At 36.0% G+C, this 64,257-nt stretch overlaps 9 protein-coding genes and 1 non-coding gene across 13 annotated transcripts; 5 read left to right on the plus strand and 5 right to left on the minus strand.

Moving 5' to 3' along the window:
• Positions 1 to 553: 553 nt before the first annotated feature.
• Positions 554 to 2,079, plus strand: LOC107460451 (BRI1 kinase inhibitor 1-like). The gene has a single exon (XM_016078814.3). The coding sequence runs from the start codon at positions 927 to 929 to the stop codon at positions 1,896 to 1,898; it is 972 nt and encodes a 323-aa protein (XP_015934300.1). The 5' UTR covers positions 554 to 926; the 3' UTR covers positions 1,899 to 2,079.
• Positions 2,080 to 4,260: 2,181 nt separating this feature from the next.
• LOC107460400 (phosphatidate phosphatase PAH1) lies at positions 4,261 to 10,289 on the plus strand (the record flags this gene model as incomplete). Its single annotated transcript, XM_016078763.3, has 11 exons — positions 4,261 to 5,821; positions 6,258 to 6,544; positions 6,670 to 6,743; positions 7,207 to 7,291; positions 7,535 to 7,621; positions 7,714 to 7,786; positions 8,503 to 8,546; positions 8,980 to 9,108; positions 9,205 to 9,306; positions 9,556 to 9,707; positions 9,934 to 10,289. Coding segments are annotated over 10 exons (2,499 nt in total), but the record flags the coding sequence as incomplete, so codon positions are not given.
• A 9,974-nt stretch (positions 10,290 to 20,263) lies between these two features.
• Positions 20,264 to 23,170, plus strand: LOC107460338 (protein TIC 22, chloroplastic). Of its 2 annotated transcripts, none has more exons than XM_021128626.2 (9): positions 20,264 to 20,661; positions 20,771 to 20,833; positions 21,088 to 21,162; positions 21,408 to 21,461; positions 21,860 to 21,919; positions 22,020 to 22,091; positions 22,550 to 22,585; positions 22,676 to 22,850; positions 22,944 to 23,170. In XM_021128626.2, exons 1-8 carry the CDS (start codon positions 20,395 to 20,397, stop codon positions 22,763 to 22,765), a joined length of 717 nt encoding a protein of 238 aa, XP_020984285.1. In that variant the 5' UTR covers positions 20,264 to 20,394; the 3' UTR covers positions 22,766 to 22,850; positions 22,944 to 23,170. The 2 variants fall into 2 exon arrangements, with proteins under 2 accessions (XP_020984285.1, XP_052108480.1); XM_052252520.1 differs by having other exon boundaries at positions 22,958 to 23,170.
• A 1,338-nt stretch (positions 23,171 to 24,508) lies between these two features.
• On the plus strand, positions 24,509 to 28,324 carry LOC107460389 (UDP-glucuronate:xylan alpha-glucuronosyltransferase 2). The gene is made up of 3 exons (XM_016078747.3): positions 24,509 to 24,764; positions 24,871 to 25,513; positions 27,239 to 28,324. Exons 1-3 carry the CDS (start codon positions 24,597 to 24,599, stop codon positions 28,195 to 28,197), a joined length of 1,770 nt encoding a protein of 589 aa, XP_015934233.1. The 5' UTR covers positions 24,509 to 24,596; the 3' UTR covers positions 28,198 to 28,324.
• TRNAR-CCU (transfer RNA arginine (anticodon CCU)) lies at positions 25,651 to 25,723 on the minus strand. Its single transcript has one exon. It is a non-coding gene; the product is annotated as a tRNA-Arg (tRNA).
• A 3,720-nt stretch (positions 28,325 to 32,044) lies between the features above and the next one.
• LOC107460388 (protein WEAK CHLOROPLAST MOVEMENT UNDER BLUE LIGHT 1) lies at positions 32,045 to 36,531 on the plus strand. Of its 2 annotated transcripts, none has more exons than XM_016078746.3 (3): positions 32,045 to 32,304; positions 32,876 to 33,812; positions 34,378 to 36,531. In XM_016078746.3, exons 2-3 carry the CDS (start codon positions 32,913 to 32,915, stop codon positions 36,196 to 36,198), a joined length of 2,721 nt encoding a protein of 906 aa, XP_015934232.1. In that variant the 5' UTR covers positions 32,045 to 32,304; positions 32,876 to 32,912; the 3' UTR covers positions 36,199 to 36,531. The 2 variants fall into 2 exon arrangements, with proteins under 2 accessions (XP_015934232.1, XP_020984286.1); XM_021128627.2 differs by having other exon boundaries at positions 32,882 to 33,812.
• A 767-nt stretch (positions 36,532 to 37,298) lies between these two features.
• LOC107460406 (photosystem I chlorophyll a/b-binding protein 5, chloroplastic) lies at positions 37,299 to 38,649 on the minus strand. 2 transcript variants are annotated; one of them, XM_052253027.1, is made up of 6 exons: positions 38,512 to 38,648; positions 38,343 to 38,445; positions 38,104 to 38,236; positions 37,913 to 38,025; positions 37,641 to 37,831; positions 37,299 to 37,558 (listed from the first exon to the last, which is right to left on the minus strand). In XM_052253027.1, the coding sequence occupies exons 1-6, from the start codon at positions 38,564 to 38,566 to the stop codon at positions 37,422 to 37,424; spliced, it is 732 nt and encodes a 243-aa protein (XP_052108987.1). In that variant the 5' UTR covers positions 38,567 to 38,648; the 3' UTR covers positions 37,299 to 37,421. The 2 variants fall into 2 exon arrangements, with proteins under 2 accessions (XP_052108987.1, XP_015934258.1); XM_016078772.3 differs by having other exon boundaries at positions 38,343 to 38,649.
• Positions 38,650 to 38,886: 237 nt separating this feature from the next.
• LOC107460405 (protein CYPRO4) lies at positions 38,887 to 41,860 on the minus strand. Its single transcript, XM_016078771.3, has 2 exons — positions 40,086 to 41,860; positions 38,887 to 39,429 (listed from the first exon to the last, which is right to left on the minus strand). The coding sequence occupies exons 1-2, from the start codon at positions 41,709 to 41,711 to the stop codon at positions 39,148 to 39,150; spliced, it is 1,908 nt and encodes a 635-aa protein (XP_015934257.1). The 5' UTR covers positions 41,712 to 41,860; the 3' UTR covers positions 38,887 to 39,147.
• A 10,316-nt stretch (positions 41,861 to 52,176) lies between these two features.
• On the minus strand, positions 52,177 to 54,477 carry LOC107460366 (pentatricopeptide repeat-containing protein At2g04860). The gene has a single exon (XM_016078722.3). It carries the CDS (start codon positions 54,392 to 54,394, stop codon positions 52,196 to 52,198), a length of 2,199 nt encoding a protein of 732 aa, XP_015934208.1. The 5' UTR covers positions 54,395 to 54,477; the 3' UTR covers positions 52,177 to 52,195.
• A 1,582-nt stretch (positions 54,478 to 56,059) lies between these two features.
• On the minus strand, positions 56,060 to 58,477 carry LOC107460337 (uncharacterized). Its single transcript, XM_016078695.1, has 6 exons — positions 58,040 to 58,477; positions 57,354 to 57,945; positions 56,862 to 57,265; positions 56,542 to 56,595; positions 56,348 to 56,452; positions 56,060 to 56,236 (listed from the first exon to the last, which is right to left on the minus strand). The coding sequence occupies exons 1-6, from the start codon at positions 58,475 to 58,477 to the stop codon at positions 56,060 to 56,062; spliced, it is 1,770 nt and encodes a 589-aa protein (XP_015934181.1).
• Between the last annotated feature and the right edge of the window lie 5,780 nt (positions 58,478 to 64,257).

Here is a 64,257-nt window from a genome sequence, read left to right on the forward strand (position 1 = left end):
AAAAAAAAATTATCGTGTTGTCAGAATATATACACAGCATGATATTAGACAAGAATAACTGTGTCAGTGTCAATCTAAAATGACAAGAGTTTGAGTTGAAGTCTTCCACCATAACATCTTTACTATGAATGAATATTGAGAACTTTCACCAGTAAATGAGATTCTCTAACAAAGGTACTCATTAGTTCCTCTTTATATGCTAACCTAGGATAGTCTTAGAAAAGAATGCTAGCCTAGGATACAGGCTTGAAATATTAAGAAAGCAAAGCTTAATGGTTACTGTGTTAGACCAGCTTTCTGATTCTTTCTAGTAATTTACATGAAAATTTCTTTCTACTCCTGGGACCTCAATGATTTTTTTTTGTTTGGCCAAAAACAAAGTTGTAAATTTGTTGATTGAAATCCGCCATGACAATCCATCTTCCTTTGGTGGCCAAATTTGGATGTTTGTGACCTCATTTCCAATACCAGCACAGCGGTTGCTGTTGGACCTGACAGGGACCCAACAAAAACAAATAAAAGCACTATTCTTAACACACAAGTAAAAAACTACATTAGGAGAGGTAGTAACAAATAATAATTTGTGAACTACAGTAGTTAAGGGTTAAAGACCAAAATAATGTCTGATGAAAAAGTTTTAAAGACATATATTGCACAATCCCAAACAGCTGTTCTGACAAAGAATATCTATCATTATTCCTTTGGTTTCCGTTTTCCCTTATCCCTCCTTAAGCTTTGTTAACATCCATACAACAACGAAAAAGAGATTACAGCACCTTTCTATCTATATCTCTCTCTCCAATCTCCACCGAAAAAGAAAAAGATTATAGTATTATAGAGAGAATTCAAGATACTATATACTACTGCATCATATCAAATCTAGCTTCCTAGCTAGTCTTCAAGGTAATCAATCATCATTCACTGCTATGGAAACACACCATCATCAGCAGCACCAAAAACAAATTGAAGCAAGGCAAGAAGATAAAGAAGCAAAGCAAATACTGTTACCAAAACCTTCTTCACCACCACCTTCACAATCTTCCTCCCCTTCTCATGAATTCTCCTTCACAATCTCTCTCCATTCTTCTTCCACCAACAAAGCTCCACCACCTTCCCTTGCAATAGATTTATCTCCTGCTGACGAAATTTTCTTCCATGGCCACTTGCTTCCCCTCCACCTCCTATCTCACCTCCCTTCATCACCTCGATTCTCCACCACTTCCATGGAAAGCCTCACTGTCCCCGTCCCCATCCGCGACTTCTTATTGGAAGATAATGAAAATACCTATAATAAAGAAATTAGTAGAAGCAGCTGCGGACACAGCAATAGGAGCAACATAACCCTGGATGAAAGAATTGGCAACAACTTCATAGAAGAAGACAATAATGTTATTAAGAGAGGGACAATGGAAGAAGAAAGTAAGTCCAATAATAATAATAATAATAAACATAGTAGTTTCTCATTGTTTGGATTATCAAAAGGGCGCAAAGTGTGTCAAGTTAGCAACAAGGAAGAATTAGATAAAGAGAAGCAACAGAAGAGGAAGCTTGGTTTTGACGTGATCCATGCACTCAAGAGGCTTTTCAGGGGGAGAAGAGAAAGAGAGAAAGTTGGTTTGCATGAGAGTGCTTATTCTTCTCACTCAGGGAACTTGATGAGGAAGAAAAAACCAGAATTGAGAGGAATTAGAAGAGGTGAATGTTCATCAGCACCAGCTTCCATGAGGGCTTCTCCAACAAACAGTGGCCTCTTGCTTGCAACTGCAACAACTCTTCCTACTTCAGCCGCCAATGACAGCACCATGGAAGAGTTGCAAGCAGCCATTCAAGCTGCCATTGCTCACTGCAAAAATTCTATTGCCAAAGAAGACAACAACCTCATCAAATGCACCTCATAGCACATAGCACATAGTAGCATATCATTATTTATTTTCCCTAGTTCTTCTACTTACTACTGTAATTATTATCTCGTATTTGCTATCTGTATATTAATAATTAGGTATATGAAAATCTATTATTATCCGAGGCACAAAACAAAGTTACATATATTCGTGTCTTTCAGTGTAAACATAAATTCATAAATTCTAATTATTTATATATTTTATATAGAGATGTAAACTTAATACAAATGTATATGTTCAATTTAGTGCCTATACTATATACCAACACCAAATCCATAAATTTACTAAACATGTTTTAACTTATTAGAATTCCAATATTTTGTTTTATGCTTTGCTAAGTACTCCGTGTTGTGTACAACAGTATGATCCAAGAGAAGAGAAGAGTTGTTATTATTAATAGTAATATTTCTAATAAATGTATCAGTGATCCATTTGTGGAAATTCTGACATACCAATGATAAGCTCATAGAGGATATATATATGCAGACAAGTCAAAAAAATTCAGCTCTGAATGCGGAAGCACGCACTTTCAGACATTCTCTTTGCAGATGTGAGATTACAGTTACATACGCAGCTGTTATTCTTTTTTCTCTTGTGCCAATAATTCCCTCTCTTTGTGGTTATTTTTGTCAATTATTAATATTTCATCATATTCATATACATCCAAATTCCAAATTAAACACAAAGACAGGTTCAAAATGAAACATATATGGACCATATATATCAGATTCCCGTGCCAAAATAATCGGTTCTGCCCTGTCACAATCATGAATTGTCTGCATTCTGAGCAAGAGTGTGTCAATGCATCCGATGTGGTAACGTTACAACTGTCACTGACACATGTGAACATATATATCCGGTGGGAACATGTTCTTTACACGCTTAACAGTCACGAAAACCACAATCCACCATCTCTCTAATATTAACATCATTTCATCATCATTATTATACTTTCAAACTTAACTAATAAAGTCAGATAACATCGAATAATTATCCTTTTTGGTAGCCGACACATGCATGAATATGGCTGTCAAAATGGAACTCTAAAGTACCATGACTACAGAACAAATTAAGCGGCCATACTATACTATATTATATTATTTAATTCATGCACTGAAAAATATATCAGGATTTTTGTTTAATTAAAAAAATATAGACGATAATGGAGGAAACGCATATGTTCCGAGCGAACGTGTGTAATGTTGTGGAGACAGGGGTTGTGATGAAAGTCATAAAGTTCAGGCTAATAATTAGTAACGAGGGAGATATGCTTTGGAAACATTACTTACATTAAGTTATTTTTATTTAAAGATAATAGTTAAAAATTATTAAATAATAATTTGGTCAAATATATTTTTTTATCCTAATTTATTGTCTGCGTAAATAAAGACAAATTCACATCAATGGTTCCCAATTTCGTTCGTCTTTTTTGGGGACATGGCAATCTCATTCAATATCATATGATGCGAGTATGTGACTCAGAAACGTCAAGACTCTGAAGGGAAAGCCCAGGCCCCGTAAATGATGTTGGTTCCGCATCTAGCCCAATTTTTTTTGGTCAGAGACTCAGAGGCTCACTTTTTTTAAGTAGTGCTAAGTTGGTCTGATATGATGCAATCAAGGCTTTTGTCTTCGAAAACTCAAGCTCGTTGAAAAAATTAATCATGAAAAAAAAAAGGTTGTTAGAATAGCGTAGTTGACTTTACATTCAGTTTTTGCTTCAAACTGGATTGACAATCGTGAAGTTCGTATAAAATGTTTTTTTTTAAATAATTTTTAAATTTTCAATAATTTTAGTTCCCACATTATGTACTTGTTTGTTTTATAATAAGTACGAAATAGTAGACTAGTACTTTCTACTTGGCACGAGAGAATAATCGTATACGAAGAAAATTAGTAGTATTTAATACATTTTTGTATGGATGAGGGATGATGTGGGAGCTTGAGAATTGAGTAGTGACAGAGGGAGAGGGAAGCGTGAAGGAAGCATGACGGTTAGAGTGATCCAACGGTTTTAAGAGTATCCAGGGGATCTGAAAAGTGGTCCCCAGCTATTCAACAAAAAATGCAAGTCGTGTGTCTTCCTCACCGCCGCGTTCTCAGATTACGACACCGCCGTGCAAATTCATCCTTTCTCTCTTTCTCTCTCAGTTTCAAGGACACAGCATGTAACTTTACAAACAGAATACCACATCACCTTAGCAATTGTTTCCATATTGGAATATTCTTCTTTGATCCATGTGTTTCGGACATTTCTCTTCGCTCCGTGAAGGGATTGTCTTCCTTTGTTGGTCAGGTTCATAACTTGTGGCTCCTAATCCCTAGATTCGGAGCTCCGTTCCTCACAATAAAATCATGATTCTGCCAACGCCAACATCGTCGATTTGATTTCGGAATTGGAAGGATGAGGAGGATCGGAAGCTACATAACACAGGGTGTTTACACTGTTTCAGGGCCCTTCCACCCGTTCGGCGGCGCCGTCGACATCGTCGTCGTGGAGCAGCCAGATGGAACCTTCAAGTCTTCTCCTTGGTACGTCCGATTCGGGAAATTCCAAGGCGTTCTGAAAGCAAGGGAGAAGATCGTTGACATCAATGTGAATGGCGTCGACGCTGATTTCCACATGCATCTTGATCACAAAGGTGAAGCGTATTTCTTCAGGGAAGTAGATGCTGAATATGGTGACGCCGTTATTTATCCGTCTTCTGGTGATGAATATGATGATAACCGTTCCCGTAATCTTAACGACATGCAAATACAAGAACGCCTCAGGTCCAAAAGCTGCAACTATGATTCAGAAAATAGTAACGGGAATGCTGGGGCAAGGTCTCGCGGCTCGTTACTTGGCTTTGTGTTTGGGCGAAAGTCCATAGAGGAAGGTGAAGAATGTGGTGATAAGTATGGAGTTGAACAAATGGCGCCTGCTGAGATAGCTGCAGATTTGTTGGAGCTTAAGTGGTCTACTAATATCAAAAGTGATCGCCGACCACCACGTTTTGTGGATAAACGCAAAATTGCAAAGAGTTCATCCGATGGTGATGTACTTCAAGAAGCTTTGCCACCTCTTGAGGTAAAGGAGGAAGAAGCTGCTTCTTTTTCCAATTCTAACTCTGAGCATGGACATGATAAGACTATGATAAAGATTGACGTTGCGCATGAGGTTGAATGTGACTCCAATGGAAAGCAAGGTGGACTTGCTCATGAATGTGCTGATTTTCCCGTTGAACTTGTGGAAGTTGAAGCAGAAGGGGGGTTCGAGAGGAAATTAAGTGAGGGAGAGCTTGCTCCTGTCAGTGCTTTTGCTTCGCCGACTGGTGTTGCTTCAGTGGACGACAACATTTCGGCCGATGAAGTTGCTCAGTCTGTGGTTTTCTTCGATACGTCCGAGAAAGCGACGGTGGATTGTGCAAACGAGAGTAGTGCAACGAGCCATGATGTCTCTAGCACATTTTCTCCTCCTAAGGAGTTGCTTGGTGTACAAGCAACAACTAAATCACCAGCAGCAGGTTTAGTGGAAGAAGAAAACTTCCTTTTTAGTGACCTTGATGAAAGTAAAATCAATGATCAATTGGATAGACCGGTGTCCCCTGAATCCGTAGATAAGGAAGAAGAAGAAGAAGAAGAACATCATTCTTGTGATGATGGTGATGTTAAAGATGACAACTTAGTTAGTGAAAAGGGCGATTTGCATTCGTCCAGTCCTATGGCTATCCCTAGAACTGAGGCTGCTGGGGAGGATATTGGGCATACAGGATCATTGCCTAACATTACTACTCGTAGCGTCAGCTTGGGCCAACCTGAGGCTTCTTATCCTTTAAGTCAATCACTAGACACAAGATCCAAATCCTTGCCGTGGTTATTTCCTGAAAATGAAGATTCAAGTGAAGCCAATGGAAACCAGTTGTCAAATGCGAAGTCAGGTACCAAGTATTTTAAACCTCCTTCATTTTTTCTGTCTATTTGATTGAAAGCATTCAGCGTATTTTAAATGACAAGTAGTATTTCATACTGTTCTAGTGGTGTACTGGTACTGCACTTGTTTACTCAAAATCCTTTGTCACATTGAAGAGTTTTGTAGTTATTCTGCATTAAATATTCTGATTACAATATATGCACAGAACATTCTTTGCAAACCTTTGTCGTACGAAGTGATTGAAGCTACATCTGCTTCAAATCATTCAGTACTTTTGAGTTTTGAAGACATGAAACTGTGAGGGATAATTGATCATCTTTATTTTACATAGGATAAGCTGCTCCTATTGTTGCAGGCATTGTATTTTCTGGAAGTGAACTAATATCTAAATCTAAACTGAAAAAGGCATGAACCTGTTGATCAACTTGAGAAAAATCATGCAGGGGTCGGTAGCCCACCTTCTGGTTGGAGACTTTGGCCTTTCTCCAGATCAGTATCCCAAACTTATGTGCCGCCTATGCCAAGTGATACCAAAGATACTACTTTTGAGCAGTCTTCGGAGAATACAATCAGCACAGATCCGAACAAAAATGAGCTCAAGACTGACCCAAAGAAAAAGCATGTTAGGGTAAAAGTTCCAACTTCTGAACAGATAGCATCTTTGCATCTGAAGGAAGGGGGTAATACTGTAATGTTCACTTTCTCTACAACAATGCTTGGGAGGCAGCAGGTGTCAGGAATCATTACTTTCTATGATTTATAGTTTACATCTCCTTTCCATTTGTGTATGTTTATTTAATATTTTAATATGATATTATTTCTTGTGTAATATCTCTTTTCACATTTGACTAACAGGTTGATTGTCGAATATATTTATGGAAATGGAATACTCGTATAGTGATCTCAGATGTGGATGGGACAATTACAAAGTGAGTGTATATTTTACTCTTCAAAATTGATATGTTACTCTGATTTGCTGGCCAGTATTCTTTCTTTAGTATTGATCATCTTTCCATTGTTAATTTGGTGTCGGTGGTTTGGATTACATTTTAATAATTTGACTGCTATATATGGCTTATGATAAGGTGACCATAACTACATCTAATTCATGTAGCCAGTCCCTTCTAGTGAGACAAGGCTTGGTTGTTCTTAATGATGTTGTCATTTTGATGATGCCTACCAAATGAGGATTCTTGAGTTCCACCTTAAACTATACTCTTCTTAATATTGATTATATTGTAGTGCCAATATTTTATCATCTTGATATAAGTTTTTACCTATCAGATTCTATGTCTTCTGGTTCGTTTCTCTTTTATTATTTTTCTAAACAATAAATAAGTAAACTATATGGTGTGGTAATAGTAATTTCTCTCTCTTGTTATTGTCTTACAGGTCAGATGTTTTAGGTCAGTTCATGCCTTTGGTTGGTATTGATTGGTCACAGACAGGTGTTGCACACTTATTCTCAGCTATCAAGGTTTGTTTATCTTCTCTATGTGTTTAGATGTATTCAGACCACTACAATGTGCTAATGTGGTTAAACCCTGAATACTCTGATGGTACATCATTGCATATGGGAAATTTTTGGGTGAATGGTTTCCAAAGAAATAATTTGTTGCTTCGTTTGTTAAGAGTTAAAGACCCAAAAAATATCTACCTGTTGCTTTTCAGTGTCGTGGTCCATTTGTGATTTGTCCCTTATCTATTTCCCATTTTACAGGAGAATGGTTACCAACTGCTATTTCTCAGTGCCCGTTCAATTTCTCAAGCATATCTCACACGCCAGTTCCTATTCAACCTTAAACAGGTGTCGTATAAATCTAGTGATTGGCTTTTCATTCTTAACATGGACCAGAAAATAGGAAGAAAAAAACTTACATCATATTTTGCATGTTGCAGGATGGGAAGGCTCTACCAGATGGTCCTGTTGTTATTTCTCCTGATGGACTTTTTCCATCTCTATATCGTGAAGGTCAGAACCTTTTTTTTCTTCTTCTTTTTCTTATCACTTCCTTGTAGGTTCTATCTACGTACAATGCAAGAATGAGTGATGAACTTACCACGGAATTAAAAAAATGGGGATGTATAATTATCTTTGTTGATAGTTGAACCAGTTTTTATTAGAGAGGAAAGAAGATTGTAGTGTTCTTAGACAAAAAGATCAGAATTTCTCTTTTTGATATCTTCTGTGGAAAGGATAAATTCAGTGATGAAATTCTATACAGTGAGCTGAGGCAATCTCTATAGCCTTAAGACAAAAGTCTCAATTTTGTAATCTTGTGCACACATCGTGATTCACTTGACGATGCATGTAGTGCATGACATCAATGTAAAAGTGACTCATAAATGACTAAACTCTTGAGAACATGAAAAGTAAAATTATTAACTTTTTTTTTTTTCTGTTTTTTGTTTTTGGTTTTTTATTCTTTTATATATTATTTATAAAACGTCATGGATTCTGATATCTTGAAGTGTAGATGATATTAGGCATCATCTTCTTCAAGCATGATAAATATATGCACGAAATGGCATACTAATTTACATGCTGCTTTGCCTGCTCATATGATGCCTTGGCCGATGGTCATTTATATATGAGTGCAAGTATGAGATCCATTAAAGCTTATTATGTAATATCATGGACATGTCCTTGTAATATTTAGACTAAGACACATTCTTTATTATTTCCAGTTATTAGGAGGGTTCCTCATGAGTTCAAAATTGCATGCCTGGAGGTTAGTATCTACTATTGCATGTTCACATATTAAAAGTGAAGTAAACTCATATTTTTTGCACCAAAGATACAAGTGCCATCACTTCGTTTTACAAAACATTTGAGGTATTGATTTAGTCGCTCAGTAACACAGAAGAGTCATTGCTTTCATCTTTCAAAGATATTTTGCAATAATTAAGTCATTCGGTTAAGTGCCCTCCACTTTCCCTCTGAATCGTATAAAATTCCATTGAATAAGTCCCCGAATTAGGGCTCTGTTAGATTAATTTATCTCACTTTGACAAAAGAGGACTGGTGATGCATGATTGAGGTGCTAAATTAATTATTAAAGTGATCATACTTGTATCTTTGGATAAGGAAAAGAGGCTTTACAACGTAGTTTTAATTTTTCAACAGTCATCATGTAAAGATAACTTGAATTTTAATGTCCCCAGGATATCAAGTCACTTTTTCCTTCTGATTGCAATCCATTCTATGCTGGTTTTGGAAATAGGGATACTGATGAAATCAGCTACCTTAAGGTTGGAATCCCAATAGGAAAAATATTCATTATTAATCCCAGGGTGAGTTACTTATTCCTTCCCTTTTGAAAAGAAAAATAAAATGATGAAAGGTTCTTGAAAAATTTTAAGCTTGTCAAGCTAATCTTAAGTTTGCAGGGAGAGATTGTTGTAAACCGTCGTATTGACACAAAATCGTATACTTCTCTCCATGCACTCGTGAATGGGATGTTCCCCCCTAAGATCTCCTCTTCTGAACAGGTTAGGAGCTTTCTTTTTAATTTGGTTCTTCAACATCTCCGACAATTTTCTACATGTTTAATTTGGGCCTTCCAATAATCTAAAATTCAAATTGAAGCAGCTGGTAGTGAAAGAGATCTGGGGTGAATATTTTGATATTAGTCTTGTATGTGAGGATATGCTTTGAATGTAACTATGTAAGGCTTATACTGTAAATGCTTCTTAGTAGTGAATTTTTTTGGCCTTAATCTTGGTGAGCATTGATTACAGGAGGATTTTAACTCATGGAATTTCTGGAAGCTACCCCCTCCTGTTCTAGACTTGTGAAAGGGCCTATTGCATATGCTTGGCTCAATAATCTTTGGTTTTGATGCTGCCGGTTCCTGTAGGCTGTGCTGCTCTTAGTACCCAGGATTATACTGGTAAGTTTATTATCTTCAGCTACACGTATCTGTCCAGACTCCAGGGTTAAGTTTTATTACTCACAGATTAGCATACTTTGTATGATATTAGTATTTCCGCTGGACTAATCTTGAATATGCGTAGATAAATAAGAAACTACGGATGAACCTCTTATTATAAATTCATTATTTATTTATTTATGTTGTGTGTATATTTACTTCATTTTGGTTATTTTTGCGAGTGCAGGTGATATGTATCCATGCCCAATGAGAATTACGTTATTCTATTGCTAACACGTATTCGTGGATTGATTTGTTGGACCTCATAATTTTGATGGATGGCGGATGATATACATTTTACCTCATAATGTTCTCGTGCTTGCTGTAAGATCGGAGCCACTTGTCCGCTTGTATAGTTCGACGCAATCCAATGATCACTCAAGTCATGGAATCCCACGCATTTATCGCTTTGCTTACTTCTAGATTAGGGCATAGTTAAGCTATTCTTATTTTATTACACAACTGTATATGTATGTCACTGTGATTTCACTTTCGTGTCTAATATATAGAAATCTGTCAGTAATAATGTCATATACTTTTTTTATCTTCTCTTTTGCTATGTATATACTATTTCCCAATAAGAGAGAGGTAGGTACTAGCTATAGACTCAAAAACATAATTGAAACTCAATCTAATAATTGAGAACCATGTTAAATTTCTAGAGAAGCAGAATAAGAAGATATATTATATATGAAATTGTTGTATTGAAGTAATTTTATATTATACAAGAGTCATTCTATTTATAGTAATATTACTAATTAATTTTATAAATATTTCATCTATTAACTACTAGCTATTATTAACTTAATTTTTAACTGCTAATAATACTAATAATATTTTAATATGCCTTTGTAAATTGATGGATGAAAGATGTCAATAATTCCCAACTTGAATAAATTTTGATGAGATGGTTGAGGAAGAAGCGTGCAACGTAGAAAAAGAGAAGTGTAGAGCGAGACGCAGAGAAAGACAAAGAAAAAGAGAGGTGTGGCTAAGCTGTAATTGTGGTCATGACAAAAAAAGGATCAGGGCAGGAAGAGGGAAGAGGAACAAGGCTTCTGCTCTAGTTAGAAAAAGACGTGAGCAGCGTGTAGTGATGCAGAAGAGATGATGTGTGCGGCCCGGTGATGTAGAAGAAGAAGACGCGTACGCCGCGGTGACGCATAGAAAGAAAGAGAAGGAGACGTTGCGGCTAAGCGAGCAGCGATATTCAGAGAGCGCGTAGAGGCGTGTTTGATGGCGAATGCCAGTGATTTTTGACCCGTTGAACTCAGAAAATTGAAATGGGGAAGAGTAGGGAGAAAAAGAAGAGAAAAAGAAAGGGAACACAGGGACAGAGGAAGAAAGAGAAAGGGAAAAAGAAGAAAAGAAGAGAAAATGAGAGAAAAAGAAGAAGAAGTGACGATGACAACAAATTTTGAGAGGCGTGTTTCAGCTCTCAATGACCATAATTTTGGGAATAGAGGGAGAGAAGGAATGAAATAATCAAGATAACACCAAGTTATTGCAATGCTTCTATATTGGAATTACAGGAGTGACAAAGACAGAGGTTAGATTTTCACTAGGATGAATATCCAAAGGGCTAGTGGGATCTTCTACTACGCTAAAAGATGATTCTGTCATTAGAGAGGAAGAAAATAATGGAAACTGATTATTTAGGTTCGAAAAAGAAGCATAGTGATTTTTCACCGAAAAATTAATGACTTATCTTTTTCAAGGAGGATACCATGGTTTTGATAACATGTTAAATTTCTAGAGAAAAGACAATAAAAAGTTATATTATATATGAAATTATTATATTGAAGTTATTGTTACATGATAAAGTCATCTTATTTATAGGATATTACTAACTAATTTCATAAATATTTCATCTACTAACTATTAGCCATTACTATCTCAACTACTAACAACACTAACAATATTTTAATAAACTATTTGTAACTGGCACCATTAAAAGAAATTAAAGAAACAAAAGTGTGTCAGCGTATGATTCTGAGATTTAAATACTTGTCTGCAAAGTGGACAAGGTTTCTGAATTCATGTTCATCAATGAAACCGTCATTGTTGGTGTCTGCGGACTTGAACACTCTCCCACTCCTCCACGACGCAATCAGCCCTCCGCTGTGACGGATGCCACGACGCAGTTCGGCTTTGCTGATTCGGCCATCTCCATTTGCGTCAAATGATGTCTTCAACCACTTCTTAAACTGCTCCGCCGTCATTACGTGCTTCCCATCACTCGACACATTACGTTCCACCATGATCGCCATTGCCTTTCACTTTTCTCTGCTGGTATAATCAATTTCTACGTACTGCGTATGTCTTGGACGTTCAGCCACCAATGTCGGATTTATATTTATACTAATGCCACATTAATATCTATATATTTCTGTTAAAGCATTACTACTCAGATATGGAGTACATTCAATAAATTAATTATTCTTTTTTTGGAGAATAAGAATCGTATCTTCTGAAATGTTTTTTGGCAGGTATATAGCAGTACCAGGATACACATTTATGATCAGTACAATGAACCGCCTAAAATTGGCTTAAAGATAAAGCTTATAATGTCGATTAAACAATACATTACGTTCTTTTTTTCTCCTTTTTTTGCAAGTTTGGCAGATAAAGAAAAGATGTTCCGCTTATTCTCACGGCATGAAATTATCTGAGAAATATTATTAGAATAAAACAGTCCGTGCCATTATTCATTTAGATAGAAATCTAGGACCTTGGGCGGTTTGGTGGGAAATGAACACAACGACTAGAAATATTAAAAGAGAATGTTTATGGCAGAGGTGCGTTTACCAAAGGAATAGATTTGACAAATGCATCCCCCATTGATGGAATGAGAGTTTGAGACTTTTGTTTTTTTATTACTTTACTCTACTTGAAGCCTTCTGCGAAGAAAGATAAGGGAGTATGTGGATTTCGTACCTAATTCATTCATTTTTTATAGGAATCGTTACCAAATTAAAGGAAAGGGAAAAGCTCCGATGGCTTGTATGCTTTACAAGTTCATTAAACAATAAAATCAAATTACGTGCTGCTCCACGTACGTCGCGCTACATCCCTTCTTCTTCTCCTTCTTTTTCGATCGTTCTTTTCTCCTCCTTTCTCACTGGTTTGTTCTTCGTCGTTGACGTTAGTTCCTCCACATACTGTTACGGCACGTTTTCATTGCACCTTCTTCTTCTTCTTGCTGCACGTTCTTCTTCCTCTTCCTCTCCTTCTTCTTCTTTTCTTTTGTTTCTTGCCTTCTCTTTCTCCTTCTTCATTTACGTGCTTTTCTCTCTGTTTTCTTTCTTCGTTATTCTCGATTTCTATTGTTTTTTGACATCAAGCTCTGAAATCGTTTTTGAAGAAGAAGAAGTAGCAGAAGATGAGGAGGAGAAAGAGAAAGAGTTCTGAATTATGCATGATTTTGGGTGTATTTCTTTAAATCCTTTGAGTGTATTTTCTGTAATCTTTTGGGTGTATTTCTATAATCGTTTGGGTGAATTCCTGTAACCGTTTGGGTGTATTTCTGTAATCTCTTTGGGTGTATTTTATGTAATCGTTTGGGTGTATTTCTGTAATGCTTGCCATTTTTTCTGAAATGAAAAATACACCCATAGATATCAGTAAGATACACCCATAGATATAAGTCAGATACACCCGTAGATATCAGTCAGATATCACTCAAATACACCCAAAGGGTTACAGAAAATACACCCAAAGGATTTAAGAAAATACACCCAAGTAAGTACATCTTATACATAATTCAGAACTCTTTCTCTTTCTCCTCCTCATCTTCTGCTGCTTCTTCTTCTTCAAAAACGATTTTACCATGAAAAATCGAAAAAAAAACGAGAAAACAGAGAGAAAAGACATAAATAAAGAAGAAGAAGAAAAAGAGGAAAACGAGGAAGAAGAACATGCAGAAACAAAAGAAAAGGAGAAGAAGAAGAGTAAAAGGAAGAAGAACGTGCAGCAAGAAGAATAAGAAAAATTTCAGAAACCATGAAAATCGAAAAAAAAATGAAGAAGAAGAGGAAGAGGAAGAGGAAGAGGAAGAAGAAGACGAAGACGAAGACGAAGAAGAAGAGAAGAAGAAGAAGAAGACGAAGAGAACCGTTTGAGTGGGGCGCGTGTAGTTACGCTCCATTCAAAATGAGTTAATGCGCGTGTTAATGAAGTTTGGGCTGATAACTTGTAAAACTTGTACGGCATTTTTACTTGTATGTGTAGCAGGCCCCTAAAGGAAAACCTATAGGAATTGGATATCTAAATGGTTTAATTACGGTGTTGATGTTATAGTACTAAATTTACAATTAAGTCTTTATATTATTTTTTTTAATTGGTCTTTACATTGTTTTTAATTTTGTTATTAGGTTCTTTTCATGTTAAAAATGTTAAAATTAACGGAATATTGCTCCCAAAAAAAATATGGTCAAAGATTTAATTAAGTTGCCAATGAGTTATAACTCAAATGTTATAGTTTTTTCTCATACTCACCTAAGAGGTCGCGGGTTTGAGTCTCTCTATCTTCGGTAAAAAAAAGATTTAATTAAGTTTTTAATTATGAATACCTTCAATTTGTGGAGAAATATTTAGTTAATTCTAATAATTTTTATACTACGATGGATTTAATACAAAATTAAAAGTAGTATAAAAACCTAATTGAAAGGAAAAAAAATATAAAGACCTAATTACAAATTTAGTGAAATTATAAGGACTAATAGAGTACCTATTTAAATTTAAACAACAAAAAATGTGAAGGAAAAAAAAGTAAAAATTCACTAAAACATGCATCTTCATTAATGGAACATATTAATATAGCTGAGTTTTTTAATAAAAAAATGTGAAATAATTATTAGGATGTTTAAAATGAAGTACTATCATTATTCATTTTTTTTGGTATACAAAAGGGCCAGAGGCCCAAGAAAGCACAAAAAAACCTACTCTAATAAAAATGAGTTTCAGTAATTAGTATTGAGATTATGCTTCAAACCCCAATTTGCTATCCAGTTTGTACAGGTATTAACTTCTTTATAAAAATGAGTAATCTTTATCTATCAATCTCTAGTGAGAAGTTTTCTAATTCTATGATACAATATGGTGTTATTTCTACTTTTTATCTATTTTTCTAAAATATTATTGTTACTGTTCTTGAATTATTCTTTCTAATAAAATTTTGGATAATGTCTTTCTGCTTGATAAACGGAGTTGGCTTATAAAGAACCTGTCTATGACAATAAATTTATCTTGCTTATTTGGAGTTGCTATTTTCTCATTGTGGTACTACCACGACAAGTTTGTGTTTGAAGACAAAATGATTCATCTTGTGGCTGCTATAAACGCCATTAGGAATCGTTGTGCTAAGATTGTTAGGGTGATGAAAAGTTATGTTTTGATCAAATCCTATAATTCAGCCCATGACAGTCTTATTAGGTGGTGCCCCCGCCAGAGCATTGCGCTAGCTAAATGTTGATAGTTCATTCTTCGGACAAAAGAATAGTGTGACTTGTGGTGGCATGTTTAGAAAATATCACAAGTTTTTTTTATCACATTAGATGTTGTTTAATCGTCCATGCTGAGTTATAGGGATTTATTAAAAGCTTGCAAATAGTCATTGCCAAAGAGCTCTAACACATTAATATCGAGTTAGACTCTTGGACGACAGTGAAATTCATTAAAGAAGGATGCCATGAATCCCACTCTTGCAAGCCTCTCTTGGATGATATTAAACTTCTTAGTCCCGACTTCAAAAAGTGAATATTGTGCACACATTGCGTAAAGCCAACTCTGTAGCAGACACTCTAGCAAAAAAAGGCCAGGACCTTCCATTTGGCCTCCATTTATTTGATGATTCTCCTTTAGATATATGTTATGCCTTGTCTATGAACTGTGCTGGTTCCCTTAGAATGATGGGTATTAGTTCATTTTGTTTTGTCTTTTTTTGGGATCCTTGACCCTATATGTTCACGATAAAAAAAAAAAAGAATTGCTCTCTAACCACACTTTCAGAGCTCCGCAATGAAGGCTGAGCAAATTTCCAAGTTCCTTGTATAACCAATAATCTATTTTTCCCTCATTGTTTTTAATAAGACCCATGATTCTTCTTGGCTACACTATTTGAATTTATCTTGACCCAATTGGTAGGGGGAAGGGGAGGTTGTCATTTAATATTTATTTGGTGGCTCACTCTAGAACCTATACTTAGCTGCTTGTTGTTGACTGCTTTTTGTATGATGTGGCATACTTCTGTATAAGAGAGTGGGCGTTGTTTAGGCTCTTGAAAGGACTCTAGAATAGTTTCATATTTCTCTATTTCCAGAGATACCACAGGCCTACTGAAAAGATGTAACACCAGTCTACCAAATGGTTTGTTCCCTAATTCGAGCTAAGGTACCTATCAATCCAATCTTCCAAATCTAAAGCATGGAAGTTCAGAAGCTTACCAGAGTATACTAAATTTCCTCGGATTCCTTTCGCTCCCTCACAGTCACAGAGCACATGAAGGGTGTCTTCCTGATGGATGTGACAAAATTGGCATAGGGGAGAGACCTCATACCACTTATCTTCTGTCACTAGTCATGAGTTTACTGTGAGGTGCTTGCCAAAGGAAGGTTGCAATACGATGAAGAACCTTCCAATTCCAAATCCTTCTCCATATGTTTTTACTTGGAGGGCTGTTGGACAGCACTAAATACGTGGATTTAATGGATAAGCGCCCATCATAGGAGTGCTTCCACGCCGGGGTGTGCGTGCGCACGCCCAGGAGATTTTCAATGTGTGCATACGCATAGAGGTGTGCGTATGCACAAGTGCAAAATTTCACAATCCTGTTTGCTCGCACAAGGCGTGCAAACGTCCTCAACAGAATGCATCTTCCAACATGTGCGTGCGCACAGCTTGCAGAACTTTGTTGGTTATGTGAGTGCACAGGACGTGTTAGTGCTCCCATCAGTAGCCATGTTCCCGTGTGTGCGTGCGCACAAGGTTATGCGTGCGCACTGGTTTAAAAATTCACGGGGTGTGCGTGCGCACAAGGTTGTGCGTGTGCACACAAACTAGAAATCACAAAATTCTGCAACATTACATAATTCAGATTTTTACACCAAACTCTCAACAATCATATCTTTTTCTACCAAATTTGTTTTTCCACAAAATTTAAACCATTTTAAAGCTTGTTCAATCATCTTTCAATTGATATAAAATGCATTCAATTTCAAGCACGGTAGCTAAAAATATGATTCATTGAAATTCATCAAAATTTCGGTTTTACCAAAAGTTCACTAGTTCTCAACTTCCCACAATCCTCAACCAAAGTCAAACCAAAACCATACCAAATTCTAATTTACCTCATAACTCACCATTTGTATCACATTCCACCATTCATACCAAATTTTTCCTTCACACTTCATTGTTCTCAACCTCAATGTCAAATAAAATCAATCATTCACCAACACATTCATAAATCATAAATCTATCAATACCAAGCATCATAATCAATCTCATTTCATCTCAATCTAAATCTCACACCATCTTTATCAATTTTAACAGCATAATTCATCAACATATTCAAAAATCATCAATTCATCATAATTCATCAGAAATCATCGTTCAACAATTCAACAACTATTTCAATTCAAACCCATCCTATGGGTCACTTGTCTAAGTGTCCAGAAATATTATATATAACATAGAGAAAACCAAAATCATAACTTGGTCGATTCCCAATATGTACCAAAACCCAAATAGAGCACAATTCAAGCCTCCAATCCACAACCAAGTCACCAACCAACTCCAATAAGCATCAACAATCACCAACAAGCTCCAACATTCAAGCTAATATTACACATTTCATATAAATCAAAACCTAATACTCACAATTAATCAATGTACAAGGGTTCTTGAGAAATCTTACCTCATTCACTGAAATTTTGGATAGAACCCAACATTTTCTCATTAATGATTAGCACCTAAACAATCAAAACACAAATTTTTCTCAAGATCAACACTCACCAAACTCGAAATTCTTAGGGCAGCAGGAAGGAAAAACTCAAAATCTTACCTATAAAGGTTAGATGAAAGTAACAGGCTCGAAAAGAGCTTCGCGTAGCCGCTGACGGCACGCGAATCGGAGCACTGAAAGTGACGAGTGAATAATATTTTTGAAACCCCATCCTCTCTTCTCACTTCAGCTGCAACTGTCACTCTCTAAGTGTTATGGTGCTGAATGGAGTTCACTTAAGTGTTTATATATGTTGGGTTTGGGCCCAACTTGGACCCGATCCAATCCGTTAGCATTTTTAGCCCGTTTAGCTCAATTTTGGACCAAACTTTTAAAATTAATGCCTAGTTTTCTATTAGGTTTTTTACTATTTTTTAATTTTTTCTCACACAGTACCGGACAAACTTAAATTGGTTCGACCGATTCGGTTGCCGGTTCGCAATTTTTATTCGGTTTTTCGCCAAAAATATATTTTCTAATTCAAAAAATCTACTGAGTCCAAAAATTATATTTAAATTCTCAAATTATCATTCTAAATTTTCGGATTCTATTTTGGCCAATATTAATTATTTAATTAGACAGTTAATTAATCGCGGTTCTTACGTCATGAACACAAAACAAATACAAATAAATTTAAATAATCTCAAGCATTGGTCCAACATAAACAAAATTATATTTGATCAATCATACGTTCTAGGTGTATGCAAAAGACAAGATTTAATGAGTGTAAAAATCCAAAACAAAGAACCATTGCATCCACAGATAAAGGTTAAACATTAAACAACTAGTGAAGATTATAGGCAAATTATTCAACTATAGCTAGATTTAAATTAATTACAGTTGTGATCAAGTCACAGTGGCTATAAACTAGCTATCCGAGTTAACTTTAACATTGTCATGTAGTTATACATACAGTTTCATATTATTGCAATAATTATATATTATTATTGACCTTAAAGTTCAGAAACATATTATTCATCATCGAAGAAATTAAAATTAAAACTACTATAATAAAAGATGCTATAGTTATTAGGGGTGTTCGTGGTGCGATTTGGTTTGGTTTTTTGAAAAAAAATCATCCAATCCAATAGTTTAATTAAATTGCGGTTCAGTTTGGTTCGGTTCGTTCGATTTTTTCAATCAATTCAAAGAAAAGCCTGCCATACTATTTCATAAAATTATAACATTAAAATCATATAACACAAATATGCAATAACTAACAAAAGTCTTGATTTAATAAAATTTAATGACAAAAGAAATTAAAATAAATGAAACTCAAAATCACAATTTCACAAACATGTTAAGGAATTCCTAAATGTAGTAAAATAAATGAACTAACTCTATTAAATGATACAAAATAACACAAGACTAACAGAAGTGTCATTGTATTATGTAAGAAAATAACACATCTAAAGGTATATTACAAACAATAAAATTCTTTCTTTCTATTTTTAATACCATTTGTATATTTAGAATGTTGAAGACATCTTTCATAGTACAAAGAATTTCATAACTTGCAATTGAAATGCACTTTCATAGTAGTGGCAGTTTCGACTGGAAACCCTGATCTCCTAAGATCGTCGATTCCAATGTTGGAGTTGAAAATTGGGGTTAGGGTTTGGATTTGGGGTACACCAGGAGAAGGAGCAAACGGATTATAAGTCAACCCAAAAAGATTTTGCGGGTAAGAGAGAGTGTAGGGCCAAGAAAACTGAAGATGGTTTTGTTGTTGTTGATGATGGTGATGGTGATGGAGCTGAGGGATGGGGTGATCGTGACTGTTGGATTGCCACGGGAACGAGGGTACAAATGAAATTGTGGGACCCATTAATGCGACGGCAGGATCCAATGCTGCCGGAGATTGTTGTTGCTGCTGCTGCCGCGGAGGTGGCGAATGGTTTTGGTGATGTGATTGAGGTGGACGAGGAGGTTGATGGTGGTGTTGAGGGGGTCGTTGGATGAGAGAGAGGAGGAACTCGCCGTCGGCAGCGGGTCGCCTCCACCGCCATTGGTGAAGTGAGTAAATGAGATAGTGAAGGAGTGAGTAGCTTTTGGTTTTCCTTTTTTTTCTCTTTTTTATTTTATTTGATGATATTTTTATTTTTGTGGAAGCCACACAAAACAACATAGTTTTGAAAGAAGGACTTTTTTGTCCAGTTTTCAAAATTACCTTTCTACTAATGTGCCACGTGTTCAGCCGTAACGACAGATTATCAGAATGAGAGTCACGTTCGATTTTTTCGTTGATTCTGACAGAGGCATTTGTGCAAAAAAACTAATCTGTCTAATTTTTAAAGAGATAAAGAATTTAAAAATATTTTCAAATGGTTAAGAACAAAAATGTTCGCGGGACAAAAAGTCGGCTTCCCTTTTCTCTTTTCTTTTTTCATTTTCTAACTTCAATAGGTAAACAATAGGCCCACTAAAACTGGAGATGTGATGGGCAGAGAAAGCCCATAATGCAGTAGGTAATTAAAATAGTTTCCAGAAAGACTAGTTTAGTATACTAGTAGAGTAGTAGTGGGTGTGAAAAGGGAAACTGAAAATCCGACATCCATAGTGAGCGTGAGCAGTAACAACCGCTGTAGTTATTGTAGCAGTTTGCAAGTTGAACTTCCCATTGAGCTGTTGAGTGTTGAAAGCGCGAATATGGAATCGTCAGTGCCTTGCGGACACTCAAACCCACTTCTCTCATTCTCCAACTTCATCCATCAAAACTGCCCTCAACCCAAACACGCCCTCGCCGCTGCCGCTACTCTCAGCTCCCAGCAGGTGGCCAAGTCCCTCGCCGGCACCAAACTCTTCACCGTCAGCAATTCCAACAATGAGTTCGTTCTCATCTCCGATGCTGAAGGAGCTAAGTCTATTGGATTGCTCTGCTTTCGCCAAGAGGACGCTGAAGCCTTTCTTGCTCAGGTTTGTTCTTCCCACTGGAGAGGCTCTCATATTCGTCACAATAATTGTGTGGATTTTCAATTTTCAACCTCTCGATGCTAATTTGTTTTGTTCGTCCTTGTTTTCTTAGGTTCGATCACGGAGAAGAGAACTTCGAGGCAAACCTAGGGTTGTTCCCATAAATCTGGACCAGGTTTTCTTCCCATTTCTTTCTTGTCAATTTCAATCCTTTTTTGTTTTCATAGTCAATAGAGTCGTCGCTTTCCTTTTATCACATTCAAAGCCACTTCGGAATCAAGTCCTCAAGAACTAAACAGTGAAACAGTCTGTAACGTTTTTCCCCGTTTGAATTCGTATCGATGTATCTTTTGCGGCTGCTGACTGTAACTGGAGAATTTTTGGTATTTATACTACACTTTTACATATGTTACTTTTCTTCTGCTTTAGGTATATATGCTGAAGGTTGAAGGCATTGCATTCCGATTTTTACCTGATCCAATTCAAATAAAGAATGCCATAGAGGTTAACATCTGTTTTAATTCCTGTACTCGATATATTATCACTTAAAGCCACACCTGTTTTCTTTTTAATCATCTCATCATTTTAGTCCAATAGCAGTCACAATGTTGTATGAGTTATGTATGGGAATTGGTCAGTGATATCAATGTATGTTGATTGTACATGAAATCATGAACTTGTATTCTTAAACTCAGCCACTGGCCTGTAAGATTGGGAACTAAACTATCTTCATTTCCTTTGTTTCTCAGCTCAAAGCAGGCAAAGGCAACAAGGGAAGTTTTGATGGAGTCCCTGTTTTTCAGGTATATTTCATATTTGTTGTTAGTAAACCTAAGTTTTTAAGATGAACTTCTTGGGCGAGGCATGGGTGGGGTTGCAAGACTATATAGAATTTGTTTTTTGTTTTTGGTGTTATGTATTTATCAGCATAATAAGGGGATTAGTACTATCTGTATGATCTTGGATGTCAATAATTTCTTTTTTCCTGCCCGGACCTAGATATCAGTTAATTAGTTGATTACAGTCAATGCATTCTATATGATATATAAATATTAAAGACAATCACTTATATGAAATACTGGAGATGGCCGATAGTTTAAAGTCATTCAACTATTTAGTGTTTTCGTGGTTGGAACTTACACTAACAGTCCTTGATCTTTACTTTGTTCTTTGATCATTGCCAATAATCATGTGGTTACAGTCAGACCTTTTGGTTGTGAAGAAGAAGAATAAGCGTTACTGCCCTGTATATTTCTCAAAGGTTTGTCTGACCTACTGCTCTTCTCATTTTTTTGGCATCATGAAGCATGTTTCTCTATAGAATATGATTACATATTAGTTATCATTGATTAAATGGACAGGAAGATATTGAGCATGAACTATCCAAGGTTTCTAGGGCATCTAGAGGAGTTGGAGTTTCTCAGAATATAATGGTACATAGTCTTCCATCTTCTATTCATGTTTTTTTATTAATGCATCTCAGAAACACGAGCAAATTTCAAATTCATTCTTCAGTTTCACAACCTAATGCAAGTTTTAGATATTGCTTTAGGTTTCCCTTGTTAAACTTGACAACCCTTTTGTTTGTGTAACTATACCCTGTACTCATCTTATTTACAAGATGAAATTGTTTAGGAAACGAGAATCAAAAGTAAGGGAAGCAGTTCTGCTTTGCATAAGGCTAGAAGAATTCCACTTTCTCTTTTGGGATTGATTCCACTTGGTCCTATTTTAATCCCGATACTTGGCTATATATATGTGTTGTTTTGTGTTCTTTTGTAATGATTCAAAAAGTACTTGCTAGATTAGAGTTTTTTTTTCCCTCTCTTCAATTGTAATCTATCATTTATTTTAAACTCGCTTTGTTTCTTTTTCCCCTTTAAAAAAGCAGGTTGGTAGCTTGGAAGATGTACTGAAAAAAATGGAGGTAATTAGTCTGCTTACAGGTTAATATCTTATAATAGCTACAAGTAGTTTAAATGTTGACAAGTTCTCTCTCTTTCCGAAAATGATACAGATGAGCGAAAGGAATTCAGGATGGGAAGATTTAATTTTTATTCCACCAGGAAAAAGCCACTCGCAACACATACAAGAAATTGAGGCTTGATTTACAGGTTGCAAAGTTGAGCTAACCAAAGTTTTTATGTGGGTTTTTATGAGCAAATTGGATGTTGTTACATTCTAGTCAGATGGTGAGACGTCAACAACTCTCTGCCTTTCAAGTTTCAATTGTGCCGCCCTTTCTTCTTCACATCTTACCAATAAAAATTCTTTTTATAATGCAGATGCTTTTTTATAGATTCTCGGTGGATACAAGTTACACGTGAATTTGAAAGGACAAAGCCGCTAACATCCATTAAAGAGGTGGATGGAATACCATTTAAGGGTGTTTAAGCAATAATGTTTATAAGTTAATAAAACGAGAGTTGTACAGTACGGTATTATTTTAGCAATACTTACAAACAATGTATTCCTTGAATTCTACTTTTATGAGTTCATGCATATTCTTTAAGATGGCTATTTTGTTGACTGGTTCCTGTTCCTGCAAAGAAAAGAATTACAAAAAGTTAGGGTAGACTGAAAACAGATCTTTCGGGTCCTACGGTAGGCGCCAAATGTTCCTGTCTAAAACTGTTCTCCGAGAAATAGCTTGACCACATCAGGTGTAATCTTAGCCCTTAGAGCTCCAGTGATGATCTGGTTGTTTCTTAGAGTTCTGAGCCAGGCGTTCGACCTGCAAAAAGGACTTCGACGCTCAAGTCAAATATCAGATACCAAAGCTAACAAAAAGATAATAATTTTCTGTATGTTCTTAAAGACTGATAACTGACTTGAGCGTCGGAGTTCTTTTCATGGGATTGGAGGTCAGAACTCTGAGGATCAAAGCCTAAAGGTTACACCCAGTGTGGTCGAGGTATTCCTCAGAGAGCAATTCCAAACAGAAACAGTTGCTATAATAATAATAATAATAATAATAATAATAATAAGTTGGGTGAAAGTTAAAGGAGGATTATCATAATGGATCCATCGTCATGTAGGATTGGAAGAGCATAATTGAAACAATTAACCACCTCAAGAGAGTGATTTACCATGGACCTATAAAAGACCTAGTTGACCTACTCCTACCCTCTAATGGATTGTAAGTTGTAACATAAAAATGGTAAGCTTCTCGTTGGTCTCATTTGGTGACTAGCTGACCCCACTTGGGAGTTAGTCTATTCATGGAAGGCTGCTTTGGGGGACAAAAATGTGATACTTCACCATTCTCTTGGGTTCTAGCCGTTTCCCTGAAAGGAAAATCATATTTGGTGATTCATGTCTTATGATTTTTTATATCACTACCAAGATAAGCGCCACCAGTTTTTCATTAGATATCAACTATCAAGAATTGTTGGAGCCTCACAATTCATGAACTAATAATTGTGATCTTTCGTTCTATTGAGGAAATAGACGGCGCAACAGAATGGTTGTTGGCCAACCTGCTCTTGTAGGTTTCAAGGTTCATATGTTTTTTAGTCCTCCTGGTACCTCAACATGGACGCCATGTTTTTACTACTATAACCCTTGATCTAGTTCTGAACTAACTCACACTAGAGAAACTTAAGAGTGGATATATAAGTAATTCCCGAATTAATCTTAGAAATTCTAGTTGACCGTCAACCTGAAATGTAAGCAAAAGCAGTTTTCGTCTAGAGTCTTACTTGTCTCACGCGAAAGGGAAAGGACACGTGGAGCTGCATAGATGGTCAACTTGATTTGTGATTTACTCTAATTCTTGGAATCACTTGCTTCTTAAACCTTCTCTAATTCTTGGAATCACTTGCTTCTTAAACCTTTCACCTTATTTAACTACTTACTTTGAGTGGAGAGAGTTCATCATTTAGAGTTTTAGATTGATAGTTAGATAGATACAGCTGAAGCTACAGCTATAGCACAAGATGGTAAAGACAATTCCATCTAAAGCGAAGGTAAGCATAATCAATTTGGTGTTCTTAGCCGTCTTTCTGGTTGTTTATGGAACCCTTCTTCTCCGGCCATCTTCTTCTCTCTATTTCGAGAATGCAGCCTCCCTTGTAAGATGCTCCCTCCGCGAATGTCGACACAAGGTAACTGACTAATAAATCAATTAAGCTGGGCCTATATCTGTTCATTTTCTTTTCTTTTTCTTGCATCATCAACTTGATAATTAACCATTTATTATTTGCTTGATAGGTAGAAAAGAGCTTCAAAATGAAAGCAGTGTTAGAGGAACCTCAACGAGAGAGATCATCAAAGAAGAACAATGCAACTAATAAGATAGAGTTACCTAGCTTCTTTGGTGATTTAGGGAAAGGAATGAAGATAGGACTGGTCAACATGGATGAAGAAGATGTAAATGAGTTCAACCTGCATGGAGAAATGATACCAGTTTATTTTGAGAAGGTATCACAGTCTTTCAACTGGACAGACTTGTTTCCCGAATGGATAGACGAGGAAGAAGAGAGTGACGTGGCGTCATGCCCGGAGATACCTATGCCGGAGTATGCAGAATATGGGAGCATGGACGTCATAGTGGCCAAGCTGCCATGCAAGTACCCTGAAAAGGGGTGGGGTAGGGACGTTTTCCGGTTGCAGGTTCATCTAATAGCAGCGAATCTGGCGGCAAAGAAGGGGAAGAGGGATTGGAGATGGAAGAAGACAACGAGGGTGGTTCTGTGGAGCAAGTGTAGGCCAATGATGGAGCTGTTCCCATGCGACCAATTGGAGAGGAGGGAAGGTGAGTGGTGGTATTACAAAGCGGACGTGAAGAAGTTGGAGGAGAAGGTTTTGTTGCCTGTTGGGTCCTGCAACTTGGCTTTGCCTCTTTGGGAACAAGGTATGTTTTTAGTTTTTACCGTCATTCGCTTTCGACGTTTCGTTGCGTCTTTTACACATTACCTGTCTTCTCTGGTTTGCTTTGCTTCAACTAAGCAAAATAAACATGCACTAGAAAGTAGAAACTAAAAATGGAAACGCGCCAGGTAGGGGTCGAACCTACGACTTTCTGCTTAGGAAACAGACGCTCTATCCACTGAGCTACAGGCGCTACGTTGCGATTTCATAAGATACAATTAATTTTCACAGTGACAAGAATTAGCCAATCATGGTTCACTGCCATTTCCAAAAATTGTATTATGATATTACATTAATACATTACCCTTCATCTCACATTAAAGTTGGTTATGACCTTCTACTTTCATATATAAAAAAAAAAAAGCATACATATTCAAAACATGAACGCATCTGTGTGTATTCACATATGCCTGCCAACGTTTTTCATAGTACGTGGAGTGTTTTTTTTAAATTTAATTTCCCTTATTAATCTTAGGAGAGAGTAGTGAGAAATTACTGCAATACATGTTGTGTAAAGTCCAACCAAAACATATTTGTACGCAAATGTTGCAATCGTTTTGACGTGTTAATATGACTTGATGTTTAATTAACGTAACTCTACGTCAAAAGCAAATTCTCTCAATATTTTTTTATAAATAAGACAAAAAAAACATAAAAAACATTAAAAAGATAAAAATCACACTTTAACCTTAATTGAAAAAAAATTAACGATCCATTCTCGTATTTAGTTTGTTATTTCATTGTGTAGATCTAAATTTAGCTCGCTTGCATAATAAATTTTAGGATTTTTATTTAAGATTTTTATGAGTAGAAATTTTAATTTTATTTTAATAAATTTATAATAAATATATTTAAAAGTTAAAATTTATATGTTTTCTATAAAAGATTTTTAAATTAATGACTTAACATGTGTCCGTAGCTAAACTTTTTTTCATATTAACTAAAAGCTAGTCACCAAAAAATATTAACTAATAGCTGATAATTAATTACTTTGTGTACATTTAGTGCGTGTTATAATACCTTCTGCATTTCTGGTGTGTTTTGCTCCTCCTTTTAAGTTAGCTTTTAAAGTAAATTAGACCCAGTTAATTTCTTATACTAATATTTAAGTTGGACAAAAATTATTCAAACACAAGTCCCATTAATCTTTTGGTCAAAATTAATTTACAAGAGCACATTGACACCAACAAGCATTCTAAACATGCACGGAATCTTTTTCAGCATGCATTTCATATACAATTGTTCTATAGATATTTTGCAAACTAATAATAGTGCATGAATATACTATGAAGTTACATTTACTAATAATATTAAGATGGAACATTAATATTCCATGTATATATATTTCCATTGATATAGCTACTAGTACTACGAATAATTCTAGTTCTGTTGTTTGCACTTCATTATCATGAAAAATGGCGGGAGGAGAAGCACAGTCAAAATCATACAACTCTCGCTATTTTAATTGTGATTAACATCCCCTAACCACTCCAATCTTTTTACGCATCATGAACTAACCACTCCATATTAGATTGTGATTTTGCTTTTTATTATTCTTGTTCAAAACTTGATTTAGCAGCGATTCCGATTTGTCTTCTAAGAAACCTCTTCACTAATAGTAGCTTCCAAACAAAGCATAGCTTTCTTTCAAGTTTCACAATCGATGCTGGAAAAAATGCTAAGTCTTCATTTCAATTTGAATTTTCAGGTATCGATGAGGTTTACGACGTGTCCAAGATCCAAAGAAGTGTGAAATCCAGATCAAGAAACAACCGCGAGGCCTACGCCACCGTGCTCCATTCCTCCGAAGCCTACGTTTGCGGCGCCATAACTCTCGCACAGAGCCTCATCCAAACGGGAACCAAACGCGACCTTGTTCTCCTTATCGACAACTCAATCTCCGCCCCGAAACGCCGAGCCCTCGCCTCCGCAGGCTGGAAGATTCGAATCATAACACGAATCCGAAACCCTAGGGCCGAGAAAGGAACCTACAACGAGTACAACTACAGCAAGTTTCGCCTATGGCAGCTCACGGACTACGACAAAATCATCTTCATCGACTCCGATATCATCGTGCTCCGGAACCTGGACATACTCTTCCACTTCCCTCAGATCTCGGCCACGGGGAACGACCAGACGATATTCAACTCGGGGATCATGGTGATCGAGCCTTCGAACTGCACGTTCGCGACGTTGATGAGCCTCCGAGATGGCATCGTTTCGTACAACGGAGGTGACCAAGGGTTCCTGAACGAGGTTTTCGTGTGGTGGCACAGGTTACCGAGGAGGGTGAACTTCTTGAAGAACTTCTGGTCGAATTCGACGCTGGAGAGGAGGGTGAAGAACGGTTTGATCGGTTCGGAGACGGCGGAGGTGTACGCCGTACACTACTTAGGGTGGAAGCCGTGGCAGTGTTACAGGGACTATGATTGCAACTGGGACATGGAGGAGCAATTGGTGTACGCGAGTGACGTGGCGCACAGGAGGTGGTGGAAGGTGCACGACGCCATGGATGAAGAGATGCAGAGGATGTGCAGGCTCACAAAACGGCGTCGTACTGAGCTCAATTGGGAAAGAAGGAAAGCGAGGAAAAAGGGTTTAGTGAATGGGCATTGGAAGATCAATATTACGGATCCTAGACGATTTGGCTCTCTTTTGGTTCATTAGCAATAGGTACGATTAGGCTCTCACGGAGGCCTTTTTGCTTTTCCGTACTGTTTATTCTGGATGAACAATGCTTACTGAATAGTGAAAAAATCAAAAAAGGACGTTATTATATGGTGTTTTTAGTCAATTTTAGTTTCCATTTTTTTGTGTGTGGTTAATACTTTAAACTTTTGGATAAGGGTGATGAATGAAATTGGTCAGCTTTGACATTAACTGTTTTGGCCCAAATATCAAACCCTGCCCAAAAGAAGAGACAAAAAATATTTTCCCTTGGCGTAAGCGTAGTGTTTGGTCTTTGGTGTCATTGATTGAGTTGTATGGATCACTTGATTCACTTCATGAACAAAAGTTTTGATTCTTTATAACTAGAACGAGGGTCCAGGGATCTTTTCTTTTCCCTGGTTTACCAAGCGCAGCTACTAGGTTACTGGGTATGAGTGTATGACGCATGGATTCAAGACGACAGTGATGTGATGGGTGGTTAGGTGAAAGGATTGAAACCTGAGAGGATTGGTTGAGCAAACTTCAATAAAAGATTGTTGTAGAAATTTTTATTCGGCTAGAAAACGCTCCTTATTTGTATAAGAAAGAATCATCGTCGTCACAGCTCACAATCATGGATATTCGTTTTACTAGGTAAATTAGTATGAAAAAATATAATAAACTGAAATGTGACAACAAATAAATAAATAAATAAATTATAAATAATAAAAGAGGAAAAAGAAGGAAAAGAGAAGGTGGGTGGCGAGAGCAAAGAGGAAGAAGACATAGTTTGTAATATATTCACCATAATGAAGAGTATTTTTCTATCAATTTCTTTCATATTTGAACAGGCTCCCACATGCTTACTTAACCCCACTTAACAATTATGCTTCGGCAAAAGCCAAAGTTTACGCAGATATATTAAACTCAACTTTAGTGTCAAAGGGGACTTAGACGTGGCATGCTTTGTTTGATAATGGACAAAGGTGAAAGAATATAATTTAAATTTCGATCCAAGAACTTTATTATATTATTTATACACCACTTTAATCTTAAGAATCAACTGCAATATGCATCCCCTAGGAACAGGCCCTTTTAGTTTAACCTGCTTATATTCAATGAACATAGTTTTGGCATAATTTAATTTAAAGGTTTTGCTAAGAATATATAGATTAAAAATACTATAAAAAATATTTTATAAAAATTGTTGAAAAAATAAATATTTTTATCTTTTAAATATATTAAATATATCACCTTAATTTAACTTTGAGTATATACCAATTTTGGTTCTCAAAGAATTTTAAACTAGATACTTTAGTCTTCAACTAAAATTACTTACTCGATTGGTCCTAACAATTAACTCCGTCAGTCACTTAGGTCTTTTACTCTGTCAACTCTAATAGAAGACAAAATAGTCCCTAACAACTCTAACATGAGACAAAATAGTCCATGATCTCTTCTGTTCGAAAACGACACTGTTCTCTCCCAATTTCCATCATATCTCGCATAACACTAACAGTCTAACACCGTAACTTCAAGCTACACAATGTACACTCTACAACTTCAATGTTCATAAGAAAAAAAATTCTCAACTTGTTCTCAACCAATTCATACTTAGGAAACTAATGACTATGTCTCCCAACTACTTGTCGTCTTCGATGAATCCCATGAATCTAGACAGCAAGTCTGATTTGTCAAGACCCGTCGTCGTCGTTGCCATCTCCCTCCACCTTTGCCCTATCATCTCCATGACCACATTGTCCACCACTCCGATCGCTTCCTTCAGCTTCTTCTCCGACCAATGTTCAGTAATCGCTTCAGTTTCTATATGAGCGGCAACGGCGATATTGCTCGTTGTACTGATAGCTTGGATGCGAGATCGAAACTATCTGCCAACTTGGACTCTGGAAAAGAAGGAATGAAGTACTCAGTATCTATTTCAAATGAGAATTTGCATATGATGTCAAAGAATAATCTTCTCATGTGTCCTAATGTCCAACAATCTATATTACTTGTCGAAGAGTGGAGAAAGGCGTACCCTTGGGGTAGTTATGTAACTTGGTCTTGAAGATATCGTGGACGTTGTCAGGGTTGGAGGTGATGTTATCGAGAACGTGGAAATGGATGCTTCTAGCAGGTGAAGTGCAGAGGACGTGGATGTACCAGTCACTGAGAATTAGAAAGTGTGTGGTCTATAACATGAGGTAGGTGCGACACGTGTGACAATTACACTATCGCTTAATCTTGGAGCTAAAGAAGAAGAAGAAAAAGATGGAAAAGAAGACTGTGAAGGTGAAGAAGGAGAGTATGAATATTAGGGTTATGTGAGATATGATAAAAATTGAAGAAGAACAATGTCGTTTTTGAATAAAAGGGTCAGGAATCATTTTGTTCTTTGTTAGAATTGTCAGGAATTAGTTTGTCCCCTGTTAGAATTGTCAGGAATCATTTTGTCTTCCGTTAGAATTGATAGTGCCAAGAACCTAAGTAACTGACGAAATTAATTGTTAAGAACCAATTGAATAATTAATTTTGGTTAGAAATTAAAATATCTGGTCCAAAATTCTTTGAGGACCAAAATGAGTATATACTCTTTTAACTTTTTGTCATTTTCAAGCTTAGAAATTAACTAAATCAAAAACCAATAAAAAAATGATTTAACTATTTTGTGACCTAATTGGTTTCTCCTTTATTGCTTTCATACCACCTCATGCTGATTGTTTCCCGATGAAGACCCCAAGGCATTTGGCCGAAGCTTTAAAATCACACAAATCACAATCACTCTGAACCGGGTTTTATATTTCCTGCGGCAATTACTCCTTATGGGACCACTATGCTGCAGCATCCAACGGACGAGGACGTCTCCCATATGACTTTGACTTTTTTAACCAACGCAACCCCAAATTTACATCCTGATGCAGTGCAAACCCCGCCAATCAATGAAGCAATTGATAAAGCTGTAAAGAGCTCAAATTAATTATTACTACCATTGTTTGTTTGTTTTGTTAATATATGGGCTCAAATTAATAATTGTAGAGTACTTTTAATTAATTAATGAATTGCTAATAATAATAATAATAATAATAAATGGAGCATTAGTGTGGGTGGTACATTATCATGGATATCATGTGGGCTGTAACGTAATTCTTCATTTACAAGCTATGCGATGCCCGAATCTACATTTACTATCGGCCATGACTTTATTCATCACCTTTGAATTTTAAACCATTTTCGGCATCATGTTGTAATTTCTAAAGTGACCACATCTTTATGCTAAGTATTTCCTTAAGCAAATACATTTTCTTTTTTCAAGATTATTTTGGCCTTTGAGCAAATATTATCTTAAAATGATAACAATAAGCTAAAAATAGGAAGTTGTTCATAAACACAAAGGCCAAAAAGAGAAAAACTCTGACCAGAAAAAACAACAAAATATGAAAGAGAGAAACTGGACCACCTCAGCTTGCAAGGTGACCAGCCATGTTGGTCACAAAACGACTTTGTCTTGTTCTTGTATCGTATTCGTACGTATGTAGCCCTAGAAAATAAAAAAGATGTAAATTCAAATAATATATAAAAAATGATGTATAATGTATAGCATGGATAATACTCTGTGAACCAAAGATAAGAGTATGGTAAAAAGTAAAAACTAAGAGAGCTTAAAGAGTCAAAGCTTTGAGATGAATAAACAATTCAAATACGAGAGGGAGGGTAGGACCGTAGGAGCCAAGAGAACCGTAGATTCCGGCAGTAAATACGAAGTAGGAACAAAATTACAGCTAGATAGAAGTGATTACTAACTAATCGATAACGGCACACAGCAAAAAATTCAGATGTGATAGGGGAAAAGATTAAAAAAGAAAACGAAAAAGAAAAAGAGTACCGATGGATCTAGTATGCGTGATGAGATAGGCTCCACTGGCTGTGTATCTGTCTCCGTATTTTTCTGTATTCTAATTTTAGCTCCACTCTTTCTCGAACCTTACATTTCTTTTCTGCAGCAACCCAATTTTGATTTTGTTTTTTTCCCAGTCCCCACCCTTTCCTCCTCAGAATTTTCCGATACCAAAAAATCCATTCTCTTCTTCCAATTTTTCTGCTGACTACTCCTAATATCCTAATCTGGTATGTTCTTCTTCTGCTTCTGCTTACTCCTTAATCTCCTTTCCTCCTCCTAATTTATCCCTTAATTCTTTTATTTATTCATTTCATTCTTATGTGTTATGATCATATAACTATACGATAGCTTTTGTGGTTTGCAAGTTTTGATTCGCCTTTGTTTTTCAATACTTCTAGATAATCATTTTCCAGAATTTTATTTCCCTTCACCTATATCTTTTAGGCTTAAATTTGTTCACGGAAAAGGGGAAAAAATTATCCGGTTCTAAAATGGGGATGTGGATTATTCTTTTCTCGTTGTAGTTATTACTTGAATTACTAGCTTCTGTTGTAAGATACACTCTGCCTCCACCCGGATTTAATGTATTATATCATATATGACTGTGACTACTTTTTTGAGGTGATCGATCATCAACAACTATAGGTAACTAGTAAGTGCAGTTAATTGCGTAGATTTTGAAATAAATGAACCTTTAAAAGGAGATCTGTGTATCAAATTATTGATGACTATGTACTACTCTGTCTGTACACACTACTTTTTTCATTGAAATTATTTTCTTATTTACTTGTTTTTAAGAGTTAGACATAATTGGGACCCTCAACTGCTCCTTTCAATGGAGGGTGTTGAAGACAAGCTGCCCTCTGACTCCTCTTCAAAAATTGATGAAAAGACGCTACCGGTGGAACATGTCGAAGACAAGCAACCTTCATACTTGTCTGCGACAACTGCTGAAGAGGTGCCACTGGCAGAGTCCTCTGGACAAGATACTAATGAATCTTCCACTGAGTCTCCAGCCAACCCCATTAGTAATGGAAAAATGGAATCTGATGCTCATTTTCCAGACACTGAGGCCTCTGAATTAGCAACAATGCCACATGCTTCTAATGCTCAAACTGTAATACAAGATGAAGACCATTCAACTGGTAATTCAGCTTCAACCCAAAATATAGCTGTTGATTTATCAGCAAGGAGCAGCCAGGGAAACTTGCTTGAAGATTCTGAATCAGGGGCTGTAGAAGATAGCTCTGGCAACCATGAATTGGCAGAAGATGCAACAGTTGATTTAACAGAAAGAAGCCGCCAGGGAACCTTGGTTGAAGATTCTGAACCAAGGGCTGTAGAAGATACCTCTGGCAACCATGAATTGCCAGAAGATGAAACAGTTGATGTAACAGAAAGAAGCCATCCGGGAACCTTGGTTGAAGACACCTCTGGCAAGCATGAATTGCGGGTAGATGTAACTGCTGATGGTGACCCTGATAAAGAGAATATAGCCTTGGCTTCCTTTTCTGAAAGAAAAGATTTGCAGAATGATCACAGTGAGCTAGATTCACCTGAAATCAATGATGCCCATGTTACCAGAGCATCAATTGGCTCAACCACTCATGATAAGAATGTTGATGCAAAAAGAGGTCTTATTGACACCACAACTCCTTTTGAATCTGTCAAGGAAGCTGTTTCCAAGTTTGGAGGAATTGTGGATTGGAAGGCTCACAGAGAACGGACTGTGGAGGTATACCTGTACTGCTTCATTTTTTTTTTCCCTATAGTTCGGAATGACTATTACTTCCAATTTACATCCTTCACATGTGTGCATTAGAATTCCAATTTCTATTGCTAGTATTTATTTTCAAGTATAGAACTCATTTGGCAGTTCTGTTTGCTCCTTAACACATGACAAAAATGCCTGTGAGGCTTGAATATTGATGTGATCTTGTTGATGGCTGTTTTTAATAACACTGAAATTCATTCTCTATTGTCTGAAGTCACAACATTACAGGGAAATAGTGCCCTGTATGGGGCATATGAAATCTGCTTCCAATATAAAGCAACTGCATTGCTTGGATTTTATATGCAAGTATTTAGGGTTTCCTTGTTTGTTAATATAGACACAAAAGGGAAAATAATAGGGAATGAATTATAGGTACTCTTTTGGCACAATTTATTCCTTTCTTGATGCAAGAGACGTTGATGATAATTCTTCATTGATTACTTACTGCCATGTGGAACACAGTATCTAAGCTTATGCTCAAATATGTTATTCTGCCATAACTCTACCTTTTTTTCATGATGTGCAGCGACGTACTCTAGTAGAACAAGAACTTGAGAAGGCACAAGTGCAGATTCCAGAGTACAAAAAACAAGCAGAGGCTGCAGAAAAGGCAAAAGTCAAAGTTCTTCAGGAGCTCGACAGTACTAAGAGACTAATAGAAGAGCTAAAACTTAACCTAGAGCGAGCACAAACAGAAGAGCATCAAGCAAGACAGGACTCGGAACTTGCAAAGCTCAGAGTGGAAGAGATGGAGCAGGGTATCGCAGATGAATCAAGTGTTGCAGCCAAGGCACAACTTGAGGTTGCTAAAGCCAGGTTAAAAGCAGCTATTACAGATTTAGCATCTGTAAAAGAGGAGCTCGAAGGTTTGCGTAAGGAATATGCTTCTTTAGTGACAGACAAAGATCAAGCTATTAAGAAAGCTGAGGAGGCAGTTGCTGCATCGAAAGAAGTAGAGAAGACAGTGGAAGATTTAACTATTGAGTTAATTTCTCTAAAGGAGTCATTAGAGATTGCACATGCTGCACACTTGGAAGCAGAGGAACAAAGAATAGGCTCCGTCATGGTAAGAGACCAGGATTCTCTCGATTGGGAGAAGGAACTCGAACATACGGAAGAAGAGCTTCAGAGACTCAATGAGCAGATTTTGTCTGCAAAGGATCTCAAATCTAAACTAGAAACAGCCTCTGCTTTATTACTTGATTTGAAAGCTGAATTAACTGCTTATATGGAGTCGAAAATAAAGCAGGAAGGTGATGAGGGAGCAGAGAAGAAGACACACATTGATATGCAAGCAGCAGCTGAATTAGCAAGAAAGGAACTTGATGAAATAAAGCTTAACACAGAGAAGGCAACTGCTGAGGTTAGTTGCTTGAAGGTAGCTGCTACATCATTAAAATCAGAACTTGAACAAGAGAAATCTACTCTAGCTTCCATAAGGCAGAGAGAGGGAATGGCATCCATTGCAGTTGCATCTCTTGAAGCTGAATTGGATAGGACTAGATCAGAAATAGCGTTAGTTCAAATGAGGGAGAAAGAAGCCAAGGAGATGATGACTGAATTACCCAAGAAACTACAACAAACTGCTGAAGAGGCTAATCAGGCCAACTTGCTTGCTCAAGCAGCTCGTGATAAACTGCAAAAAGTAAAGGCAGAAGTAGAGCAAGCTAAGGCTGGCGTAAGTACTATGGAAAGTAGATTACTTGCAGCTCAAAAAGAGATCGAGGCAGCTAAGGCTTCTGAAAAGCTGGCAATAGCAGCAATTAAAGCATTGCAAGAGAGTGAATTAACTAGAAGCAAAAATGAAGTGGATCCATCCACTGGGGTGACACTTTCTTTGGAGGAGTATTATGAGCTCAGCAGACGAGCGCATGAGGCAGAAGAGAGAGCCAATGCGAGGGTAGCAGCTGCTAATGCTGAAATTGAGAAGGCTAAGGAGTCTGAATTGAAGTCCTTCGAGATGTTGGATGATGTGAATAGAGAGATAGCTGCTAGAAGGGAAGCTTTGAAGTTGGCAATGGAAAGAGCTGAGAAGGCAAGGGAAGCAAAATTAGGTGTAGAACAGCAATTACGAAAATGGAGGGCTGAACATGTGCAACGAAGAAAGGCCAGTGAATCTGGTCAAGGAGGTGTAAACCAGACTAAAAGTCCTAGGGGTAGTTTTGAAGGAAGGAAGGAAGCCCACACTGCAGATAATTTGTCTAGTCCAAAGTCTTTGGTGCATGTAGAGCATGATGAAGGTGGAACTTCCCCAGAATCAAAACATGATAAAAAGAAGAAGAAGTCATTGTTTCCCCGGGTTTTGATGTTCTTTGCTAAGAGGAAAGTGCACAAGTCAGGGAATTGAATTGAATTTCTAGGCTGCAGTTATCTTACCGCTTATCCCTTTGGAGATCTCACTGTGACATGAAATGCTGAACTATTCAACAATATACAGAACATGTACATGTTTTCTATTGCTGTATGTATGGTTTGATAGGATTATACTGTCTCGCTGAACCCAAGGCGTGTCCTCTCGCCTGCTCAGCGCTGTTTGAGGACAAGAATTTCTTCCATGGGAAATCAGAAAATAAAATGGTATTGTGTTGTGTATAAGTGTTATAGGCTTCTGATATATTGAACCAAGGTTTCTGTAAAGATTTGTTTGAGATTGATAAATGAAAGGAGATTTTCTCGGTTTGACGTTTGAAGCACTATGAATGGCATGGTGCGTTTATAGTGGAGGCCATTGAAGAACGTGATACTCCCATGAAATGTACCATATCATGATATTAAATTATCCTTCCAAGTAACTTATTTCTTTATGGGGCATTCGTTAAATCTTGAGCCATTAACTATTCACGCCCACTTGTTTTAAAAGATATAAGCATACTTCCTTCTAAATAACAAAATTTCATTATACAACATTCAATTTTAGGTTTTTTAACTTTTACTCCTTTCAAATACTCATATTGGTCTCTAAATTATACCCGGACCTCAATTTAGTTTTCAAAGTTTCAATTTACTCAATTTGGTTTCCCAACTTTATTTTTGTCACAGAACCTTTTATTTTTGTCATAGAAACTTATTTGACGTGACAATTGAAACTTTTTTAACTCAATTTTCTCTTTATGAATCATTTCACTTAAAGATTTTAAAGAATTTTTTAGGAACAAATTGAGATAAAAATTTTCATTTATCACACCAGATAGCCATTAAGCGGATCAGTATGACAACTATTAGTCCATCTCATTACCGGTTCTATGATGAAAACAGGGATAAGAACTAATTTGAGTCACAAAATGTGAATTTGGGAGATCAAATTGAATAAATTAAAATTTTGGAAACCAGATTGAGGCACAAATATAACTTCAAAGACCAATCCGAGTATTAACTCTTCAATGAATTATTCACTACATAATACGATCTTTGTTTTCAGAATTGTGTCCTTGTGGTTAGCATCACATGGAAGTTGCAAATGAGTTCTTATATTGGGTGATTGAGCATCAAATTATGGTTTGTTTCCCCATGCTTAACATACAATAATGTTTGTAGATCCATGTTACATAATAATGAAGACAAATGAGAGAACTAAGAATTGGCAAGGGTCTGAATAATAGTCTTATGCCATGGATTGGAGAGATGCTCCACAAGGTTATCAATTGGTCCAACATGTGTCACCGAAGCTTGCACAAAAATCCCAAGCATTGCCACCATTGCGAGTCGCCCTGTTACCAGAATTAACTAACTGATATATCAAATGATAAATATTAAAGAACACGAAAAAGAAAAAGAAAAAGAAAAGTATACCATTCTTGATCTCTTTAAGCTTCCAGTCATGAGCATTTTTTATGTCTTTGGCTAGGCCAAGGGGATTTAATATAGGTCCCCCAGGATAGCCTGGCTCCAAGCCTTCAAATGAATCTTCTATTCCAAAGAAGGAGGCTTTACCTTGAGATCCAGGGCTAACAAAATCCATGTACCTTTTTGTTTCAACAAACCTGTGATGAAATCAAAGCATATGGTGAAATTATGAAAACACAAAACCTTAACTTACTTCATTCAAATTCAAATCATGGTACCCCATCAAGATTAGTTGAACAACTAAAAGGGTCTGTGTGTTGGCAATGTCATATTTCGCTGCACCCGCTTCAAACCAAACTGGTATCTTACTAAGTCCTGTGACACGGAGTAACTGCATAGTCCAAAAATGCCTCAACTTCTGAAATCTTGGTATGAACATGTAATTAACTACAATGTATGTTTGACTCACATCTGTGACAAGAATTCCCAGGACTCCAAGCATGGCAAAGCGACAGTGGACTAGTTCTGCTTGCACATACCATCTCAAGCTTTCAGGATCCTCTCCAAGTCCAAGAGGGTCAAACCCGAAATCTCCAGCCAAACTGTACTAATACGGCAATGTTAAAATTTTGAAAGAACAGAAACCATCAAGCACTAGAATAACATGAGCCAAGGGTTAAAATATTCAGTTCTCTTAAAAGGGCTCACGTTCCGTCAAGATAGGACGGGGGATCGAGCCCTGGGAGCCATGTTGCTCGCTGTTGCTCTGCCGCACAAATTTGCCTACTGCGTCCATTAGCGACTCTGGCTCCTGCAGCAGGGTGGAGCCACAAGTATGTTATTCCTGGTGAAGGTTTATGTATGAAGATGGTCTTACTTTTGAAGGGAGAGCATGGCTGAAAATTGAAGTTTCTTCCTATTGCCACAGCCATTGTTTTCTTCCGATTATGTGTTCCTACTGGAGGACTACAAATCTGGTGCTAAAACATGTCACTTTTACAGCCACCACATATTGCATATGATTTGGTTTTAGTTATTTTTTATTTTATTTTTAAGAGGAAAAAGATAACAAAAGGGAATGTGGGCCCACTTATCCCTGGAGATAATAGTTGGATAAGAAATGTCTGCTTCTAAGGCATTAACATAGTAACAGCTTCCTCCAACCAATACAGAAATATGATCTCCACAATGTTAATTCAGCATTCATATAGTTTCATCAGACCAATTTGCTATTCATATATATATATAGAAAGATGAAGAAAAACTAAAGTGCAGGCCGAGAAGCCCCTCAAATCACTGAAAAAGATAGAATTCTGCTAGCAGCCAATATTACCTTAAAAGTAATACTGAGTAGTGGTACAATTTGACAATAATGCGTGATTTCCACTTCAACATCTTAAACATTCTAAGTACAATTGAAAAGTATTAAAAGTATTAGAGTTAACATTCTAAGCATGACTAATAAAGCATATAAAGTTGACTTAGACTAGTGGCTGCATCTAGATCTAGAGTATCATCGCTTGCTGGATATGCTGAAAGAGCTAACTTTCATTGGGGTAGCAATCACCAATGGAGCCTCAGGAGAATCAGTAACTGCAAACTTGTCATGCATAAATCGGCTATCAACAATGGAATCATCCCTGAGGACTATCTTGTAGCAGTAACAACTCTTTAGACCCTGTTGATTCTCGTAGCACACATGAGAACCATCCTTGACTTGTTGGAAATTCCATATCACACTGAATTTCCCCACTGTGGCTACTACATGGCGCTCCTGCTTCCCATTTTCAGTCACCTAAGCAAAGACTTAAAGTCAAATTATATATTTCCACAAAAAAATGGGACACAAGGGAAACATAGGTCACAATTCAACAAGTGTGTGAAGAGAATGGTCATGATCAACTTCAGGGTCAAGCAATGCTAAACCAACCCCATAAGTTTCTGCAAACATGAAATTCACTTGAAAACCAATAGACAATTAATAAACACTGTCAAGAATTTTCAAATCTTAACACTGGACACAATCTTAAAGAGTTAAATTAAAAGTTAACATAGAAGAGTCTATCAAACGAGATGCCAATTTAGAAGCTTCCTTTCAATGTATAATAAGGCCAGTGCATCGGTTCAAAAAATGAAATAAAAGCATATAAACATGAGCACAGTTTATAAGGTAATATCCAATTCAACTGTTATTAAATATTAACTCAACCATATTCCAAGCTATCAGTTCTTACTACCGTTACCATCTGATATTTTTTCTGCAAGACAGTTAGTCAACAAACATTGAAGAAAAGAATATCAAATATCAAATAATCAAATAATAATAGCATTTCAAAGTTCTATAGAATCTGCTGAATCCAACAACAAAGACATCATTATCCGTAATGTGCCAAAACAACAGTGAGAACAGAGGAACAGCCAGAAGCAAGAAGGAAAGAAGTTTGTATATACCCACGAAAACTGAGCATTGCGGAACTTGTTATTGGTTCCAGCTGAATGAGAATCCAGAGGATTCAGCTTCAACAACCTAGGAGCAGCAATCTTATTCCCCATGCGACCAGAAAAACCAGTTTTTGTCTTTCCATCCTTATCAGTAAACACAGCACAAATGACAATCAAATATGTATCCGTTGTGCCCACAATCCACTTCCCATCGTAGGTAACATCAACATGAGTAATAGGCGAACCGAGGCCAGGAAAAGCCGTCTTGGCCTGCCTCATAGAGTTGATCGAATAGAGGCGAATCTTCCCATCCAGAGACCCAACAACAATGGAACCATCACCAGTGGTAGCAAAGCACTGGAAATTAGTCCCTCTTGAAAACTGGTGGCCCTGCGCCCAATTCAACACTGGGGTGCTAGCATCAGCAATGTTCTGAACAATCCCATTGCGATCGCGCATGTCCCACCTACAAAGCCTGTTATCATCCAAACCTAGAAAAGTTGAACCTGTAGGATCCAATTGAGCACCTTTACTATCATTAGTGATGTCCCTCATTGTGATATCAGTGCCATCTTTACCAAACTTCCACTCAGTCACAACCTTCCCAGTCTCGATATCAAGCTGATGAAGCCCGGTGGAGTGAAGCTTTCCACCGCCCACTGGACTCATGAGAAGCATGTTTGTCTCCGCCTTCATCAGGAGCGTCTTCTTCGGAGTGCAATACTCCAAAGAAGAAGCACAAACCCTATCCCTTTGGTATCCTTGTCCGAAATGCACAAAAGCACCCTTCCCATGGATTCCATGAGCGAAATTCTTCACCACCTGGATTCCGGTATCGCCAACCAAGAAGCTATTGTCCAATGCCCCCAACGCCAAGCTCTGAATCCCGCCATTCGCGGCTTCTTCGAACTCTTCCCTCAAATCCTGAGTAGCCCTAACCGGAGTGGCGGAGGCGGGGCTCTTGGCGAACGCGTCCTCTGCGTCTTCCCACATGGAATCGTCGGCGGCATCGGGATTCGCCCAACCGATGAAATCCTTGCCGTACACTTTGAGCTTGTTCTGCTCTGTAGCCTCAACGCCGTGCGTGTTTTCAAACATGCAATCCTGGAAGCGCGTGATGAATGTATTGTAGTCTTGCTCCGTGAAGAACTTCATGGCCCAAACGGCGCGTGAAACGAAGTCCACGCGCCGCTGGCTGGCGAAGGCTTTCAACTGCATCTCCAAACCCACCTTGGATCGGATCTTCGAACCAACCTTCAAGAACCACCATGACTCTCCGCCTTCCTGCTCATCGTCATCCTCGTCGTCTTCTTCCTCTTCGTCTTGTTCTTCTCCGAGTCGCCGGGCCCTAACGAAAGAGTAAGATGTGAGTTTGTCGGCAGTTACCCATTTGGCTTGTGGGGTGTTACCGCCGACGTGGAGGTAGAGCTTGACGGCGTTGGGGGTGGCTGATGAGTACTTGAGCTTGAGGGCTTTGAGCTTTGCCTCAACCTCATCGAGCGATGATGGGCTTTTGATTCTGCGCTCTGAACTCGAGTCTCCACCTCCTCCTTCAGTGGCATCTTCGTAGTTTACTTCTTCTTCTTCCTCGTCGGAAGAATCTAGAAGCTCATCGCGGCTGTGATTGGCACCCATTGCTGGTTGTTTGGTCGGTTCGGAGAAGAGATGAGTAGGCGCCAAATTCGAAATTCGAAAACGGAGCGGTTTGTGTTTCCGCTATATTGTGCTGGCTGGCTAGTGGGTAGTGGCTACTGGCTAGGGTTCTTGATTTCTTGTCCCTTCTTCTTTGAAAATGCATAGGCCCACCTAATGCCCATGTGATTAATGAAGTCACTAAACTCCAATTTCGGTAAATAATTTAAATAAATTTTTTTGAAGAAAGAATTTAAATTAAAAGAATTTTTATTAATAGTAACTTATAAATAAGTTATTTTATGTTTGAATTTTTAATTATAAAAGTACTTATTTTAAAGTTGTAGCGTTTGGATAAATAATTCAAAAAATAAATTTTTTTTACAAAAGAAAATGAATATTAAAATAACGATGATAATAAATACTTTCCAATATTAAATGTTGATTTTACATAACCTAATCACTAATATTGTATATGATATGGTAGGTGAAAATAAAAAATAAATATAAAATGTGTGTCAATATATATTTTGTTGATGTTTTTTATTTTATTTTTTACTCCTATTAGAACTCCCTTCTCCTTTATTGAGGTCAAGAACTTGTTATAATTAACTATGAAAATAATAGCAAGCTATAAAATCACATGTGAAAAAAATAAAATTAAAACTGAAATTTCATACCACAGTTAAATACAAATTTAATAATAAAAAATATAGTGATAAAATGATAAAAAAAATATTTAGAAGGAATATATGCAGTAGGTTGTTCAGATGCAATATTGTCTGAAAATGAAAATGGTGGTAGAGGATCAATAATTTCATAAGATGAATCATTACGCGAAAATGATAAGGTTTGGAACATTGCGTGAGAATGATGGTGGAAGGCAAGTACTTCTAGCAGACCTTGTGTGAAAATGATGGTGAAGGGTCAGTATTTTTCATAGAGTCAAAAAGGAAAATAAATTTTGTTGGTTTGTAATTAAAATTTTTTTTTAATAAAGTGGTAGAATGACTTATCAAGAAGCAGAAAGCCATATATTTCTACTTCTTCAAAAACCTGTAAATTAACTTTTTGAAGAGTTAAAAGTTTTTTTTAAAAGAATGCCAAATATGTAGATTGTGACTTTTCATAATCCAAAAGTAAAAAAAAAGTAGTTTTTACTACTTTCCAAATGGACTCTAAATAGTAATGAGTAATGACTATGTAAAACTCTAAAATAGAATTATTTAATTATTTAATTATATTTTTTCATGAAAAATTAATTATTTCCATTGAGATAATGTTATATTATTGAATGTTTGTTGTAAAATATTTTATATTATAAATTATTAAAAAATAAAAAATTATAGAAGAATTTAAATTTGATGTAATATTTTAAACTGAATTTGTGAACAAAATACCAAATCATAGGATTAAGATTTTTTTTAATTTGTGAGATTTTTTTTTACTAATTTTTGTATTTTGCAGGAATTTTTTTTTGTAAATTGTGATAAGTTCTTTTCAAAAAATTTACACACATGTTAAAGCTAATTTTTTTTATATGAAATTTAGGTGCGTGTAACGCAGTATTATAGACATTAGGGAGTTATCTACTGTTGTAATGGCGATGAAATGACGGAAAAAAAATCGGATGGTCCGATTTTTTTTAGAAGAGAGAGGAACATTTGAACAAACATTTTTTGACTAGGAAATTGAATTCACCGATTCATGCATGCAAAACATAGCTAAAGAAATTGGATCCATCGATTTTATGCATGCAAATCTTTTTACTACGACGTGACTCTAATCAAATTGTCCGATTTAGGTTCTCCAAAAATTTGAAATCCTTAAAAAGGCGGTCGAACGGTCCAATTTCAATGTTTATATATACATAACCCCCTAACCAAGCTCTCTACTTCATATTCTTCTTCTCACATTCTTCAAATCTACTGAAACTCCTCTCTTTTCCTCCTCTTTTTTTTTTCTTTGGTGTTTTAAAAAAATTAATACCAAAGTTGAGAGTGTTTAATGTGAGTATATTATCATGGATGATAGAGTTATGTTTAAAGTATATTATCATGGATAGATTTTATTACAAACATCTAAAGGAGTAAAATTTGTATGTGAAAATTTATTAGATATTATTATTTCATTCATACTATCATTTGAAGAACTAAAATGTGTGATTTGTGAGAAGATGAATTCTCAAATATCTAGGAGAGTGTCGTGTATTTTGTATAGATATCCTATATCTGTGTTTGGTGAGTTCGTTCAATTTCAAACGAAATACGTTACCGATGAAGCAAGCATGCAATAAATGTTTTCAGTATATCTTAAAAGTCGGTCCCGAATTCGTTCATCGAGCTGCATATTGAGTTCGAGCAATCTGCAATGGATCGATATATTGAATTAGAAGATTATAACAGTAATAGTCAGGAAAACTTTGAAAGTAACTATGAGGCCATTGATCCGGGTGTCGACGAAGATCAAGCTGACGACATTGCGGCGGCAGATGTGGCAAATGCACTAACGAACCAGCATCCGCTTGAGGAGTTGACTTTCATGCGGTCGTTGGATTTGGAGGCCATGCATGCACCGAAGTTTCCTCAATATATAAATGCAGGTATGTAATTGTTAATCGAAAATATTATATTTCGAAAAAATGTTGAATTCGAGATTTAGTAAGCTTGAGTTTTAAAATGAAGGTCTATATCGAGAAAGTTTATGAAAGGGAATCTAAAGCAAGAGTCAGTTGAGGGATTGAGTCGAGGGTGCTGGCTGATATGTTCGAAACGAAGAGTTCAAGAAGTCGAAGGTTATTCCTAGCAGTTATTTGTGTTAAGCAAAAGGAGCGAGAACATTTGTTTAAAAGTTAATGAACATGGAAGTTACACCTTATTCTAATTGGCTAAAGACTCTTATAAATATGAGAAGATTCGAAGGAAAAAGGTTTGGAATCTTTTCAGAAAAACACTCAAATACACTCACATCCCAGAGACTTTTTGAGTTTGCCTTGAGTTACTTTTCTGTAGGGTTCCTTTCATTATTTTTACATTATCATTTATAATTTTCGTAAATTTTACTTTCTTTGCAAATTTACTTTTCAAGTATCATTTACTTTTCCTGTTTTATTTAAGATTCAACACTTTATTTTTTTTTTCAATTCCAAAGTCCTTTGATCTTGTCGAAGGCAATTTACTACTTTATTTAAATTCATTGTAATTTATTTCAGTTTTAGTCAATTTATTTTCGAAACTGCTTTGTTTTTCAGATTTTCTTTTTATTTTTGTTCAATCGAAAAGTCCTTTGATGCACTTTTAAAAGAACTGGTAGTCACAAAGAGGAGTAAGTTTCGCTCCTAAACTATTAGATAACGAACCACTTTCGATTTGCTAAAAATCGATAAAACAGTAATAATTTTATTTTATGATTTATACATAGATTTTGATGTTTGAGCCAAATATTTAAGGATTATGTAAATAGATAAAATATAGGGTATAATTACCTATTTAATGTTTATTTATCAAGTAAATAAGTAAAATATAGGGTAAAATATAGCGAATTTATGGAATAACGGCAGAAACTTTCAGTGCACTCCTACCCCAAATTTGTCTCCAAACATAATGGTTCCAAATAATAACATTATGTGACACTTGACATACCTCTAAATGTAAATATCATCAGCCAACACTAAACGATCTTTCAGTCCTCGAAACCACGTCAACTTTATGAAATTTCATCTACAGTCTATCTTTCTAGGTGCAACACCAAACTGATCCAAGCATTTGGCCTCTAAGACCTCATAACTACTGAGGGTCGGTCCAGTAACTGGCAGACTATTCGTCGGAAGACTAAGAATTATCGCTACGTCCTTTAATGTCACAGCACACTCACCAGCCAAAAAAATGAAATGTGTGATTCTCAAGGCGCCATCTCTCAATCAGAGCATTAACCAATGCCGATTGATATTGGACAACTCCAATTTAGAAAACGTGATAAAAGCCAGTCTTCCATAAATGCTCCTCCACAATTTGATTGTACAGATTTGACAGCATCAAGTGGTTACATTGCAACATCCGTAAACCCTACAAAATGTAGCCATATATCACATTAAACAAAGATAACCATATTTAATTAACAAATCAAATTTAACAAAATCAAATTTTCATGATCACATAATCAGTAAAACATAATCATATTAACAACTATATTATTAACTATTCAAAATATATTAAATCTATTTTATAAAAAATTTATATTTATATGATTTTTTTATTTAAATAAATAAAAAATAGATTAATTTCCTAAATATGCAGAAGTAAAAACTGTTATCAAAATACGTATAACCATTTCAGCTGTAGCACCTGTAAAATGAATTATGTCTCTAATTCAAATCTGGCACCCACGAAATGGTGCTAAGGATCCATGCTGCTGCTGGCGGGCCCACGAAATAGACAATATAAGAGTAGTAGACGCGAAATGTGTATTAGAAACCTCACGAAGCCTCACTTGGTTAGGTATTACAAATTCACATGCACAAGTTGGATGGACTCGTATTATATCCTCAGGTTTATTATTGGCTATTAAACTTGCTCAAAATATTCTAGGTTACCATTTCAGCTTTTAAAAGTTCATGGGCGTCTCATTGATACGTAGAGTAAGATCCATAAACTGAATTGTTATATAGGCTTTGGGAAACATGTTACTAAAGTGATTGGATCTATCTAACAATGTTTTGAAAATCGGTTCGAACTGACCGGTCGAACCGTGAACAGGACAATAAAGCGGTTCGGACAATAAAAAAAATCGTAAAATTAGGAAACCGATATTGAACCGACGAACCGGTCGGTCGAACCGAACCGAGACCCGGCCGGTTTTTTAGCTGTGCAGCAAAACGCTGCCGTTTTGCGTTTTGTGAACCCTAATTTTCTTTGTCCTTCGCACTTCCGTTTCACAGTTCACACTTTCATGTCCCACACCCACAGTTCAGCACTTCAGCTCCACTCTCATCAAGGGTCAGAGAGAGTGAGAGACATAGAGAACGCCTGAACGCCATTGCCACCCTCCTGAACTCTGCAACCGCTGCTTTCACCACCGTCCGGCGCCGACCTTGCCGCCGCAACCAACCTTCTTTTCTCCTCCCTTTCTCCCTTCACCTCCTCTCTCTTCACTCCCCCCTCAACACCCCTGCCTCCACCGAACCACCGCTGCGACCCCATTGTCGTCGGCAGCCTGCACACATCACCACCAACCCCAGTCTGTTTCCCCCAGTCGCGACCCTTCCTCTCCACCTTGCGCCCCGCTTCCCGCTCGCTCGGCACCACTGCCCCCTGCCTGTGCCACCCTCTGCTCCACCGCGAGGCTCGTCGCCACCACCGCTACTAGGCGGCGCCACTGTCTTCCTCCCTTTTCATTTTCCAACACCAATCTCTTCTGCCCTGTTCTAGGTTCCCCTGCCTCCAGTGCTCTGTTTCCTTTCTTTTCGATTAATTATGTTTGTTGTTCTTAGTCAGTTAGTCGATTAATTTTGGTTGCTAGGATAGTTACCTTGCATGCTGTTAGGTAGCTAGGTTGTGGTTACAGGATTCTAGGCTTGATAAGTGCTCTGTTCCTATTTACTTTTTGCTTGCTAGTTATTTGGTTGTTGTGTGGTGATGTTCTATGTTATTTTTGTTCCTGCTATGCTGCTTTCTCCATGCTGCCTTGCTGCACTTTACTTGTAAAATTGTACTTGCTGCTGCCTGAACTTATGCTTTCATGCCTCATATGTAATTTTTGCTGCTTTTTGCTACCCGAGAACGTCCGATTTATTGCCGGAATGTTGCCCAAATTTTTAGAAATTGTCTTGGTTTTAAACTTGCTACTTAGAGTTGAACTTGACTATTTTGGAATTGCGTTTCACTTGACTTTGACCGAGCTCAATTCTTTGGTTACTTGGGTCAGCATTGCCGTGTTTCTTATGTTTCCCGTGATATGCTTTGCACCTTTCATATGGCTCACTCTTTCACAATGATTGGTGGATTTCATTTGTCTAAACCTTTTCATTTCACTTGGTTCTTAACTTGCTTTTGTTACACTAAGTGCATTTTAACTTTTTGCAACACCACTTATTGCCCATTCAGTGACCATGACATTGTTGATGACTTGTTTTTCTAATATATGCTCTTATGCACAATTTCTTATTTCATCATCAATGACTGCATCTTCCTCTTGTTTTCTGCATATGTCACTCCTTACTTATTATAAAACGGTTTTTTCGGTTCAACAACGGTCGAACCAATTGGACCTATAAACTAATAAACTAGTATCTAAAGCGGTTCAATGACCGGTTCAATTTTCAGAATATTGCTATCTAATACAAATTTAATCGGATACTATGAGCAACAAGTATAAACAAGGATTGATATGATATTTATCATAATTGAAATTTGCCATCCTTGTATTGTCCATTTTGTGGGCACCAGCATAAATTTCTTGCACTATTTTGTGGGTGTTAAGCTTGAATTAGAGGCATAATTCATTTTGTGTGTGCTATAGCTGCTGAAATAGTTATGCGTATTTTGATAACTGTTTTTATCCTTACGTATTTAAAGAATTAATCTATTTTCTTTATTTATTTAAATAAAAAAGTCCATTTATATTTATTAAATTTTCATAATTATCAATAAACCTTAAATTTATATAACCAGAATAATTTTTAAAAGCATTAAACACCTCAATTAAATTATTATTATACATATATATTTTATATCACCAAATTTACCAACAATCATAAATAATTTATTAAATTCATATTTAAAATTTAAAATTATTAATATAATTCATTACTTAAATTACATTAAATTTATTCGGTTTCCATTCTTCATGGTACTATAACAATAATAAAAAATATACCTTGCTTAATTATCACTTCCAACAATTATTATATTTAAACAATTTTAAAATTTTCGCTTCCAACATAAATAAACAAACATTCTCAAGTAACTATTCTAACAACACACAACAAGTTATTAATCTTTAATTAATTTCCCCAATAATTATTATATTTAAACAATTTTAAAATTTTCACTTACAACATAATAAACACACATTCTTTAAGTAACTATTCTAAAATTAATAATAATTATTTTATCATACCGATAATCTTAATAATTATTACTATAATATTTCTACTAATTTCTAATCTCTAACATTATCATTATTATTTTTATTAAATTAAAATATTTGATAATAAAAACTTACATAACTAAAATGATTAAGATAATTAATAATGTAAAACTTCGAACGATTGACATTTTTTATTTTATATTTTCTTTGCATTGTTGAAGAAAAGTTTATGATGGTGATCCAATTTTTCCTCCAGGTCTGATTCTGCATCAACAATGGGACAAGAGAAGAGAAGAAAAAGTGGGGTTGAGGAGAAGTGAGACACAAGTGAAAGTGAGAGTGGAAGGGATGGTCCGATTTGTTTAGCAGAGATACAAGTAAGACTGGAGAACGGTGCGGTGCATGTTTGACGCGTGACATATAGTGTGCAAATTGAACGGTCTAATTTGTGTGTTTGCGATGCGTGTAATCGGACCGTCTGATTATTCTCCTCCTAATCATACCGTCTGATTTGTTAATCAGCACCGTCACATCTTGGTCATATACTCTGCACTCCAATAAACGTGCTATACACCACTCCTATTCCAGTATCAAAATAAAAAAAATGACATGTTAATGTGGGACTTTTTCACATCTTGAGAGAAGGAGAATTAATGTAAATCACCTCCAACTTCCATTCGTTCATACCTAATAATCCAAATCAAGAATGAAAATTTTGAAAAAGAGTGTTAGGAATAGTAAATTTTGTGATTTATAATCATTAATTAGATATTATTAGTATTTTTAATGGTGTAAAATTTTATTTAATGATATAGAATTACTTACTTTTTTTTTATTATTAGTTAAATACTAGCCAAATCTTAATAAAAGTACTACCTCTTATACTTTTTCAATTTTTAATATTAGATGTTGAAGATTAGGAATAGCAATGGACTCTTTGGTGGAGATCTCTTTTCTATTCTTTGTTTTTATTTAATAAAATATCTTTTATTTTTATCTTGCTTTTATCATGAGTTTTCATTTTTTTTTTTGGATTAGAAAGCAAATTTGTGGATATCTATAAATATTTAGTTCTATTTTATTTTTAAAAGGTTAATGCAATTATAATAAAATTTAATATAATTCAATTAAATATATCAAACTAAAATACAATCAAACACAAAATTAACGTAATTAATATATACACAAAATATTTAACAGTAAATTAAAATAAAATGACACAAATTTAAATAATTAACTATTATAAATTCAAATATTATACACATAATTTGTTTTTTTTTTATAAAACTTTGAAAAATAAAAACAAAGACTATTAAACATATACTTGTATAAAAATATTTAAGTAATTTTTTCATGAGAATTTTACAGAATTTTGTAGAATAAGTACATTAATTTTTACCTCCTTCTTCATTTATCCGTGGAAACAGGTCTCCGTTATAAAAATTTTCAAATTCTCATTAATCTTTCCGTCACGATCTGTATGAGTGCCAATTTTTTTGCCACCTCTACAAAAGATATAATTCTCAAAATAAAGTTGGGTGGAATTATGCGCGAATATGAGCTAGCTGCAACTTCTCCCACTCAGTAAGAAGCAAAATTTTTTTCGCAAAAACAATGGAAGAGTGACAATTTTTTTTGTAAAAAATTTCTTTACCACTGGTAATCAAAAAGAGAGGTTTAATATAACATTTTTTAAAATTATAAAAGATAAAAATCTCGCATGTCGCGAGAAGAAAATTGATGTGATAGTTTTAAAATAGGACATTCACTTATAAATTAAAGTTTGTATATAGAATACACTAAGATATACAGCCACTCGATATTAAAAAAAAATTATTACTCATTTAATTTTTTTTGTTAATTAAATTTAATTAAATTAGTCTAATATAACAAAAATCAGTTATAACTAATATTATTCTAAAACTTATTATTTAACTTAGTCTAACATAATAAAAATTAGTTATGACTAATATTATTCTAAATCTTATTGTTTAATTTAGTTATACTAAATTAACAAAAAAATTTAAATATATAGTATTATTCTTAAAAAAGAGATAAGAACATCACCAATATTAATTTTAATTTTTATTTTATTTTAAATTCTATAATAATATTTATGAGACCATATATTATAAATAATAGTTTAAAATTCAAAGTAAAATTTATTCCTCTAATATTTAATCTTAGTTCATTTAAAATTTTATATTATTTTTAATTATTTTATTAAGATAATTATACAAATAGCGAAATTTTATTGGTTTTTCATCAAAGTAATATTATATCTCTAAAGCGATACGGTTTTATTTCATATATCAACTATAATGCAGATTTTAATTTTAAATCAATTCACTTTTTGAAAATATAAAAGTGATACTTTAAAAACACGCCATTCGAAATGCTCTAAAGTGACAAATAAACCTCCGATTATTTATATTTTGGATAGGTTTCTAAAAAAATATCAATAAAATCCTTTAGAATAACAAATATAGATAAGTTAGTTCAAATTAAAACCTTCTATCTTAATCATAGAGACTAATTTAAAGATAATGTATTAATAGTTATGCTATAGATTTTTTTATATATGTTTCTTTAGAGATTCGAAATGTAAATTCTTAGATATTTATTTGTCACTTTACTATTAAAAAAATTAAAAAAATAAAGATGGACTCACCCACCTTTTATTTTTATTATTGAGATTTTGATGGTGTTTTTAAATAATGTGAAAAGTTAATGTGTTTTTTTTATATAGATGTTAAAAATCTGAGGATCAGATCTGTGACTTTTAATTTTTTTTTAATACCACAAATTTGAGGGTCAGATTTGCATGTTAGTGTTGAAAAAAATTTTAAACTTACAAATCGGACCTTTCAATTTATTTAAAAACGAAGAAAATTCTATTCAATTTGTGCATTATGAAAATCTGACTCTTTGATATATCAAATCTGAGAGTCCGATTTATTATTTAAATTAAAATAAAAAAATTTAAATTCATATAAAAAAAATACACCAATTAACTATGATATTTATATTAGTTAAATTTGTAAAATAATAATAATAATAGTTAATTACGTGGCCTGATGATGGCCTAATGATAATTCTTTTCTTCAACGCATGATTTTTTAATAAAAAATATACTGACTGGAAGTAATAAAAATTAGACTGATTTTACCAAAAAAAAAAATTAGTGTGATTAAATAATTGGTTAAATTATAAAAATCATGCAATCTAGTATAAAACCAACAAAAATACTCATCTCTTCTTTTACCCTCTCGTTTTTACTTCTGCATTTCCAGATGAAATCAGTAATGCATATTTCCAAGCTTACTTCAATTGGAACAGTGAACAAACTGCAATTTCTTTTTCCTTTTTTTTTGTCCATTAAAAAAGTATCAATAACCAATTTAATATAGACATAAATGTTGCCAGTTACTTGTATTCAAATAGGCTTCATTTAGCACTAAGTTGTTATTCATGTGATGGAGGGATGCCACTTCAATAACACTAACTCCTGAACAGCCATCTCCTCCACTGTCTCTCATCATATCCCTCACCCTTGCTACATCACCCCACCTCCCAACAATTGCATAAAGATTTGACATCAATACATAAAATCCACCATTTTTGTTATTCAAGAAAAATAGTTTTTTAGCCAAACATTCTCCAAGCCGAATCTCTTGTTGGATGCAACAAGCACTTAACAAGGCTCCCCAGACAGCAGAATCAGGCCGGATTTTCATATTGTTGATGAACTCAATTGCTTCCTCAAAGAAGCTTGCTCGCCCCAGTAGACCAACAATGCAAGCATAATGTTGCAAGCCTGGCATCAATTTATGCTCTTCTGTCATGATACGGAAGTATTCTATTCCTTCACAAACAAGTCCCCCATGGATGCATGCTGCCAAAACTCCCAAGAAGGTTATCTTATCCGGTTTTAGGCCTTGCTCTTGCAGTTTAGAATAACAACTGAAAGATTTATGTTCAAGTCCATATAAACTATAACCTGATATAATAGAGTTCCATGTTGCCAAACATGGATCATTTATGCTATGAAATACCTTTTCAGCGTAGTCTAATCTTCCACACTTAGTATACATATCTATCAGAGCAGTTCCTGTAAACTCTTCCAATTCCACATCGTTCCTCAGAACATAGCCATGCAGTGTCTCACCAATTCGAAGATCCCCGAGCTGGCAACACCCGGATAGTAAACTAGCTATAGTAATTGCATCTGATTTTTGTCGACATGCGTTCATTTTGCAGAACAACAGCATGGCATCACTTGATTTTCCGGCCTGCACACAGCCGGATATCACAGAATTCCAAGTGATCAGCGGTTTTTCACTCATATCAGTAAACAACGACAACGCAGCTTCTATCTCATCGAATTTAGAATACATGCTTATCAGCCCGTTTGCAACTAAAGAGTCGGTGGTCAGCCCACTTTTCAAAGTATAACCATGGAAAGCACACCCAATAGCAAAATGAGAAGGATTATTAAATCCATGAAGGACAGTAATCAAGGCAACTGCATCTGGTTTTATGTCTAACTGCAGAGTTTGTATAAAACACTCAACAGCGGAGTCAATATCACCTTTTTCAGAATAGCTAGAGACTATAGCAGTTAAGCAAATCAGGCGTTTTGAGGGAAAGCACTTGTAAAGCAATTTCGCTATATCTGTGAACCCTTGTTTTGCGTATAGACAAACCAGCGAGGTAACGACAGAATCATTATTGATTAAGCCACATTTGGTAATATAACAATGGAAAGTTTCAGGATCAACATTTGCTGAAAGAAGATTCATCATAGTCACTGGGCTGGGATTCAAACCTTCCTTTAGCATCTCTTTGAAGCAAAAGAGTGCCTTGTCAGAGAAACCATTTTGGCCATAGGCACCAATCATGGTATTCCAAGAGACAACGTTTCTCTCGCCCATTTCTTCAAACAAGAGTTGGGATGCTCCCAAATCATCACATTTAGCATACATTGAGGTAAGGGCATTACTCAATTGAGGGTCCGAAGCAAGGCCAGCTTTGATTCCAAACCCATGAATGGATCTCCCCTGAAGAATTAGCCCATTGTGACCACAAGAAGGTAGCAAACTAGCCATGGTGGTTTGATTAGGTGTGAAACCATGTCTAATCATGTGTATAAAGAATTGCAGAGCATCATAAGGATGGCCATTTTGTGAATACCCACAAATCAATACGTTCCAAGAAACAACATCTCGGTAAGTCATATCCTCAAACAGTTGGTGTGCATGAGTGGTAAACCCAAATTTCATGCAGAAATCAATAAGAGCAGTATATACATAGACAAAATGGTTGATACCCCGTTTGAGGAACTGACTTTGAATCTGTGTTACTTGAAGTCTCGCAGAAGATAGAGCGTAAGAATGTGAAGAAGAAGAAGAAGAGACGCACGATTTGATGAGCAATGAGAAAGTGAGATCGTTGGGGTTGGCATTAGCATCTAGGAGTTGACGAAAGATGACAAGAGGACACGTGGCGTTGTCGTTCTGGAGAAGAGAGTGAAAGAATGATAGATTAGGTGCAGTTCTGGTCCTGGTTATGGCGCACCCCACCCTGGAAGCCACATTCATGTTTCATAGTACAGTTACCTAGTTCTCTGTTAGACTGGATCGGTAGATTTAACTACTTGTTCCAACTAAGATTCCGAGTAAAATGTTACACATGGTAACGAAAATTAATATTCGCACTTTTAAAATCAATAACGTCTTCGAAGGAAGGGTAATTTGTCTCTTTTTTTTTCTACCAATAAAATAACGGATAATATTATATTATTAGTGTTTTGAATAACTAATATTTTGGTGTAATATTGACTTCTGCAATAGAATTACACGTCACAATGAAAATAATAATTAATATTAATAACAAGATAAAAGAATAATAAAAAAACAGGGAGTATACAGTGAGTGCATGTCTTGTTCCTATTAGAAATTAGAGAAAAGGACAAATTTATTTCTGACTTTTTTTTTAGAAGACATTTTTGTCCTTGATGATTGCAAAATATAATGATGTCCCTGACCCTTCAAATTTTTGGATAAATTTATCCTCCTGTTAATCTCAGCCCGTTAGCCCCGTCAGAAAGTGCTGAGTTGGTTGTCGTGGCTCTGACGTGGATGTAACAGGGGAACACGTTGGCATGACTTTCTGAAAATGAGACAGATTAATCCCCAGCCCCCTTAAACAATGCCGTTTCTCCCCTACCCCCAATCCTTCAAAATCTTGAACCATATTTCCTCGTCTGCACAGAAAAGGCGAAGGTGGTGAACGAAGAAAGGGAGCATGGCATTGGATGGGGTATCATCTTGCTCCCGAAGGAGTGGAGGTGTAGGAAGAGAAGAGCAATTCGCGGAAGGTTCTGGTCCTAAGGGGAAGGATGGCAAAGATGGGGTGTCACCGAAGTGCTTCTGTGGAGAACACGCCATCATGTTCATGTCGAAGACGAGCAGCAACCCCAACAGATTATTTCTCGGATGTCCATTTTATAAGGTATGTATAACTGTGGGAATCTGTTAGTGTTAGGATTTTGGGTAACCCAGGTTTTCATGGTGATATCTGTGGAATGAATATGTGCAGGTGAGACAACCCCATTGCAAGTTTTTTTTGTGGTTAGATGAGCACATTGGAAGGTTTGGGTTGAGTGATTCAAGGTTCCAGACAGAGAAGGAATTAGGTGACGTTGAAGAGGATGAATGGAAGCATGACATGGAGAAAAAGATCAATTGTTTAGAGAAGAGGATTGTAGCTTTAGAATCCAAAAAAAATCCAGTTAGATGGTGTATGTATGTGATTATAATTGTCCTGATTGCTGGTATTTTACGTTGTAAGATCTGAGTAATGGTTGAATATGATAAATTTTGTTACGTGTTGCCTGGAAAAATTTGAACATATTCTTTCTAGAAATGTATGAATCTTGTACCCTGTATATTGCAATGTAATGCAGAAAATGAAAGCTGGCAATATCACAGGTAATTAAACACTGAGTAACTGGCATTAAACCTTTGAACCCAAACATTGTTCATTGTAACTGACAATCCAAAAAAAAAAAAGGACAACTACTTGGCTAGTAATGTCTGCACATGTATGGCATCTAGCCAGTGACAAGTTTTTACTTAACCAGAAACATGTAACCAAAAAAAAACTGGCTAATACCCAACAAAAAGATAGTTATATCTAGGTAAAACAAAAAACGTTTACAGCAGGACATATTTGCCACAAAATAACATAAGACATGAGTTGCTTCATTTGTTGGACTCCTTCGACGCTGAGACAGTTGGTTTATCTGCTTGTGGCGGTGGGGCCTGCTGAGGCTGTGTAGCTGCCTGCGTGCTAGATGGGGCTTGGTGAACTGCTTCTTGGTGCTGTGTGCTAGAAGGTGGTGGCCCTTGAGCAAGTGGAGCAGGTGGCCTGAAAATCTTCTATTTTGGTTTGAACTTTAGCTGTTTAGGGCAAGCTATGCTGGTGACCATGCATGGAGCATTTCCTGGGGGTATGAAGGGCTGGTTTAAATTTGGGGTGGATGGCCTGACACTAGAACCCGTTGGGGCAGGTGGTCCTAATACAATTGTTGATCTTGTAACTCTTGTTGGAGCAGGGGCAACATTCGTCGCAGTTGGACCAGCTCCGCTCGGAACCTGCCATATAAGATGCCAACATAATCAAGCAGTATGTACTCAGAGCATATACTAAGCAGCTTATAAAGTACAAAAAATTAAACAGTTACAGTAGGTTGTTGCTGCTGTGGTGTTGAGCTGGGTGGTTGGCTGTGTGAAGGTTCCTGGATATGAAGGGTAAATTAGTTGACAATTTAATGTTAGGACATATAAATCCCTCAGGATTCATATACTAATACAAATCAATCCTTCAAGATTCACCATCTAAGACATACGAATCCCTGAGGTATAAAGTACTAAGACATTTTAAAGTCTGAACTACAATCACTAGGGACACAGTAATTGCTGGATCTTATAAGCAAATATACCATTATTAACCAAATGATTTTACCTCTGGTGGTGGAGCAGACTATGACAAAGGGAGACATACAAGTGCTTGGGAGGTGCTTTCTTTCTTCTTCTTAGGCTTTTTGGTCTTCGGTTTCCAATTCGGGTTCGATGGTGCTCCTTTGCAAGTTTTGTAATTATGGCCCTTCTCACCACACTTGTTGCAAGACACAGAGAACGACTTCTTCAACTTACCCCCTTGCATCATTGGCTCTGCAGGGTCTTTCTGCCGATTATGCACCTTTGGACGCCCAATCCCTCTTTTGATGATTGGTGGGTCTGGCTGTGTGAATTCAGTTCTGGCCCAGAACTCTGAACTTGGCACTGGTTGAATGCAGTGTGCATAAATCCTCCTGATTGACTCCATACACAGCCAAGGGTGCACGTAGTCTTGTGGCTGGTCCCGTCTCTTCCTAATGGCAGCAAGTGCATGTATGCAAGGCATGCCTGAGTTGACAAGGGAAACAGTTTTAAAATTATGCAAAATAACAAAAGAATCTAACAATCATTCATACTGCAGAGAGACATAGGTTACTAGTAAGTTGCCATTTGTTGCACGAGCAAGTGTATTTAATTAGATCCACATCAACCTTGCTTGCCTTCCGGCTCACCTCAAACCTTTTCCTCTCGTTGTCACCAACCCATTCGGCCATCCACTTAGTACTGAGACTGAGTAACCTCTCCATCCTCTTCTGCTGTACTGGTGCTAGCTTTTCAGTGTGGTTATCAAGGACCCGTTTGTGATTCACCATCCTCCTCATCAGATAACATCTGATTTCTTCACACATGGTGAGTATGGGCTTCGTACGATAAGTAACTATTTTTGCATTGAAAACCTCACACATATTATTTGTGAGGTTATCAATCTTTGGTGCATGAGAGAAATATGTCTTAACCCAACTTTCTGGTGGAAACCTGCTGAGATATTCCCAAGCCCCATGGTTAACTTGCTTCAGCTTATCCATACATTCCTTGAATTCTGCAATGGTTGTGCATCTAGCACACTCCCACACAACCTTCCTAATGTACAAGTCTTTGAAGCGATTGATGAAATTCTTCCACATGTGCATCACACAATTGCGGAGTTTTGCATGTGGCATAACCTCCTTTAGCGCAGGCAGTAAACCCTGCACCATAAAAAGGACATTAAGGAATGTTAGTTGAAATTAAACAGTAGATATCTGAAACTAAACTAATTGACTAATCATAATTAAAGCTTACTTTTTGTTGGTCTGATATGAAGGTCCATCCATGGCTGGCACTGTCACCAATGTCTTCCTGGAGATTAGTCAGGAACCATTTCCAAGCATCTTTGGTCTCACCCCTAACAACTCCATATGCAACAACGTAGAACTGATTGTTGGCATCTTGGGCAACTGCTGCTAGAAGCCAGCCCATGTAGTAGGTCTTCAAGAAACAACCATCAAGGTGCAACAAAGGTCTGCACCCATCCTTGAACCCTTTCTTACAGGCATCCAAGCAGATGTATAACTTATCAAATATGGGAGGTGATTCTGGAATTGGCATAAGCTCCAACCTGGCCGTCGAACTTGGATTGCTTAACAGAATCTGCTCACAATAGTCTCTGCTCCGTTTGTATTGGTCCCTCTCATTGCCCATGATCTTTTCCCTGGCCTCAACTACTGCTCTGTACACCATCTTAGGGTGGGGACATAATGAAAAATCCTCTCTTAGAAAGTCAGTTGCCTCCTTCGTGTTCATGTGGGGTTGGGTTGCCAACCTCTTTTCAATCTTCTTGCTAAGTCAATGCTCGTTAGCTGCATTGCTCCCTAAATCCCTTGCACAAGTATGTTCTTGCACATATGTCTTTACTTGATAGCACTGCAGGGTTTTGTTATAGGACAAATGAACCAGGAATGGACACTCCTCATCCTTGCAACCCACCCTTACCCTCTCCTTGTCATTCTTTATCCACTTCAGCTCCCTCCCTTCAGCTATGAAGAAATCCTTCACCACCTCTTTAAACCTTTCAACAGTAGCAAATCTGGTTCCCAACTCAAACCTCCCCTCACCGTGAGCATAGTCATCATCGAATTCAGGAAATTTCCTGCTGCTACCTTCATCATCAGATGAAATGGGTGTATGCAACTCCTCGGATTCATACTCAAATACGATTTCTTCCATTTCTGATGGCAACTCACTAATGTAGAAACCCTTAACCCCTGCATTGTTCGGCTCAACACGAGGATTACCACTGCCTCCTCCTTCATCATTCGGCCGAGCAGCCCCCTGACCACCAGTATTAACCCTTGAACTATTTTCTCCCCTAGCATTCACCCTAGCCCTTTTATGAACCTTCTTTTGTTCAACCTTAGCCTTTCCCTTTGACCCTTGCCCCCTTGCAGCTGGCTTCTTGGGGGTGACAATCTTTTTTCTACCCTGTGTTGGTCTTTTTCTCTTGCAACTGGCTTTTTTTTCACTCTCAGAACTAGAGGTCTCCACTCCAGCTGGTGGAGGTTTGTACAACACATCCTCCGTACTTTCATACCCGTCATCTAATGAAGAGGATGTCTTCAGTTCCTCTAATATCTCATCCACATCCACCTCCACATCGGCTGCCCCATCAGCATCCCTTCTAGCATCCTCAACAACCTCAGGAACATCTACTCCATGATCAAAGTATATATGAAATTCAACAGAGTTCTGGTTCTTCGATATGTTTTCTCGCATTGCATTTATCCCAGCATCCCCAGTTAGCTTGTTCAATCCCAACTCAATGTCGCTACTTGTGGGATCATACCAGTATACTTCCCTGTATGACTGGTATCCCAAACCCTTGAACAACGTAACAAGGTCTCCAAAGTTCACAAAGTCCAGGTCCATCTCAGGGAACCTCTCTTCCTTCCCATTTTCATAAACCAGGGCTCCATCAGTCCCTCTGACAAACTTCCCTCCATGGTGAAAAACCGGCACCACAAAAACGTCTACCATCTGAAATTAACCAATGACCAACAACGTCTCAGTCCATAAACAGTTACCAAAATTTTGAACGAAACCCCTTTGCCCGAACAAGTTCCCCCTACTGATCATACACACAACGTTTTCAAAAAAAATAAACCACCACATTATACCCCTGTTTCCCACACTCTCAATATGCACACACACTGCATTCACCCTTTCTTCCCACACAATAACTAAAACTTAAACAAAGAGGGTCACGATCTTACCTTTTAAGGAAGACAGCAACTACGCCCTCAACGAAACCCTCCTTGTTGGCCTCCCACAGCAACTCCACGACGGACCGATTGCTCTTCCACGTAGTGCAATTTTTGGAGGGAGAAACAGGGGTGGGGGGGAACTTTGATCGTTGCTCTTCTATGGTTTTCAGTAATTCAGAGTAGAAAGAATGGGTGTTATGGGTATTGCATATGGGAATTAAAATGTGTTTGGAGGGGTAGGGGAGAAACGGCGTCGTTTAAGGGGGCTGGGGATTAATGTGTCTCATTTTCAGAAAGTCATGCCAACGTGTCCCCCCGTTATATCCACGTCAGAGCCACGGCAGCCAACTCAGCACTTTCCGACGGGGCTAACGGGCTGAGATTAACGGGGGGATAAATTTGTCCAAAATTTTGAAGGGTCAGGGACATCATTGTATTTTGCAATCATCAAGGACAAAAATGTCTTCTAAAAAAAGGTCAGGGACGGATTTGTCCTTTTCTCTAGAAATTAATTGTGCAGAGAAATATAGCAAAAGCTCGCTTTTGAGTTTTGAATAAAGGGAAGTTTCCTGGTGTGCTGACGCGAAAATGTTTGATAATCAAAGAAAATTAGACAAAAATAATCATAATTTATTTTATTTAATATTTATATTTTTAAAGTATGTCATAGTGAGAAGGTGACGTATGAAAGGTGATTATTGGTACGTGGGTCATATTTAATCATTTTTTTAATTTATTTATTAACTATATTTATGAAATTTAAATATTTTCAACCCTATTCTCAAAATATTTATTTCATTGTACTTTTATTACTTTAATTTGAATTTTAAATCCTAATATCTTTAAAATTTTTTCTACCACCGTCTACTAATACTTGTGCTTAACCAATCTTTTTTTAATTAATTTGTTAACAAAGTTAAGGGAGATTTAACATATTTCAACTCTAATCTCAAATATTTTTAAATTTATTGAATCTTTCGTGGTACATTTTAATTTTAAATTTTCAAACTTAATTTTCAAAAAAAAATTTCACCGCAATCTATTTTCATATGGCTTCTTATGACGTTAGAGAATTGGCACATAAATTGCAATACATAATACTTTATTAACATCAAATATAATCTAATTACAACATAAAATTCAGCAAAATACACATAGCACCCACTTCTAATCAGCACATTAGCCACTAAAACTGTTATTATAACTCGCAAATTTATTAACTGACAGTGCTAAGAACATTCTATTTATATGAGAAAGAATCAGCTAACCATAAATATATTCTTATTATAAAGAATAATTTTTTTTTTATTTTTTCTCTCACCTATTAGATCATTACTACTCCAAATTTTGATTCAAAAATACACCTAAGGTAGTGACAGTAAAAACTAAATGCTCAAAATTTTTTATTTTTCATTATTTTTAAAAAATATTTTCTTGCATTCTCGACCTCTAATCATATCTATTTTGTATTGAAAAACAATAAATATTATCATCGAGTTCATAAAAAAAAAATGCCCAAAATTCACCTATCCTTAACCAACACCTAACTGTGACCCACGTACCAACGTACCAAGCTACTTTCCACACGTCACCTTCTCATTATGACACACCTTAAAAGCATATCATGCTGATAACCAGCATCAGCACCAGAGAATTATCCTTAAACAAATCCCCTCCAACACCAAAGCAAAAGAAACTAGGGCACGAATTTGGTACGCCGGTCTCTTTTGAGCACCGAAACGCCAAAAACTTATTTGACTTATTGGTGTGCGTTTTTAATAGGAAGTTATTAGATCTTTTATATTTTTTAGCTCAACGGTGAATATCATCCTAAATGTAGTTTGATGGGTTAATAGCTAAATTCATTCTTGAAAGATCACTGATTTTTTAAATTAGTCCTCAAATTATTTTTTTAGTCATATTAGTCCTTAAAAGATAAAACGTAAGTCAAACTGATTTTTCCGTTAGTTAGATGATGATGTGTCACGTTAAATGTCACGTGGCATGATGACGTATGACGTTAAGTGCCACGTGTTACTAGGTGATTAGTTGACATGTCAGGTTAGTGACACTTAGTACGCCACGTGTCATTTGACATGTAAGAAAGATATTTATAATCAAAATAGTCTCTAAAAGTCCAAACGTAAGTCATTTTTATCCTTAAAATTTTAAAAATTAATCAAATTAGTCTTTATATAATTTTTTTTAATTTTTTTATAATATTAAATTTAAAATATTTTTTATAGTACTAATTTTAATATTATTTTTAAATCTTAATAAATAAAATTCTCATTACATAAAATAATAAAAATAATTAAATTATTATAAAATTATTTTATCATTTGTATTTTAAAGTTTTACTAATTATATACTTAAAATTTATAATTTTTTTAAATTTCACTAAATAATATAGTAGTTATTTTAAAATTTAAATCTTTTAAATTTTTTAAAATTATAATTTATATTATTATTTAATTTATATGATAAATCTCAATAATTTTTCATAATTTAGGATGAGCTATTTGGCCTCTAATTAGTAATGATTACATGAACAAAAGGAATACATCGTGCATACAATATGAGAAACAAATAAAAAACTAGTTTCACAACTAACTTCTGGTTTCATAATTATCACTGGGAAGAAATTTATCACTACTCTACTAGTTAAAAGCAACAGAAAACTAAAGATTTTCATTTCACTACTATATACCTTAGGATGACCCACAAAAAATACAAAATAGGATTTTCACTACAAAAAAACTTGGTAATTTCGGCGGTTTTTTTGGGTTATTACGGCAGTTTGAACCGCCATTATTACCTTGAATGGCGGTTAAGAAAAACCGCTTGAATTCTAAGCGCCATTTGGTTATTACGGCGGTTTTTAAAAAACCGCCACAATTTCCATGGTTAAAACGGCGGTTTTTTAACATGTTAAAACGGCGGTTCAAAACCGCCGTTATTTCCGGATAAAACGGCGTTTTTTTGGTTGGTTAAAATGGCGGTTCAAAACCGCCGTTATTTCCGGATAAAATGGCAGTTCAAACCGCCGTTATTTCTGGATAAAATGACATTTTTTTAGTTGGTTAAAATGGCAGTTCAAACTGCCGTTATTTCCAGATAAAACGGCATTTTTTAATTGGTTAATACGACGTTTAAAACCGACATTTTTACCGAATTAAAATGACATTTCATATTTTTTAAAACGGCATTCATGAACTACTTTTACTAAATAAAAATGACATCTTTTATCGTTTAAAAAGGCATTTTTAACTATTATTTTTACATTAAACAAATAATTTTTTGTTTAAAATTTCACAATAACAAAAAATCATAACCCATAAACAAAATATTACACAACTCATAAATAAAGTATCAAATATAATATATAATTTTTTAGTATTAGAAATCAAAAGTAATAACTTCTATACAGCAAATCATATCCACTAATTATTACTTTGAGAAGTATTAGCATAGGCATGCCAGAAAAAAAAAAGCTCAAAGGATATGAGCTGTGAGCTAAAAAGTTGATTTCTGGCATCATAACATTTCTGATAGCATTAGCATGAGCTTGAAAAAGTAACCCACCAAAATTCCTAGTCTCCAAAGAACTTTCTTTAACTTTCCACTGCTTTTAAGCCTCTTCAAATTCTTTTCGTCCCAAATCAGTAGAGCAGAAGTAATAATTAGTATGAGGAAAGGAAAATAAGACTTTACCTGCAAAACAAAAATGAATGATGGAACCAACCTTTCATTATTTTCTACTTACATCAAGTCATATATATATGGCCCTCCTCAAGAGAAAAAGAAAGGAAAATAAAACAAGTTCAAAAGATCAAACAAAGACATTAGGTATAAATGAGAAGGTGGTGACGAAAAAGGATAAAAGTACAAAACTAATATCAAGAAACAAAGCAATTTAAGAGAATAAAATATTAGGTATAAGGCCAAAAAATTGTTTTATACCTCGCTACACACCCAAATGCTTTGGCCTTTAAACATGGATAAGCATAGCCCAGTTTTTCCATGTGCCAAAAATTAATTTAATTATGAAGAATGAGGAAGCAAGCATCAAACTCCTAATCCTTGATAAAGGAATCACAATTTTACCTGTCTCTCTGTTCCAAGAAATCCAGGCATTAGAAAATCAAAAAGGGACCACAAGTCCATGATGTTATTCTGCACACAAAAAAAAAGAGGTAGTGTGTTTATTTAATTAGTCATGATATGTTTACCTTTAATGAGAACAGAAAATCACCACAC

The sequence above is a fragment of the Arachis duranensis genome, chromosome 8, assembly GCF_000817695.3.
Source record: "Arachis duranensis cultivar V14167 chromosome 8, aradu.V14167.gnm2.J7QH, whole genome shotgun sequence".
Taxonomy (NCBI): Eukaryota; Viridiplantae; Streptophyta; class Magnoliopsida; order Fabales; family Fabaceae; genus Arachis; species Arachis duranensis.

Bases quoted from the DNA above. Each gene is read 5' to 3' on its own strand.
- LOC107460406 (XM_016078772.3), bottom strand. From the start codon at position 38,566: ATGGCTGTGGCAATAGGAAGAAACTTCAATTTTCAGCCATGCTCTCCC. The intron at 38,026-38,103 runs GTGAGTCAAACA...TGGACTATGCAG, and splicing joins TGGGAATTCTTGTCACAGAT to TTACTCCGTGTCACAGGACT. The intron at 37,832-37,912 runs GTACCATGATTT...ATTTCATCACAG, and splicing joins GTTCAACTAATCTTGATGGG to GTTTGTTGAAACAAAAAGGT.
- LOC107460366 (XM_016078722.3), bottom strand. From the start codon at position 54,394: ATGAATGTGGCTTCCAGGGTGGGGTGCGCCATAACCAGGACCAGAACT.
- LOC107460388 (XM_016078746.3), top strand. From the start codon at position 32,913: ATGGAGGGTGTTGAAGACAAGCTGCCCTCTGACTCCTCTTCAAAAATT. The intron at 33,813-34,377 runs GTATACCTGTAC...CATGATGTGCAG, and splicing joins ACAGAGAACGGACTGTGGAG to CGACGTACTCTAGTAGAACA.
- LOC107460337 (XM_016078695.1), bottom strand. From the start codon at position 58,477: ATGGTGTACAGAGCAGTAGTTGAGGCCAGGGAAAAGATCATGGGCAAT. The intron at 56,596-56,861 runs GTATGTCTCCCT...CTTCATATCCAG, and splicing joins AAAGCACCTCCCAAGCACTT to GAACCTTCACACAGCCAACC. The intron at 56,453-56,541 runs GTAACTGTTTAA...CTTATATGGCAG, and splicing joins CACAGCAGCAACAACCTACT to GTTCCGAGCGGAGCTGGTCC.
- LOC107460405 (XM_016078771.3), bottom strand. From the start codon at position 41,711: ATGGGTGCCAATCACAGCCGCGATGAGCTTCTAGATTCTTCCGACGAG. The intron at 39,430-40,085 runs GTATATACAAAC...GTCTTTGCTTAG, and splicing joins GCAATGCTCAGTTTTCGTGG to GTGACTGAAAATGGGAAGCA.
- LOC107460338 (XM_021128626.2), top strand. From the start codon at position 20,395: ATGGAATCGTCAGTGCCTTGCGGACACTCAAACCCACTTCTCTCATTC. The intron at 20,662-20,770 runs GTTTGTTCTTCC...TTGTTTTCTTAG, and splicing joins CTGAAGCCTTTCTTGCTCAG to GTTCGATCACGGAGAAGAGA. The intron at 22,586-22,675 runs GTAATTAGTCTG...AAAATGATACAG, and splicing joins ATGTACTGAAAAAAATGGAG to ATGAGCGAAAGGAATTCAGG.
- LOC107460389 (XM_016078747.3), top strand. From the start codon at position 24,597: ATGGTAAAGACAATTCCATCTAAAGCGAAGGTAAGCATAATCAATTTG. The intron at 24,765-24,870 runs GTAACTGACTAA...TTTGCTTGATAG, and splicing joins TCCGCGAATGTCGACACAAG to GTAGAAAAGAGCTTCAAAAT. The intron at 25,514-27,238 runs GTATGTTTTTAG...TTGAATTTTCAG, and splicing joins TTTGCCTCTTTGGGAACAAG to GTATCGATGAGGTTTACGAC.
- LOC107460451 (XM_016078814.3), top strand. From the start codon at position 927: ATGGAAACACACCATCATCAGCAGCACCAAAAACAAATTGAAGCAAGG.